The following is a 72,089-nucleotide window of genomic DNA, read 5'->3' as shown; positions in this document are numbered from 1 at the left end:
TGTCATATGACTTGGGTATGTTGTGAAGAAAGAGTGTATGTGTGTGTCGAATTTTGAAAAGTTTTGGTGAAGGACTTATCCAAAACCCGGTAGTTGGGATGGTACCCCCTTGCCGGTGATACTAACTAGTTATGGGGACATGGGGGGTACCCGTGAGAAATTTAGCGACCTTAGGCCCCAAATGGTAGTTGGGAGTCACCCTTTGCCAGGAACGACTAGTAAATTCTCCCTAAGGACGACGGAGGTACCAAAGTCCGGCTAGTTAGTATATTTTTTTATGTGTGTGGGTATGCGAGTGAGAGTGTGTTATGCATTGCGTAGGTGATTTCATGCATCACATCATTTCAAATGGTTGATGGTACCTTACTTATTAATTATTGATAATGTGTAGCCTCGACATGATCCCTATTCCTCTCCTCTATTCATTGACGTGTTTAATTATGTGTTTCTCTGCTTAATTTTAGGAGTTGCCTTTTAGGCAATCTCTACTGGGCCTTGCGCTCATTCCTTAACATTTTTCAGGACATGGAAAGAAAGTGGTGGGCGACAACCCACCACAGCCTTAGTTGGATTAGAAGACTATTTTTTACTACCTTTTGTAATTAGATCCCATTTTGCAAAGCTTTGTATAGCATGTATAATTTTTGTAGCTTGTGGTTTGTAATTATAACTTCATGATGGCAAATGTTGTAAACTTGATACAATGTTGATACAACACATGTAAATCATATTAGGATCATGTATTGGGTATGTAAAACTTGTATTTCAATTGAATGGAATGTAGAAGTCATTTTATAACTTGTTAAAGTAGGTTTAGATCTGTTTCAAAACTCTGGCACGGACTATTATACACTTTTACAATTCATAGCAAACCAGCTGCTATTTCATAGCTCGAAGGGCCATTTTGGCTGACCGAAATAGGCACTTCGGTCGGCCGATCATTCCAGTAACCTCAGTTACTATTTGGGTCACAATCGGCCGACCGAAATAGCTATTTAGGTCAACCAGTACAGGGGGGTCACTTCGGTCGACCAACGCTTTATTTCGGTCGACCGAACTGTAGCTTCATGTGTTTTCTTTGTTCCTTCTTTTGGTGCGAGTAACCCCGAGTCTTGGTAGTTGCTTAGAGCCTTTTGATGCATATTTAGGACACAGGGGTGAAGTGTTGACACAAGACATGATGTGGATTGACTTAGGTGACTTCGGGTTCGAGCAAGGACCCGGTTAACGGTTCGGACCCTCGGGTTCGGGTCGTTACACTTAACCTGAAAATAGCCCTTGAGGGTTACAAGACTATATCCATGAGTGGCTAAATCATCCTCTTTGGGCTTGAAAAAGCCTTAGGCTAGTCCTCTAAACCCTAGACCTTTGACATTTTTAGGGATTCTATGTTGTAATAAATGTTTGGGTTAATTACAATGACACCCCCTAAAGTTTGTTATAATGACAACAATATATAAGTTAGGCATTTTTTTAACAATGACACCCCCTATCAAAAAATTGAATCCAAACAACCCCTTACAAGATGTAAAAAGTCAAGATTACCCTTTAATATTTAATTGATTTAAATTGTAAAATATCAAAACTCTTGGATGACATTTTTGCCCTTAATACTCTCTCTTAATTTTCTCTCTTAGGAGCCTTCTATCTTAATTTGAGATATATATATATACAACTATATATATTATATGCGTATATGTAGGTTAGCTAACTTCATCTTGATCAAAGCAGCGGTCTCTATATACCCTTAATTATATATGTATAGAGAGAATCGTGATGTTCCGTGATACCCGAAACCCTAAAATTAAACTAATAGAAACTAATCAGAGCCACTCAGTGTCGCGGTGATGGTGGCTGAGGTGGTCCGACAACGACGGTGATGGTGGACAAGGTGGTACGACGATAGCAAGGAATTGAGGGTCTTGCCGCCCGCTCATGGCCGGCAGTGCCTCCATCATCTCTCTCTACCACCGTGGCCGCGTCTGGTTCATTCTTTCAAGATTTTGAAACTGCTCCAAAAAAAAGCACCTTGTGTTTGTGTGCGTGTTTTTTTTTTTTTTCCTTTGTTGGGTTTAGAAAGTTGTGGGTCTGTCTCTGCTTTCCCTAATATATGCACTAAAGATTTTTTTTTTATACAATATAAAGAAAACTAAAGAGAGACGAATATGTGAAAAACTAATTAAAGAAATATTAATTTCCATTTACATATTTGAAACCCAATTCATTTGGTTTTGGCAAATTGATGTATTGAAGCTCTTACATCAATTAATTGTGATTATTTGTATAATATATATATATATGTGTGTGTATATGGATGGTAGTGAAGATCCCAATTCTGCCTTATGCTAAATCATTGAACCCTACTTATGGAAGATCAGTTGCCTAAAGATTACTTTGAGAGTCCACATCTAATTGGTTGGTTGGGGTAATGGGGTGGTGGTGATCGTTGAAGAGGTTAAGTGGGAGGGAGTGGTGGAGAGATATAGTGAGAAAAAGTGAATAGAGATTTGTATATGTAGAGTGAAATTGGGTGGGTGGGATTTGTAGGGATGGAGGTTAGTTTGGTTAATAAAATGACTTTCAAAGGTTAAAAAAGTAATTTTATGATTTAAATATGTCAAATAACTAGTCAAAGGGTAAAATTGTCAATTCATCATATGTGGTGACCATTGAGGGTGTCTTTGTTAACTTTTTCAAACTTCAGGGGGTCATTGTTAAAAAAGGAGTCAACTTGTATATGTCTGTCAATAGGACAAACCTCAGGGGGTGTAAGTGTAATTAACCCTAAATGTTTTAACCTTATGAATATATATAGATCTTGATTTTGTCTATAATTTGTATAGATCAATTCTTCCAATTAATTCTCTAATTTATTTACATGTCTATGTGTAATTAAATTAAGGGTTATGTCTCTACACTAGTTTTTCTAGATTTAATGCACGTCTATGTGTAGTTAAATTGAGAATTTAGTGATGGCTATGCATGATTGTTCTTAATGGATACTCTTGTGAATTAATTTGATGGACTATAATCATGCTTGATGGATTGTTCTACACCTTTAGTTAATTAGTTTAATTTCCTTGTCTTAGTGTAATTGCATTTCAATTCCTAGACTATGTAGACAATCTATGCTAGTGTTTGATAATCCATGTTTTTTGTTGCAAGATGTATATTTCTCTAAATTAAAGTGTGCTACAATTGTAGGTTTATTGAATGGTTCATGCCTTAACTTGATGAGTTGTACTACATTCTAGCTTAAGTAGACAATTCATGCTTGTTCTTGTCACCCATGCTCATTGTTTCAATTGTTAGCACACTCACACTTTGGTTACAACATTAAATTCCCACAAATTGTTAAAGGGTAGATGTTTAGAGGAAAAGCTTAGTAGTCATTCCTATGCTCTAAAACCTCACTCCTATTCTCTACATGCTACTCTATTTAGATTGTTTTCTATTGCATTGCTTAATTTAGTTAATCATAACTTAATTAAACCAACCCAAATCACTCTTTTGATCACTTGACCAACTAATCCAAATTTTATTCCGAATATCCTTACAATCTCTTGGGACAATCCCTTCACACTCCATACTATATAGTATAAGTGTCTAGTGGTCTTATAAATTTTAAAATATTGTGCCACTTTTCACTAATCACTTTTTGAGCACTCGGTTGAGACCACACCACGGGCAAGGTCATGGAATCATATCATAGCCCATCAATGACTCAGATCCACCGGATTTAGGTTGTTACATAAACTGATGATGTTACTAATTTGATTTTTTGAAAAGATGTTGATGATATCATTGAAGTTTATCGTTTAGAAATTTGACGAGCCCCTTTTTATGTGTTTAGAAAACGGACTTTGTAATGCGAGAGGTCGCTTCACAAGGTCAAAATATGAATGTGGTTTCGGAAGCCTTTCTAGTCAAATTTACATTTATAAAAAGCACTGCTACAACTAATAAAGTATAGCGAGTAGAGATCGTCCACAGAGATTATACGTATTAGAATTTAATTTTGACTCTAACGTATCAATTGATTACAAAAGAGAGAGATTGGTTGATTAAACTAATATGCAAGGAAATTAAAATGTAATTAAAATAAACTAAGTTGAGTTAGGGATTTAAGAGATGAGAAGTAAGGTCTTGGGGTGCATTGGAATCGCCACCATGCTCGTTCACCAAACCATACACTTTCAACTAATTTGGGGGTGTGATAAGCGCTGAAAAGTGCGCATTTAAACCCCTTAAGCTTGAGTATTCTAGGACCTTATTCTATCTTATTTTCCCATTTTAGTCTAATTACATGTTATTTCCCTTTTCAGACACTTATCCTCAAAATAAGTTAATTCAGCTGAATTAGAGCATAAAAGAAGCAATCTCAAGCTTAGTGGAATAAAGGAGCAAAATGGAAGCAAAGTGGTGAAAAACAACATTCTTCTATCGATCGAACTAAGCCCTGATCAATCATACAGTGATCATTCCAACCATGCCATGATGGATCAAGCCTTTTGTCCTCATCTGCAGGAAAATTTCCCTTTCGATCAATCCAACATTCCTTCGATCGATCGAACATTTTTGATCTTATCCTCACCTACCACTTTTTTCATTTTCCTAAAAATATCCAAAAAATATCTCAGCATTGTCATTATTCAAAAAGGCACTGCCATAGTTCGATCAATCGAAGCACCCTCGTGATTAATCGAACTACCTTAAATGCGAGAAAAATAGAGTTCCAGCCAATTAAAAGGTGTGCTCGTGGTGCAATCATTTGGAAGTCCTAGTGCACAAGTTCTGACCATTGGGTGTGACATTTGAGCTACCTATATAAAGGTTTTGGCTATTTTTGATAGATAGACAACAATAGAGGTTGGAGGAGTCTAGAGATTGGAGAGAGATACACACTATTTGGGAGAGTTCTTCCACTCATCTAGGGTTTCTACCATGAAGAAGAAGAACATTTCTACTATGGAGATAGCCCTTGAGGATTGGATAACAACATCAATGAGTGGCTAAACCATTCTCTTGGGGCTAGAGATAGCCCTAAGCATGCCTCCTAAACTTTGATGTTTTGTAATTAAAGGGGATTTATGTTGTAATTATTGTTTTGACATTTTATATATATAAATCTTATTTCTACAATGATTTGTGTAGTTTAATACTTCCAATTGATCATTTAATTCTATACATATGTCTATGTATGCTAGAATGAATGTTCATGTGTTTATTTCTAGATTTTATGACATTGATTCATGTCTATGTGTGTCGATATTATGAATCTAGTGATGATCAAGGCATGGTGCTTAAATAGATTACTCTTATGGTTTATTTGATGGTTCATACTTATTTCTTGATGGATTGTGCCACCTCCTTAGTTTAATTAGTTTAATCTTCATGTCACTAGCTTAGTTGTAGTGTAGTTGCCTTACTTTCTTAGATAGGTGGACAATCCATACTTGTTGTTTGATGTTCCATACTTAGGAATGCATGTAGTATATTTCTCTAATTTGATAATGTGCATTAATTGTGGGCTTAAAGGAAGGAATGATGGCTTGATTTCATATGTTATGATATTCACTAGTTTGGCTAAACAATGTATGCTTAATTGGCCATCCATGCTTGTTGATTCAATTAATGGCACGCACTTTTATTATAACATATAATCCCCCTAATCCATCAAACATTGAATGTTTAGGAAGGTAATACTTAGTGGTGAACTCTAAGTCCTAAGACTCCTCTCTTATATTCTCTACATCTCATTTTACCTCAATTGCTTTACTTTGCATTTATTTAGCTTACATTGTAGTTTAATTAACCAATCAAAACATCTTTGATCACTCGACCTACTAATCCAACATTGATTTCCAAGCTAAATACACTCCATTTTCCCTTGGGACAATCCCTACTCACTCTAGCTACGTTAATAGTTAGAAGTGGTAGTGGCAATCTACAAATTTAAACTTGGCCACACTACACTTATGTTGCAATTTGGTTGCATCGCGACGTCCACACCAATTAGCCATTGATGGACTCATTAACTCCTCAAATTGCTCACTTGCTATTTCTTCCTCTTCACTCTCATCATCCTCATCTATATAAATTGAAGTCCTTGCCATTTTTTCATTTGCCTCTTCCTCTTCCTCCTCCTCTTGACAAGAAAGAGTACTTACAATTTGCTCAACTTGAGCTTCAAGCTTAGCTAAGATTTGAGAATGTGAAAGAATAAGTCGAGTTTGTGAATTAAGCACATCAAGTAGAACTAACACTTTTTCTTGAAATTCAGGTGAGTACCTAGAAGGTAGTAAAGTTAGTTCATCATAAAATGGTGGGAGAAGGCAATAGTCATAAGAAGGTTTAAAAGAGTGATCAAGTCCATGATAAAATGATGAATGTTGAACATTAGACTCAATCTCATAAGGATTAAAATATGATGGAGGGGCATAAGGTGAAGGGAAGAAATTCCCCCCAAAACTTGGATCAACAATAGCTCCATTCAGATTAAAAATCCAAATGCAAGAAAAAATTTTGGCCTCCACACGGGCCGATGCTTGGACTTAAATTAAAGTAATAAAATTAGCCTCAACAAGGGCTATCACAAGCATGCAAAGATGTGCACAATTAAAATACAAGAGTTCCAAGAATTTCTCACAAAAGTCCTTAAGCAATTTCAGATTTTAATGTTAGCTTTAAGCTCCAATGATTGCTTCAAGTTCCAAAGTTTGCCTTTCTTGTAGTCAAGTACCTAATTGACAAATAATATCATAAATGAGAAATGAATATACAATGGAAAATAAAATAAAAATAGAAGGAATCAAATGAACACTATTGTCTAGTCTAATTCCAACAAAACCGTTAATTCCCGGCAACGGCCCCAAAATTTGACGAGCCCCTTTCTATGTGTTTAGAAAACGGACTTTGTAATACGAGAGGTCGCTTCACAAGGTCAAAATATGAATGTAGTTTCAGAAGCCTTTCTGGTCAAATTTACATTTATAAAAACCACTACTACAACTAATGAAGTATAGTGAGTAGGGATCGTCCACAGAGATTATACGTGTTGGAATTTAATTTCGACTCTAATGTATCAATTGATTGCAAAAGAGAGAGATTGGTTGATTAAACTAAGATGCAAGGAAATTAAAATGCAATTAAAATAAACTAAGTTGAGTTAGGGATTTAAGAGATGAGAAGTGAGGTCTTGGGGTGCATTGCAATCGCCACCAAGCTCGTTCACCAAACCGCACACTATCAACTAATTTGGGGAAAACCTTTTTGTGAACAAAATGTGACTACCAATTGCAATATTAAGCATGGACCATCAAATTCAATAATGAATTGCCTACCTAACCAAAAATTAAACTAAGTGTAGAACAACCCATCAATCCTAAGCATGATCTATCAAACTAGTCATAATTGTAGCACACATCAATCTAGAGAATCATGAAATTCGCAATAATAAGCCATGGAATATCAAATCAAGTAAAAATTGTCTACCTAGCTATAAGCATGAATTAAATTGTAGAACAACCCATCAAGCATAAGCATAATCCATCAAATTAATTGACAAACCCATCTAATAAAAACCATGTCTAGCCATCACTAGATTCTCAATCAACCACACATAGACATGCAATTAATATAGAAAAACTAGTGTAGAGATCAATTCCCAAATAATCACACATAAGACAATATGTAATCACATAAAGAATCAATAGAAAGAATTAATCCATAGAAATCAAAGGAGAACCCAAGATTCATTAAATTCACAAGGCTAAAACACTAATCACAAGATATTATTCCCCAAAAAGTAAGAAAGAGACAGAGGTTTAGATTACAAACTTAGGTCTCATCTAAGCCCTAAGGAGAATTAATGGAGGAGGTGGGTGTGATCTTGGAACTGTGACAAACCTGGATTTTTCAACCCAGTGTGTCCTGTGATGACCCAAAACGGATCCAAAATGCGGAAGCAAAAGATAGAACAATGGTCTCTAGAGATACAACACTCCTCTAAGACACCAATGTGACCCTCAACGAGATCACGAAACCCAAAGGAAGAAAATGCGGAAGCAACGTTTCAAAAACGGAAAAGAATGAACCTAGGGGCAAAATGGTCATTCCACCCTGAAACGGGTGCCACCGTGCACACCATTGGAAAGAAAACAAAAAATTAATAAAGAAAGACTCAAGAATCACTTGATTCGGGGTCCGGACGGCAAAGATATCAAGTTCTGAAGTCGAAGGAAGGGAAACCATATCCCGGTTCGAACCAAAAACAGACACTACCCTACTAAAACTTGAATAAATTGAGCCACAAGAAGAATCTGAAGCTCTAATTAGTACCATTGGAAAGCTTATTTCGACGCGATCAATTTAGACTTAAGAACGGACCAATTTGGAGTTAAAACAAAGAAGTTATGATGATTTGAAGTCAGAGGTGCAGTGCTGAACCAAGACACACACACCCGTGAACAGTACTTCGAGCGCTCGAACAAGGACTTCGAGTGCTCAAAAATTGCCCTAAGAAATCTGCCCAAATTTTGAGCGCTCGAACTCCCAATTTAGAGCGCTCTAACTCCTGTAGGCTGCGCCTGAAATGCTGACTTGAAATGCAATTTTGAGAACTTTCTGGACTTTTTTGAGAAAAACACAAAGAAGAAACTACCCTCAAAATCATGTTTTCTAGCCAACCATACCAAAAGAAAACTTTGTTTTTCATGTGAAAACCCCAAAATGCCCTTATGCTCAGTTTAGGCTCAAAACGGTAAAAAATATAAGTTTGCACCAAACATACTTTGACCCCAAATACACTTCTAGGCTGAAATGAATATGCACGCAAACGTAATAAGTGATTTTGAGCATGCGGGAATGGTCCGTGGCTCACGGAAATGGTCGAGTCAAAATCCGACCCCCTGACGGCCAAAAAGACGAAAATGAAAATGAAATGGAAATTTTGAAAACCAAAATTAGCAAATGATTAGAAATTACCCTTTGGCCCTTGGCCACACTTCATACATGATTAATGAAATCCTATGAAAGAGTAAGAATGAATTTCCCATACCTGATGCAAACATAGTGAGACAATAACTTAACATTTTAAAACATTTTCATAATATTTCATGAAGTTAAAACTACTTAGGATACAATTACATGTCATTGGCCTCCGGCCTCATCTCATACATGTCAAATATATTGTAAGGAGTGCACCCATGTACAAACTACATGTTTAAATTCAAATATACATATTTTGACATACAAGGCAAATGGCTTTCCAAGCCAACCTTTACAAGAAATGAAAATCTTCAAGTCCACCAATCATCCAAGCATGACCAGAATCGCAACCTTGATTCTTGTACCTGAAATATGCCCCAGTATCGTAGGGGTGAGTAACATAAAGCTACTCGTAGGAAATGAGCATGCATCGACCTACATTTTACAAGTTTGCATGATTTAACTATTGTGGTTCATTCCACCTAACGTCTATGTCAAAGGTGAGACTCAAGGAGCATCCTAGTTACCTAGGATCATTTCTAGCATCAATCACCTCATTCATGCAATTTTAGCAACATAGGGTCATGCTTACACTAAGCAACAACATAGGAGCATGCTTACACAAAGCAACAACATATAGATTTTCAAGGTAATCAACTTGAAGTCTAAAATGCAACATCAACTAAATATAACAATTTAGCATAATTAGAATATCTAATACCACACATCAAGACATAGGTTCTCTAGGTTATCAACTAGAAATCTAAAAGTGTGAAATCAACTAAATATATTAATTTAGTATGGATGTACTTAACAACATCAAAATGATTCATTAAAATCATATACATGGATGTACTTAACAACATCAAAATCGCCAATAACTAAAACCACAAGTTACAATATAAACATGATTGTTAACTTGGAATTGAATGCGAAAACAAATAATGGAAGACTTGGACATCTACGCTCGAAATTCTGCCGAGACCTCAATGGTTATTCCGGGCACTAACCCGCAGGGAAGACCACCCTAAGTGCGCACTATCTCAATGACTTAGAGGATTCACGTCCCCGTACTAGAGCCAAACCCTAGCCATCTTAACTCAACAATGTTCCAAGATTCCAAAATTAAACCAAATAAGTTCACAACTTATACATAACTTATATAATGAATGAAAACACCTTCCATGCACAAGTAGGTTGAAACCACACAATCCATGCCTTAGAGTTTCAATTCTAAAATGACATACATAATGTCAATTACAAAGTGTACAATTCACTACACATGGCATCAATATATTCTATAAAGAAAACATGTTCTCATGAATATAAATATAACAACAAAGTTATCCAATGCTCAAAACACAATCAAGTGAATACATAACAAGTTCAAGTCCATGATTTGAATATAGAAACAACTTCTAAACTACCAATAGATCCATGGAGCCATTAGATAGAATTTAATTAAACAAGGTGATTAAATTCTCTAGATTTCAAATAACCTCAAATTAATATATTTTAAGCAACATATCATGGTCTTTACATATATCAAATCAAAAGTGCAAGATAAGCAAGATATCATCAAATAGAATTTAATTAATTTAAATCAATTAAATCTCTAGATTTCAAAAGTTGTCCAAATGATCTCAAATTAATTTATATCAAGCACTAAGTCATGGTCATACCATATATCAAGTCTAAGATAGATTACAAGCAAAACACAATTTACTAGAATTTAAACCAAATTAAATCCATTTAATCTCTAGATTTGAAAACTCATCTAAATCAACCCAAATTAATATATATCAAAGATCAACTCATGGCCATGCCATTTACCAAGTCTAAAATGAGTTATAAGCAAACTACCATTAATCATAATTTCTCAAATTAATACACTACATGCATACAAGTTGTATAAGCATCAAAAACATGCAAGACAACAAACATAAAACCCTATAACATTCCCTACCTCACTAGAGAAGTGTCTCTCTAGAATCTAAGGCAAAATCAACACAAAATGGCAAACCCTTCTAGGGTTATGAAGAGGAAGATGAGGGGAACAAAATGTATTCCCAAGTTCAAGCTTGGAAATCAATGGAAGGCTCTCAAAAATCAAGGTCAAAGCTTAAAGCTTTAGGCTCCATCCATGGAGGCTAGGGTTTTCTGTACAAAAGAGGGAGAGAATGAAAAATGATGAAGATGAAATGTGAGTGGAGGGGATAGAGATCCTCCACTCACTATGTACTCTTACACTACCTCTCACACACACACTAATGCAAGATCAAATTGTGAGCCTACACTTGTCACAAATCCAAGGCTCCATCCTAGGCTAAATCTCAAGCCTACACTTGTCAACCATCCAAGCCAACAAGTGCACCAATCCTAGGCCAACAAGTGGTTAAATCTCCACCCTCCACATGTCCTCATCCAAGGCCTCAAAGTGTTTCCACACACATCACAACAAGTGGACCAATGAGAGTGTGACACTTGTCACACTTTTTAAAAATTGCAAAAAAATCCTTTTTGAAAATATCTTCCAAATTAAATTGCAAAATGCTCCCTAAGACGAAAAATAATTACTTTACAGTAATTACACAAAACCCCCTAAAGTTTAGAAAATTACAAAAAAGTCATGCATCTATACCCTTTACAAGAAAAGTAAGCACTTAGCATGCTTTTCTACAAAAGTAGGAATACACATAGTATGGAATTTAAATATCGTGGATGCATGCAAAACCGGAATCGAATTCGAACACAAAAAGTGAGGTTATGCCAACAAAGTGACAACCGAGAAAAAGACGAAAGTGAATAGTGTCACAAAAGTGAAAATGTGAAAATGACTCGGTCCTCAAAGGAAGTCGTCAATCCACCGAAAAGAGTCTCAGAAACCATTCCCGAGTACTCAAGATAACACTAAGTGACGAGAAACTGAACTCAGAAAGGAAAAGATCAACGGAAAAAAAATATCCATGAAAATCCGAGAAAAGGAACGGAATGAAAATGACCGGGTCATTACAGGATTAAGGGCAATCCCTGAACATAGCTCCATCTTCTTCCTCTTCTTCTTTGTTAAATTCTAGAAAAAGAGAGTGTGTAAATTTTGAGATATGTTCTTGGTGCCTCCACTCTTCTCTTTTTTTCTAACCCTAATCTCTAACTTTTTTAGAGAGAGAAATTAGCTATTACAATGAAATAAAAATGAAGACAAAAGATATTTTACAAAATGATTCAATTTCCTATAAATACAACGTTCTTGGAGTAGGGAACAAGTCAAAAAATAAGCCTTTAAAATATCTAATCCTGCGGCTATGTGGTAGGTAGAATTCGGGCGCGCGGGAATAAAACAGCTCACTGCCAATGTATTTTCTATCAATTGAAAAATTCTCGATCCATCTAAAAATTCAGCATTTTTGACCTTTTTCGGATTTTTCTAGAATCTTCTCAGAACTTTTGCTTGACTCCAAAAGGCTGTAATGGACCATTTTTAGCCCGTTCGAACCTTATTGACCTAAAATTGATAAAAACACAAATAAGTACTAAAACGGAAAAATAAAGATAGATGAATGGACTAAAATACCCTAGCTTAGGTACTAAAATGCGTCACATTTGAGCACTCATCAAAATTCCTTACATGAAAATATTGTTTTGTTACAAGAATGTTATGACTAAAAATTATATCAAGACTTAATATATTTTGGTTGGTTGTTGGAAATATTAGTACTTGTTCCTAATTTTTTGGGGAATGAAGTAGAACTTGTTTGCTGGGTTAAAAAGTTGAAATTAAAGTTTGTCTTGAAATTTTTTTTTTTTTTTATTTCCTGAATGGAGTGGTTTTATAAACAAAGAATAAACAATACAAGTGCATAAGGAGGCATACCTCTTTTTACAAATCAAGAGCTAGAATAATCCCATTTCCAGTATATACTAGGGAAAAAAACTAAATGCATTGACATTAAAACACTTAAAACAAAAGAACTAAATCTTCAATACTAAAATTGAGGTAAGACAAAACTTCCCACATAAATAGTCTTGGCAACATATGAAGCTTGATCTTTGACTCCATCATGAAGAACAACATTTCTAACATTCCAAATCTTCCAAACTATAATTGCAAAATTCTACTCAAAATTTTTTTCTTAATATATAGATTTACCAGAAATTTGCAAATCAAACCAGTCCACCATTTGCATCAGAGAATTACACACTGGAAAGTCTATTCTCCCAAACTGATTGAGCATAAGAGCAGGTGCATAATAAATGATTATTTATATTAGCATCTTTCCAACAGTTGTGACAAATAACTGTTAAGTTAATCCCACGCTTTTGCAAATTAACCAATGATAAATTTCTGTTGTACAGAATGATACATACCACAATAGAAACTCTAGGTCTACAATATCTCTACAATAAACTACTCCATTTCAGAACTTGACTTTTGTATCTGCAAACAATCCAAGCTGCTTTTAAAGAGAATTGACAGTGCTTCCAATCAATAAGGTCTTTCCCAGCATTAATTGTGATGGCCCAAGTTTTTCAAACCCAGTGTGTCAGCGAGTGACCCGAAATTGACCCGATAACGGATCCCAACGCGGAAGGGAAAAAAGAAATGAGGTCTCTAGAGACATACGTCATCTCTAAGACAACAATGTAACCTCCCGAGGAAGTTACGAGACTAAATGGAAACAAATGCGGAAGCTAGGATTTAAAACAGACAAAATGAACCACTAGCGGTAAAATTCTCATTTCAAACAGAAATGGACGCTACTGTATATACCATTGGATAGACAATGAAAAATTAATAAATTTAAACTCAAAAATCATTTGATTTGGAGTCCGGACGAAGAAGATATGATCAAATAAAGAAAGAGGACAAGAATGCAACATAAGACCATCTAATCAGTTGGATGACAAAATAGCAAGGAAGGAAAACTACAGTAAGCCATATAATTGATTAAATGCCCCATCTAATCGATCAGATGGATCTCGCAGCCAGGAAATGATGGAAAAATTGAGGGCCAAGATTATTTTTTTTGGAAAAAGTTTGTGAAGTCACCCCCCCCCCCCCTAAAATTGGGCGTTCTGATCAACCATGGTCCAAACCAAGGTCACCATTCAATAAAAAATGACCTAAATGCCCCCAAGTGCATACATTATAAAAATAGACAAATACTATAATAAAAAGGCATCAATAGCATAGATTAAAATGTTTAGCCCTTGGCCTCATTACACATGTAAATAAAGTACATCAAAATGAAGTAATACAAGGGCTCATTACACCACAAAAAGGAAGCATGCATGCTTCTAAAAAAACTAGATATTACAACATTAAAAGAGATCAAAACATACTAACACTTGTATGCTTTTAAAATAAAAAATGTCCACAATGCCAAGCCACATAAGAGTCTATGAATGGTGTCCCTCCATGAATAGGTCTTCTTTACCTGAAAATAACCCAATCAACAAGGGTGAGTAACCAAAGTTACTCGTAGGAAGAAGAGCATGCGTATACCCTAAAGTTTCAAATGTCTTGCAAGTTCAATATAGACGAATACAAGGGATCATTCCTCCTAACATCTAAGTTGCAAGGTGAACTAAAGGATCATCTCAAGCTACGATAAATAATTGAAATGAAATACACAATGCACAAGTACACAATGCACAAGTATACTAAACAATATTGAAACCTCAAGCACCAATTCACAAGCTACAAGTAATCAATGATTAACAACTTGGAATTGAATGGGAAATCATATAATGTGGAAAACTTAGAGGTGGCGTCCGGTTGTGAACTCACAACACAAGACAATACAAGTTGTTTCAAGCATTAACCCTCAAGGAACTACCTAAGTGCGCACTATATTGTAGAGAGAACTCATACCTCCCGTACTAGGGCCAAACCCTAGCCATTTTAATGTTTTCTTTGCCCTAAGTATTTTCAAAATCAACAAGTTATCACAACAACAACAAGTGCTACAATGCAACTAAACACCTTCCATACACAACCAACATTTGGTAATCACACACAGCCATGCTCTAAGTCTCCAAGATACAATGTCATGTGAATGTCAAGTTTATAATGCAATATCAACTTTACTATAACAAGGTTATTAAACAAGGGATTTAATGTCCACAATGGCATACAAAATGTAAAATCTTCAATGTGCAATTTGCTACAAGCCTGTTTACTAACAGGAAGTAATTTCTGTTTGCTACTGTCAACTCTGAAAAAGTAGAAATAAAAGTAAAATTATGTTCAATAAAATTGATTCTGATTTCTAAAAAAGAGAAAGTGAAATCAATTTTAATGAAGAAAGTGAAAAGTGACTTTTTGATGCTTTCTATATTTTCTGCACTGTAGCGGGAAATTGATTCCTACACTGTTACCACACAAACCATTGTTCATCCCAAATAAGTTGTGCGTGAGTTGCTGTCTCGTTTATAACATCTTCTCCCTTCTCTCTATGCTCACCCTCAATCTACCATGGACGACAGAACCGAAGGCTTATGGTTGTTCTTCAAGGCTTCTCATTTCGAACCCACCATATCTCCATCTGCCCAAACTCTTCTACCCATCAAATTTAAGGGATTTATAGATCATCGCTCTTCCAATTTGTACACCGCCAAAGACGGCGGCGTTGATTCGAACAAGCACACCATCGCCGACGAGCAATGACTCATTTTCCTCTCTTAAACCCCAATATTGTACAGGATCCGACGCTGTTTCGGTGTGCCGCCGGCATATCCCAAGCCTCACAACCACCGGAATCCATTCGGAGCTTGTCGTTCCTTGCTGTCTGCATGCATTTCAGACAGTGCTCGACATCTTCTTCACTGCCTAATAAACCCACGCTTGTTGCTGGAGCCTTTGCGTCTCAATTACTAATCACCATAATTAAACCCAAATCAAGGCAAGCCATTTCTGTAACACCCACAGTGGAATCTTCAATTTCTTTGATCACCTTCTTTGGTAATGTACTACCATTTGTGACCACCCAAATTGTGGATGCTTGGGAAGTATTTGAAACCACCCAACTTAAGGATAAGCGGGAAGAATTTGAAATCACCCCAATTGAATGCAAATTGAATTTGATTTGGTGGAATTCAATTTGGAAAGCTAATGTCACATATGGAGAGTATAAAGAGAGTCTCTGTGTTTACCATCGGATGCGAAATTGGGGTTGGGGCTAATGGGTTTACTTTTCCTTTCATTGTAAAGGCTTGCGCAATGATGGGAGAATCTAAAATCTGCAGGAATGTTAATACTCATGTTTTGCATTAGGGATTTGAACAACATCTTCATGTGATGAATGAACTGATGGGTATGAAGGAAGGTTGTGGGTGAAATGGGTTCGCCGCGGTGGGGTTGGATATGGTGGTGGTCGGATGTGTGGTGCTCGCCGTCGCCGAACACAATTTCGTTGAAAGTCGTCGCCGTTTCAATCCATCTCGTCGTGCTTCGTCTTCTTCGCGAGAATTGCAAAGGCACGGCTAAGATTTCAGCTTTTTTTAGATTCAGAAATATAATAGGAAAGCAAAATTAAAATCAAAATTATTAAATTTACTTTCTATTTTTTACTTTCAAAATAGTAAAAATAAAATTTTCTTATTAAACATCATTTTACTTTCTATTTTATCTCAAAAAAGTAAAATTATTATTTTACTTTTGAAGAAAATAAAAGTAAGAAAGTGAAAGCGTTAGTAAACGGGCCCTACACAAAACAATGATATCATATATCATACTAAAATCAATTCACCATCATAGTAAGTCAAAAATACTAAATCCACAAAACTTAGTAATAAGCTTACAATGTAAATGTTCCATGAGAGTTCATTAACACCACAACATAAATCTCTATAATTTAGTAATCTACTAAATTAATCAATCAACTTTGCAATAGGATATATGATACACATGTTTTGAATCATTAAACCCTAAATCAAGTATATAGAATTTACATCTAAATGCAATCCTACAATTCAACAAGCATGTATACAATATATAAAAAACCTCAAATACAATCAAAACCCTAAGAAGATAAACATATTATAACCCCTACCTAGCTAGAGAATAGAATCTTTAGAATCCAAGCAAAGTGGTGCAAATCCAATTCCAAGAACAAGGCCTTGTAGGTGATGACCCAAGGAAGCAACCTTTCTATGGTGAGGTGAAAAGGTGAGGGGAAGGTGATGCAAGGCAAGGTCAAAGCTTAGGGTTTCAAGCTTAATAATGGTGGCAAGAGAGGAAACATGAGGAAAAAGGTGAAGTTAGTGATTTTCTACTAACTAAGGCATTTGTTGGCCAACAACCCACACACCAACACAACCTCTCACACACACAAACACTCATTCACTCCCTCTACTTGTAAAAATCTTAGGCCTCCTCACAATGTTAAATCCTAAGCCTACACTTATCAACAATCCAAGCTAACAAGTGCACCAACCAAAAGGCAGCATGTAGATGAATCTACACCCTTTACTTGTCCTCATCTAAAGCACCCTCAGAAGGTTAAATCTATACCCAACATTTGTCACCATCCTAGGCTTCCAAGTATGCCCAATGGTAAGTCAACAAATGGTCCAATGGAAGTGTGACACTTGTCACACTTTCCAAAAATTACAAAATGGTCTTTCATTAGAATATCTCACAAAATAAATTGCAAAAAGGTCCCTATAGAAAAATATCTCAAAAACTTAATTACGCAAAACATCCCAAAATGTGAAAATGTTTCCGAAGAAACTATCCATCCATACCCCTACGAAAAAAAAATAAACAAGCAAGCATGCTTTCTACAAAAGTAAAGATACGCATTTCATTAAAACAACATGAGATGGATGCACGTGAAGTCGGAAATCAAATCCGAACTCAAAACCATACCTCAGGTCTCAAAAACCCTAAGGTGATGCGGAAAAAAGAATAAATTAAATAATTAATTAAATAAAATGATAAAACAAATAATAAATAATTTTAAAAAAATGATGGAAAAAAATCAAAAAAGGAAAAAGAAGACACGTTCTTCACATTAATATTAAACCTTTGAATAACTTCCCTTACTTCCTCAGGCAAAAAAACAGGTAATTCCCATCTATCATTCATAATAATATCAGCAAGCCTAAGATTTCTGTCCACCTGTCAAAGTATAGCAGCCCTAAATCTCTGAATCAGTGATTGAGACTTGTTGATCTTGAATCCAAGACTTTTGATGATCATAATTCATTAATGATGTTCTTTGCATACTAATGTCTACCTTAAGCAAAATTACAGATCTAAGCCTTCATTAAGTCCAAGACATTACAGATAAAAGCTCAAATGAAGAAGCATCTTGAAGATACGTGAAAAAGACAAAAGGAATCAAGATTCTAAGTGAAGTCATCAAGATCGCATCAAAAGAGGTTAGCTCGAATGGTGAACTTTTTAGGAAACTTTGTTAAAGCATGAATGAACATCTTGAAGTTCTTACTCTCAAAATCATGCATAAAAACACATTCATCAAGTTTAAGGAACATTAGACCAAGTTTAAACATCATCAAACATGTTCCTAAGATTCAAGTTCCATTTCGGTCGACTAAAATGGAAGGACACATTGAAACAGTGGACCGATGTAAACAGAGAGTTTTGGAACTGTGCATCAAATCATTTCGGCCTATTAAAATAGAAAGTACCAGATAACCACTGAGTTATTTTGGTCTGCCGAAACACAAGGATGGTTCATTTCGGTCGACCGAACCTGTGCAGATTCAAAATTTAAACTGCTATTTTGCCTCGAAGTGTGTGTCCAACAGCTAGAATTCATATTAAATAGATCTGAAAGACTATACAATGACTTTTAAACTTCATCAAAAGGTATTGCATTCATTGAGAAACATATTCTTGCAATCTTGGAACCTTTTTATCATCATTCACATACTTCATATCCTTAAAGAGTATTGAGCTTCAATTTATTCATACATACTCTAGAGTGAGCTAAATCTTGTACTTTAGATCTAAGAAAGATCATCTTGTACTTCATCAATCTTGTTCAAATCTTGTAAGGGCTTGTGTGGCCCAAGGAAGACTAAGAGAAGGTGTTTCTCTTAGCACTTAGAAGCAAGGAAGAGCTTCTTGTAAAAGGTTTGCTCTCCACCCGCAAGGAGAAGCCATAGTGAATTGGGAAGTCTCAAGAGGGGTCTTAAGCCGAGGAGTAGGAGTTTCCCAACCTCGCTAAAATTACTGAGTATATGTTTGCAATCTCTAACTCTATCCCTTACATTCATTGCTTCATATTTTGTTTGATAAATATTGTCCTTTGAAGTTTATAATTTAAATAGCTTTCATTAATAATTATTAAGGATATTAAGCTAAGTCCTAGTCAGTTAATTAAAACGAAAAATTGACCTTAGTTTGCTTAAACTCTATTCACCCCCCCTCTAGAGTCTATACTTGGGCAACAATTGGTATCAGAGCTAGAACTCTATTGAAAAAGCTTAAGTGTATTAGAGAACGATCATGGCAAACTTAAATGGTCATCTTCATCAAGAAGGTCAATCTAATACTAGACCTCCTTGGTTCGATGGAACAAACTATGGATATTGGAAAAATAGAATAATAAACTTTCTTCAATCCCTAGACTATTAAATTTGGCTAGTTATAGTTAATGGACCTTTTGTTCCAATGAAAGTTGTTGACACAAGAAGAATCCCTAAAACTGAAGCTGAATGGGACACTGAGGATTATAAACTTATTTCCTTGAATGCTAAAGCTAAAGTCAATCTAAATTATGCTATAAGTCCTAGTGAATATAATAGAGTCTCTACTTGTACCACAGCTAAAGAAATCTTGGATAAACTCCAGGTTACTTATGAAGGAACTTCACAGGTCAAGGAATCCAAAATTGACATTCTTATGCATCAATATGAATTGTTTCGTATGAATGAAAATGAGTCCATTAGTGCAGTGTTTGTGAGATTTACTGACATTATAAATGGCTTGAAATATCTTGGCAGAACTATGACTAACTCTGATCTTGCAAGGAAAATTCTAAGAAGTTTACCCGAAAAATGGGATGCAAAAGCAATGGCAATTAAGGAAGCTCACAATCTCAACACACTTGAGTTAGATGAACTCCTAGGCTGTCTTCTCATATGGGAGATCACCCTAAAAGATAGAGAAGGAGATCATCATCGAAAAAAGGAAATTGCTCTCAAAGCATCTCAAATAGAAAAGGAAGTTGCCCACAACGAAAGTGAAAATGATGATCTGGCTCTCATCACTCAATCCTTCAAAAGATTCCTTCATAGGAAGAAATTCAACATAGGAAGGTTCAAAAAGGGTGAATCATCTAATGAACAAAGCAAACGAGACACCCTTACTTGTTATCATTGTGGAAAATCGGGACATTTCAAAGCCGATTGTCATGCCTATAAAGAGGAAAAGAAAAAGAAAAGAGCAATGCAAGCCACTTAGAAAGATGATGACTCAAATGGCTCTAAAAGCGATGAAGAGAAAGCCATCCTTTGTCTCATGGCAAATAGGGATGAGGTAAATTCTAATTTTGACTCTTCTTTCGAATGTGAAATGTCTTATGATGATTTGGTTGATACATATAATGGATTACTTGATGGTTTTAAGGAATTGCATGATGAACTAGGTAAAATGGTCAAAAAATGTGCTTCTCAAATAAGGGAAAAACTTATCGTTGAAAACAAACTTCAAACTCTTCTAAATGAAAATGAATGCTTGAAAAAGGAATGCATGTTACTTAAAGAAACTGGATCACCTGAACTTATCTCTGAAAATGAATCCTTGAAGTTAATCATTGAAGATCAAATTAATGGTCTAGCAAAGTTTACTCAAGGTACCAATAATCTAGAACTAATTCTAGGTGCTCAAAGAAGTGTCTTTAATAAAAATGGATTAGGATATGACCCTTTTAACAAGAAAGCATGTCTATTGAAAAAGAGAGAGCCCTTGGCCAACTACTTTGTCAAAAGCAAGAACAGAAATTCTAGATGCAATTATTGTAAAAGAATGGGTCACCTTATTCAAGACTGTTCAAAGAGAAAGCCTAAGATCATAAAGAAGTGGGTTCTTAAAGGAACATATGTGCTCTTAGCTAACTCCCATGGACCCAACAAGATTTGGGTACCAAGTGAAAATATTTGAAATCTCTTTTGTAAGATGGTTTCAAGGTCTCCACATCTTCCAAGGATAAATGGTTTCTAGATAGCGAATGTTCAAGACATATAACGGGTGATCGCACAAAATTCTCCTCTCTAGAAGCATACAACGGAGGAAGCGTAACATTTGGAGACAATTCTAAAGGCAAGGTAATTGGCATTGGGATCATAGGTATTTCTTCCTCTTTATCAATTGAACAAGTTTTACTTGTTGAAGGTTTAAAGCATAATCTATTTAGTGTTAGTTAACTTTGTGAGAATGGATTTGATGTGACTTTTAAATCAGATAAATGCATTGTTAATAGAAATGAATCTCAAATATTTTGTGCTCCTAGAAGTGGTAATGTATATACCTTGCTATTAGGTGAACTTCAAGAACAAGATGTTAAATGTTTCATGTCATCAAATGAACATAGTTGGTTGTGGCATTGAAGGTTAGGTCATGCTAGCATGGATTTAATCTCAAGATTGTCTAAAAATGAACTTGTCAAAGGTCTCCCCAAGATAAATTTTTCAAAAGATAAGCTTGCCAAATTGGTAAGCAAATCAAGTCTTCTTTCAAAAGGAAAAAGGATATAACCACTTCTAAACCACTTGAATTGATTCACATGGATCTTTTTAGACCGGAGAAAATTGCTAGTCTTGGTGGTAAACTTTATGCCTTTGTGATTGTAGATGACTACTCTAGATTCACTTGGGTATTCTTTTTTGCACGCAAAAATGAGGCTCATTCAATTCTTTCAAAATTTTGCAAAAGAGTCGAAAATGAAAAGGAATGTAAAATTAAAACCGTTAGAAGTGATAGGGGAAGAGAGTTTGACAATCAAGACGTTGAAAGATTTTGCGACAAAAATGGCTACAATCACAATCTTTCAGCACCTAGGACTCCCTAACAAAACGGTGTTGTTGAAAGGAAAAATAGATCTCTTCAAGAAATGGCTAGAACCATGCTAAATGAGCACAAATCACCTAGATCTCTATGGTCCGAAGCCGTAAACACTTCATGCTATGTTATAAATAGAGTTGTTATTAGAAAGATTCTCAACAAAACACCTTATGAGTTATGGAACAAAAGAAAACCTAATATTGGTTCTTTCAAAGTCTTTGGGTGTAAATGCTTTGTCCTCAATGACAAGGATAATCTAGGAAAATTTGATGCTAAATCCGATAAAGGCATTTTCTTGAATATTCCTCTAGAAGTAAAGCATATAGAGTTTATAACAAGAGGACCTTAGTTGTGGTTGAATCCATACATGTTGTGTTTGATGAATCACCAACCTCTCCCATAAAAAGTGTGATGGACAATGATAAAGAAGTTGAACTTGAAAAGGTTACCAATGAACTTAATACAAATAGGTCCCCTATAGAGCTTGAGAAGAGTATCAATGAACTCAACATAAATGAGTCTCCTATTGATATCTATCAAAGTTCCAATTCAAGTGATGATAGCTCTCAAAATAAAACTACTCCAAATGAATGGAAGTTAGTTCATAATCATTCCATTGACCAAGTTATTGGTGATCCATCCAAAGGTGTTAGCACAAGATCACAATTGAGAAATGTATGCAATTTTGTGGCATTTGTTTCTCAATTCGAACCGAAAAATATACATGAGGCTGAAAATGATGAATCTTGGCTCTTGGCAATGCAAGAAGAACTCATTCAATTCAAAAGGAACAAGGTTTGGCATCTTGTCCCTAAACCTCAAAATAAAACAATTATTGGCACAAAATGGGTTTTTAGAAACAAAAATGATGAGTCGGGAACTATTGTTAGGAACAAGGCTAGACTTGTTGCAAAAGGCTATAACCAAGAAGAAGGTATAGATTATGAAGAGACTTTTGCTCCAGTTGCTAGACTTGAGGCTATAAGAATGTTACTTGCATTTGCATCTCACAAAAATTTCAAATTATTTCAAATGGATATAAAGAGCGCTTTCTTGAATGGTTTTATAGATGAAAAAGTATTTATAGAACAACCACCGGGCTTTGAAAGTTATGACAATCCAAATCATGTTTATAAATTGACCAAAGCTTTATATGGTTTAAAACAAGCTCCTAGAGCTTGGTATGAAAGACTTAGTGGGTTTCTACTTTCAAATGGTTTTAGTAGAGGAAAAATTGATAATACACTTTTTACCAAAATCATTGATAGCCATTTGTTGATCATTCAAATTTACGTTGATGAAATTATTTTTGGTTTAACAAATGACTCTCTAAGTAAGGAGTTTGCTACCTCCATGCAAAATGAGTTTCAAATGAGCATGATGGGCGAACTCAACTTCTTCTTAGGATTGCAAATCAAACAAACTCTTGATGGAATTTTTATTTCCCAATCAAAGTATACTAAAGATTTGCTAAAGAAATTTAGCTCGGAAGACGCCAAACATGCTAAAACTCCCATAAGTCCTTCCTTAAAGCATGATAAGGATGAGAAAGGAAAAGTTGTTGATATTAAGAAATATAGAGGGATGATTGGAAATCTTCTATATTTAACGGCTAGTACGCCGGACATTATGTTTAGTGTATGTCTATGTGCTAGGTTTCAATCTTGTCCCAAAGAATCTCACTTAAATGCTGTCAAGCGTATTTTTAAATACTTAAATGGCACTATCAACTTAGGATTATGGTATCCTAGGCACGCATCATTTGAACTTCTAGCATTTATGGATGCGGATTTTGCCGGTTGTAAAGTTGATAGAAAAAGTACAAGCGGCGCCTGTCACTTTATTGGTCAATCCATTGTATCTTGGTCTTGCAAGAAACAAAATTCAGTAGCACTGTCCATTGGTGAAGCTGAATATGTTGCTACTGGAAGTTGCTATGCACAAATCTTATATATCAAACAACAACTTAAAGACTTTGGCTTATTCTTCGACAAAATCCCTATTAAATGTGACAATACCAGCGCCATTTTCATATCAAAGAACCCTATTCAGCATTCCAAAACAAAGCATATTGAAATTAGATATCATTTCTTACGTGATCACGTATCAAAAGGCGATATTGAATTAATATTCATTTCCATCGAGAATCAATTGACCGACATTCTCACGAAGCCACTACAAGAATATAGATTTTGCACACTTCAACGAGAAATCGGAATGGCAATGGAAAATCAGTTTAATTGACAAAAATCCTCACAAAGCTGCCTCTGCATTTATTTCGGCAGACCGAACTTCCATTTCGGTCGTCCGAAACAAAGAAGTCAAAATTCCACCAGGAGCCATTTCGGCCGACCGATAGATCCACTTCAGTCGACCGAAACTTTGCGGCCCATTAACTTTAAAGCCCATTTTACCTTAATATATACCGCGAACCCTATTCTTTTCCCCAAATTCAAAAACAATTCCTCTCACCCTCTCAAAAGGTGATTGCGAAGCTGGTACCATCCCAATCATTCTCTTCTTCCTCCTCCTGCTTAAGTTAAGTCTCATCGCACTCCTTACACTCCATTCATCCTATGTTCTTCCTTTTAACTATCATTTGGTATCATTATTCTCTCATTCCTCATCTCTAGAACATCCATAACATCTTCCCATGGCCTCTAGAAGGAATCCACCTAGGCTAAGCCGTGGCTCAGAAAAGAGAACCAAGCGTTCTCATGACCACGATGCCGGAGGGTCTGAGCCTTCTGATCCCGTACAACCTGAACCCTATCCTTCCCCTTCACTGCGTCTTTTCCGAGAACCTGAGTTCAAGGAAACTTATGAAACCAAATTTCTTCATAAAATGGTTGCAAAAAGTAAATTCTTTGATGGAAGTGAAAGTGGGGAGTTGTTCAAACACACCTTCTTCCTATTCCAAGCTATTGGTTTAGGAGACTTCGTTTCACTCAAGGTTCCTTATTACCCCAAGCTCATTAGATTATTTTACACCCACCTTGAGTGAGTTCTAGGACAAAACACTTTTAACTCTTTCGTCGTAGGCACTAATATTTACCTTACCTTATCCAACATCCGTTGTATTCTCAACATCCCTCAAGGCGATATTACCTACTACACGAACTATGATTGGTACAATGGAGAAGGATTTAATCCTCTCCAAGTGGTTCAACAAATGAGCCATTTTCCCACTGAAAACACGGATAAAATAATTGCGAGTCAATTAATCGTGCAAGCTCGTCTCATTTATCATGTCATCATCCACACCATTCTTCCAAAATATAGCGGACGCTCCGATGTGTCCTTTATGGAAGCTTTTCTGATTTGGTGCGTCCTAAACGGGAAGAAATTTGATCTCGCCTTCCTCATTTTTCATCATATGCTGGACTGTGCAAGGAAACAAAAAACTCACCTGTTCTACGTTATGACTCTCACAATGATATTTCGAGCCTACAAAGTACGAATAGAGAGAGAGGATAAACAGGAAGTTACAAACCTCTACAGAATTGACAAAGACCTGCTTGGCCGAATGGGTCTAAAGAAATCCATAGACAACACTTGGGATGACCCCAAATTTGGTGACCCTGCAGATACAGGATAAGAAATTGTTACGGCAGACCAACAACAAGAAGGTGTTACAGTAGGGGGTGATGATTGGGAAGAAGAAGAAGAAGAAGAAGAGAGAGAGAACAACAAGAACCGATAAACATTCCTTCATCCGAAGAAAGATCCCTCCGTGAGCTTCTACTCGAGAGTATTGCTCTGTCAAAAGAGCAAATAGCCCTTGAGAAAGAAAATAAGGAACACATCCTCGCCTTGCGTGAACGGGTCGAAGAAGTCGCAAATGAAGTCGACATTGTCAAACACGATCTTGCTGACCTCCGAATTATAGAGCTGCCTCACTTTTGATGCCCCCCCCCCCCCCCCCCCACACACACACACACACCTTTTTAATGAATGACAATGGGGGAGAATTGATGTGTGATCATTGGTAGTTAGGTTGATATGACTGTGATGGAGTAGACGTGATTTTGCTAATGCTGTATTTTGATAATGTGAATTGACCATGCTAAGTTTTGATAAATTGACCATGATGTATTTTGACTTTATCGTAAAAATTAAATACATGTTTTTGGTATTAATGAAGTACATGTGTTTAATACCTTGTCTTGATCTTTCTTAAAATGTCAATTTACATACTTTTAATATTATCTTGCCAAAAATGATAAAATAGATGCACAAGGAAAGGGGGAGATTTGTAATCTCTTAAGTACAACCTCATTTTAAATCTATGCACATTGATAAGGGGAGAATTGTTCATATTCCACACTTTTATTTATCGAACACATCAATGAATTGTTATCATCAAAAAGGGGGAGATTGTTGATCTTGAATCCAAGACTTTTGATGATCATAATTCATTAATGATGTTCTTTGCGTACTAATGTCCACCTTAAGCAAAATTACAGATCTAAGCCTTCATTAAGTCCAAGACATTATAGATAAAAGCTCAAATGAAGAAGCATCTTGAAGATACGTGAAAAAGACAAAAGGAATCAAGATTCTAAGTGAAGTCATCAAGATTGCATCAAAAGGGGTTAGCTAAGATGGTGAGCTTTTTAGGAAACTTTGTTAAAGCATGAATGAACATCTTGAAGCTCTTACTCTCAAAATCATGCATAAAAACACATTCATCAAGTTTAAGGAACATTGGACCAAGTTTAAACATCATCAAACATGTTCCTAAGATTCAAGTTCCATTTCGGTCGACCGAAATGGAAGGACACATTGAAACAGTGGACCGATGTAAACAGAGAGTTTTGGAACTGTGCATCAAATCATTTCGGCCTATTGAAATAGAAAGTACCAGATAACCACTGAGTTATTTCGGTCTGCCGAAACACAAGGATGGTTCATTTCGGTCAACCGAACCTATGCAGATTCAAAATTTAAACTGCTATTTTGCCTCGAAGTGTGTGTCCAACAGCTAGAATTCATATTAAATAGATCTGAAAGACTATACAATGACTTTTAAACTTCATCAAAAGGTATTGCATTCATTGAGAAACATATTCTTGCATACTTCATATCCTTAAAGAGTATTGAGCTTCAATTTATTCATACATACTCTAGAGTGAGCTAAATCTTGTACTTTAGATCTAAGAGAGATCATCTTGTACTTCATCAATCTTGTTCAAATCTTGTAAGGGCTTGTGTGGCCCAAGGAAGACTAAGAGAAGGTGTTTCTCTTAGCACTTAGAAGCAAGGAAGAGCTTCTTGTAAAAGGTTTGCTCTCCACCCGCAAGGAGAAGCCATAGTGAATTGGGAAGTCTCAAAAGGGGTCTTGAGCCGAGGAGTAGGATTTTCCGAACCTCTCTAAAATCGCTGAGTATATGTTTGCAATCTCTATCTCTATCTCTTATATTCATTGCTTCATATTTTGTTTGATAAATATTGTCCTTTGAAGTTTATAATTCAGATAGCTTTCATCAATAATTATCAAGGATATTAAGCTAAGTCCTAGTCAGTTAATTAAAATGAAAAATTGACCTTAGTTTGCTTAGACTCTATTCACCCCCCCCCCCCCCTCCCTCTAGAGTCTATACTTGGGCAACAAGACTCACACCAAGGATCAGTTCATAAACTAAATACCTTTCCATCTCCAATCTTAAACTCAGTATTTTCTAATACCATCTGTCTCAACCATATAATTTGTTTCCATATAACTGAATCACAACACTTTGGAACAACATTTCAGAAAGAACCTCTTTGTAAATACACAGCATGAAGCCATTTAATCCACAATTTGTCCTTCTTCTGAACAAAATCCTAGCAGAGAGTAATTTTTGCAGCAACATTAGTATCTTGAATTCTTCTAATGTTAAAACCTCCCTCTAAAATAGGTAAAGCAACCTGACTCCATTTAATCTGAGAAATCTTCTTAACATCCTGCTTACCACTCCACAAAAATTGCTTTAATCTTCTTTCCAGACCAGTCTTAAACTCCCAAGGAATCTTAAATCCAAATACCCAATGATACAAATAAGAATAAAGCACTAATCTAATTAATTCAATTCTTCCTGCCACTGACAAATTTATAGTGTTCCAATGAGCCAATCTGAGATTTATCTTATCCAACAAGGGTCTAAACTCACCTATTCTCAAATTATTGTTAGATAAAGGCAGCCCTAGATATTTAAAAGGAAAACTCTCAGTATGGAATTGCAGTATGCTTGACAATTTTCTTCTTCCTTTCACTGCTTTAGAAAAGACAATTGAACTCTTTTCTTTATTAACCTGCAGCCCTGTAACCTCTTGAAAATGTTTGAACACATCCAAAATTGACTTTGCAATACAAATATCAGCATTGACCATAATTAACAAGTCGTCAGCATAATAGGAAATAATTGTTCCTTCAGTTGTTGAACCGTATAACAACGAAGAACAATTGAATGATCAATAACTCCATAATGAGATTGTCACCAATGAATAGATTGTAGAAGAATCATAAGAAATAACATTAAGACGATCTTTAAGAGAAAGGAGATCTGCTATTCCGAATGATTATGTGATATATCTGCAAGAATCTTATTTTGATAGTGAGATATATACGGATCCGGTTACATATTCACAAGAGAAATCTTCATATCTGTCATAGCCACAACCTTATATAACTTTATCTTACCCTCCTCTATAGCTTGTTCTATCAAATTACTAAAGTATTCAGTAACAAAAGAGAAAAGAAGGGGAGATAAAGGACAACCTTGCCTAATACCTCTGAAGGCAGAGAAAATAGAAAATTTTGGAGAAGAAATACACTTGGTAATCTAGTTAATCCATTTGACACTAAAACCAGAAACTTGCAACATCCTCTAAATAAACCCCCAGTCCACAGAGTCATAAGCTTTTTTTAAATCCACCTTCAAGGCCGTAGAAAGATCCACCTGCTTCTTTCCAAACCCTTTAATCAGATCAGATACCAACAAAATATTATCATGAAGCCTTCTGTTATTGATGAAAGCTGATTGTTTAGGCCTAATTAAATTGGGAAGAACAGTGCTCAATCTGTTTGCTAAAACCTTAGAAATAATTTTATACACTAGATTACGTAGGGCTATAGATCTGTAATTTGCTATCTTATGCCCATGGTTAGTCTTGGGAATGAGAGTAAGATACCTTGAGGCATATTCCCAATATTAAAGAAATGACACATTGCATTGATAAGATCTTGCCCAATAATACCCCAGTAATGCTGAAAAAACCTTGCTGGGAAACCATCAGGTTCAAGTGCTTTATTCAGCTTAAAATGCATCACAACCTTTTTGATTTCTTCAACAGTTATAACACCCTCTAGCCTATCACAATCTTCTTGAGTCAAAACCTTCCTTGGAGGCCTAACCTCAACATTCACCTCTCCTTGTTTCTTGTATAATTCAGAATAAAACTGAACCAACCAATCTCTAATAGTCTTGGGGTCTGATGAGACTTCTCCTATAGAATTTTGTAACTAAGTGATGGAATTGGAGCATCTTCTTTACCTTACCACATTATGAAAAAATTTAGTATATTTATCCCCTTCTTGTAACCATTTAATCCTGGATTTCTGTGCCCACACAATCTCTTCTAGATCAAGAACATGTTGCAGCTTGTCAGTAGCTTCTCTCTCTTTTGAAATACACAGGCTTCTGAAGCAGCTCCATTTGCACTAAATAAACTTCATCTCTAGCAACTTTGATTTGCTATCAAGTAGTACCTTTTTCTTTGTTCCAAGCTTTGACAGCTTCCTTCACAGCCCTGAGCTTCTTTTGTAAAACATGTATAGGACTTCCAAAACCATTAGTCTCCCAAGCTTTACTCACCACATTCTCAACCTCAGCCTGCAAACACTAGATCTTGAGAAATTTGAAAGGCTTTGGACCAACTGAACAATCAAAAAATCATTGGACTGCCATGCCATAGTGATCAGATAAAGAGGCAGGAGTGAGAACCACCTTAGAATCATTAAAGTGTTGTAACCACAAAGAATTAACTAACACCCTCTCCAGCTTAGCATTAATCCTTTTTTAGATAATCTATTTATTACACTAAGACCAATCCCCATTATTAATAAGAAGATCTTCCATGCTAATATTAAAAATCACACTATTAAACACGTCCAGCTTACTTTGGGGAACCCTCGATCCTCCTTTCTTCTCATGACTATATCTAATCATATTCCAATCTCCCAAAGCTATCCAAGGCCCTAAAACTTTAGTAGCTTGTGTCTTGAAATTTTTTATTATCTTAAATAAGTTGATTGCCTTTTTAAACTCTATTCTTTTGCATGAAGAGGTGTGGTTTGGACTACCCAAAGAACTAATAGGAAAATATACTATTATGAAATGCAACTTTAGGGATGTGAATCCAACACTTCATTTCAAAGTGAATCTAATTTTTTTGTAGGAGATGTGAATTATTACATATGTGAATCTAATTTTATGCAGGAAGAGATGTGCTTTTTTGCCCTAGCTTCATTTCAATGTACTGTGCTTGTTCTCTTTTTTCCTCTTTCTTAGAAATGCTACTTTAGTGATGTGAATTTAACACTCTTTTTTGTTCTTCCTCTTTAGTTGCCTTTTATACGACATGAAATGCAGAGGTATGGCTTTTAATCCACTAGACTTCAAAAGGCAAAATGTAGACTATTGAACCTCTTAGAAAATATGTAATGGTTAAGCAATTCTGATTAATCCTTATACAATGCATTCAGGACCATGGTATCGATTTTAATGATTGGTCATCTCAGTGTCCATGTTGAAGCAAGTGCCCAAATAGTTGGTCCATTTCCATTTCCATTTCCATTTCCATTTCCTTCTGCTAAATTAATGCTTAATATGAAAATTCATCCACTTCATCACTATTGGATTGTTTTTTTTAGGAGTTTCATGTATACAAGGAAAAGAAAAATTAGTTCATATAGCTTGAATTTTAGAATCATATAATTTAAATTTGCAAAATGTGTTTTCTGATCTTAAAGTTTTTTAATGTTAGATTTATAATTGTTATTAGGGAGATGATATTGGCACTACAAAAACATCCTAAGGCGTTCCACTTTCTTAATGCCAGATTTATAATTGTTATTAGGGAGATGATATTGGCACTACAAAAACATCCTAAGGCGTTCCACTTTCTTATTCTACTAAAATGAGATTACAAAAAAGTCCCTAAACTAGATAAATTATTTATAATACCATTTTTGCCCTTCCATGTTAGGGTGAGATTCCTTCGTTTCTCTCCTATCACCACTCTTTCACTACATCATCGATGCAAGCTCTCCCAATCATCAATTAGGTCTAGACAACACCACATCTCCTTATCTATATGTGTGTTGTGTGTCTGTATATAACTCTCTGTTGTGGAGTCTTCCATGCGCTTGAGAATCCTTTGGAAAAAAGCATGGTACCTTAACAATACGTTTATAATGACCTCGAATGCGGATATGTTTTTTAGGTTTGATGTGGTAGGAATAATGGTATACTTTCAATGTATTTGATAACAAAACTCAAGCTGTTGCAATTTGAGTTGACTTGCGGAATCGCTTTGCTCCACCAATTTTATTTGAGTCTCCATTTGGTTTGCCTGAACTTAATTTTTTTTATTTGATTTTCGATCCCAATTTTACTTCTCTTCTTTTGCATCGATTCTCGAAATTTGTTGCAACTAGCTTTGAGATTTCAGATTGAAGTTAGATGACATCAATGAACAAATTTAAAGATGTTTAGGATTCAACATGTTGTCTCTCTCAAAACTTTCTTTGTGACTTTTCTCTTGAGAGACTTTATTTCTTTACACCTAAGAAAGTGAGATTATGTAAACGGGAAATGAGAGATTGAAAAATATAAGAACCAAATATTGTTTGGTTTAGGAGTTTTTTTTGGTAATTTTACTTTAAAAGAAAAAGAGTGGTGGAACTCCAATATCAACAAACTTATTATTAGCTGACTTTTTATTAGTATTCTGTTGACCGTTGGTGAAGGATTGGACTAACAAATTACAGGATAGTGCTTGAGAAGATTGGTTTCTTTTTTCAGATAATTTTTCTTATCAATGTGAAAGAAATTTTTAATTATACACTGTTAATAAATTTCAATGAAAATTTCTTATTCCCTAATTATGGATGCTTCAAAATATCATATGCTTGCTTCAAACAAGCTTTATAACAAACTCGAGCTTGACAACAAGCTCAATCTGCAAGCCGAGCTCGAGCTCGCTCATATATAGTAGAGCCAAGCACAAACAATAATATGGAACCTCAACTTAAGCTCACGCCAAGCTCAAACAACCTTGTAAAATGGTCGAGCCAAGCTCGACATGGCTCATTTACAGACCTAAATTGAATAAGGCTTCCTATTAAAAAAGTATATAACAAACCATATTTTCACAACAATAGATTCCACATGACCAGCCTTGGGCATAGATTCTCCCCACTGTCCTCTATGTTCTACTAGTGCATCCAACAAATTAAAAACATTTTTCAGCTTTTATTGCTGATAACGTGGTGGCAAGTACTATCAGTTTTTTACACCTCAAAAAAAAAAAAAAAGAAAAAAAAAGAAAAAGACACAAACCTCGCACAATCACATACGACTTGAACTTTCGACTTTCGACCTTCCACTTTGGGAGGCAGAGAAGTTACCGAAGTACTATATCACTAGCGAAAAACTAACAAAAACAAAAAATATCGGACATAAACAAAAGGGTGGAGAAGATCCTGTGTCCTGTAATCCCCATGTGACAATCATCAATAACAACCTTTGTGGCTTAACGACCAGCACCACAACACCAAAGAAAATGACAATGTAACCATGACCACTATTAACAAGTCCACACCACTGCCAACGCCTTCACCACTAGGTTGATGCTAGGTCTAACATCTTATGTCTAGCACTATCAACACAGGTTTTATTCTGTTGTCAAGGAACTGTGACATGCTCCTGAGGGGACATCAAAGACCACTAGTAGAAGTTTATCCCAGTTTTGCTAAGGGAGAAACCCCATTTTTCACCTTGAATTAGTCAAAATCTGCAGAATTTCTTACTTTCCGTGGAGGATAGATCCAAGTAACTGGGATCAATGGCTGACTGATATTGCACACCATCATCTAGCTATTGCAAAAACTAAAAAAGGCTATGGTTCGAGCCTCGTGGCTTCCACGAAAAAGAGTAGCACCTAAAACTCAGAAACATCAATTTAATGCTCAATCAGGCTCCAGAACTGATGTGCAACTAAACTGATGAAAAATACCTGAAACTGATTTTCTAATGAAAAAAAGGCATCATTGGACGCTCTCACAATGAGATTATGAGAGTTTCCTCTCGCAATTCGAAGGAGAGAAACATCCCATACTGTAAAAGTGCCTTCACAATAGACTCACTTTAGTTTCCTGCACATCCCACAACCACTCAACACCATCAGCATTTTCAACAAATTGAAAATAAAGATTTAACTACCTTGCAATGCCCATGGTTGTCATTGACAACATAAATCTCGTTTGAGATTTGCTGCTACAACTTGGCTATTTATAAATCTCTTCTCCCCATGCAAACAGTAGGCTCACCCAGAAAACAAATTGCGAAAACCACTAGTCCATGCATGTATGCTTAACATTTTTTATACATGAAGAAGAGATAAACTGGAAAACTACACAAAATTGTCAGTACCTTGGCAGGGATCCTTAGAGAATAGGACCATTCGTCATTGACATGTGCTTTTGGGAGGCTGGAATACTAAGAGAACGTTTCCTCATTTTGGCACTGCCCGAGAATGACGTTCTCTTTTCATTCTTATGCGAAGAAGAGTAAAAGCATGGTGGCTCAGATAGTGATACACTCTTAGTTCTCAAGGGCCGATCAACATTCTGTCTGTACTTGTCTACCCGGGTATGAGCAACCTTGGGGGTTGGGTGGTCCCTAGAAATAGGAACTACCTTATAATTGAACTCATCATCATTGTCTGACCAGTAACCATTCTCTCGCACATCCTGCATTGCCAAATCATCGTATTCCTCATCTGATTTTGTAGACTCTTCATCCACTGAACCCTCCATCTGTAAAATGAATAGATATGAGATGAAAAGTGTATAATTTCAAAGCATAGTAACAGACTTTGTCTCAACATCAAGAGTGATTGTAACCAGCTATATCATCTCGAGGAAGATTACACCAAACAGCAGCGAATCATGAGTGTCCATCTGAAGTTTGACCAATATTAAACTATCATATCCACGTACCAACATCAAATATGCAAAATATATTTGGTTTGTCCGATGTCTACAGGATGGAATAAAATATACACGCCATGTGACGAAATAGTTCACCACAATAGTTTTAAAAAAGGGCTAGCCCAGTGCACAAGGCTACCACCATTGTGGGGACCGCGGGGGGGGGGGGGGGGGGGGGGGGGGGTGTTGTTGTAAACGTGTAGAAGATGAAGACATGGGAGTTCTCAACCTGATAACAATTTTCCAAATGACTATACAACACAACTATACCTCTTCATTGATCTGTTTCTGATCATCATCACTAAGATCCTCATCGCTGTCCAGTTCAGGTAGATCGTCCACCTCTTCATCGCTACCATGCACAGATTGTTCTTCCTTGAGCTGAATGTACAAGGGGAAATTATCAAAGAAAATAAATAAAATAAGTAGCAAACCTACCAAAATATTCAAAATCAAATCATTTGGTCGCCAATGAAGAGTTGTGCTTCTTATTTCAACACTAATTGAATGATGAACTAAAAATGTTGTATTCACTAGTTTATTTTAAATCAGTCACAAATTCTGCCTGACAAAGAAATATTATAGTGAAGGGGATCTTGGATAAATTATCATCATAGTTGTGCTTTTGGAAAAATAATCATCAATCATCATATACCTCCTTGGCAGGTCCCTCAGACATCCTCGGTGTGCTGCAGCACGAAGAGTAATATCTACTACCATTATCGGTTCCATCACCCCTTGATTCATCAACACTGCTGGCATGACTCGTGCCGCCAGTGTCACTGGGCCAAGCACTGATCCCGAAGTGACCAAACTGAAGATTGACAGGTTCAGCCTTACCGATCTGCAGAGGCCCATACAGTGGTGTTCCTCTCCCATTCGCAGTTGAATCAACCACAACTCGATTGCCACTACAGCCTATTGAGTCAACAGGCCAAGCCTTTGCCACAGAGCCATCGGTATTTAGAAGAGCCATAAGATGTCTAGAAGAACCTTGCCTCTGGATCAGTTGAAACATTCTTTTGGAGCTCAATGAATTTGCAGCACACTGGTTCCTGTACTCCTCATCAATCACAGCAACTTTGTTTGTATTGGGATCATAAAGCTGCTCCCCAGCCTCACGTCTTCGTAGGCAGCTGAAAACCGTTGCATGGATGGCTGCCACACTCTTGTCAACATTGGTATTATTAATTTTTGGGACTAGATGCTTGTCGGCTCGGTTGCAGAGATATTCTTGGATTGTCCTGATGTTACGGATATATTTTACATATTTGTTTCTAGCAGGATCCAATGTCATATACTTTGCACGGACTGCAAAACGCTCCAGGTGTTTGTCCTCGTTTGTGATGTATATCATGAATGGTATAATTGACGGGTGTTTCTTCATAAGCCCCATCTGCATATCAGATAAGTATTGTGATCAAAATTGACCACTAACAATAAGGAGAACTTTCTTGTCAGGAGGATTCTCATCGTAGCAAGCGTTTACTTACCACAAAATTAAGGCTCAAGTGGACACCCTCAACAACTACTGATTCTTTCCGATCTTCCCATGCAGTGATCAGCCGGTCAAGACTGTCAATTACCATCTCACTCTGTGCCTTAAATCCCTCAACGGCCATCTGTTTTGGACTGATCAGTTCAACAGCACTAGAAGCGACATTTAGTAGCCGAGAATCAGATTTTCCAGCGGTGAAACCATCATTTATATCATCCTTTGGTATTGAGTGTGAAGAACCGGCTAATTTTTTTGCTTTCCTCTTGGCCTTTGCTTCTCCAACAGCCACCGGATCTAAATATTCCCCAGCATGATATGTAGAAGCCCAAAGTAAAGGGTTTTGCTTTTCTTCTACAAAACTCCTCATCATATGCCGAATTGAGTCAGTAGATACAACAGTTGTGATCCCCAACCTGCTTCCCTGCAAATGGGATTCAGGGTTTATTGAGTGTATAAACTAACAGAAATCAAGTTAATATATTTTGATCATACATATATAGATTCATTATTTATATTCTTTTAGAACAACAGAGGCAAACATTATATAGCATATACATTTCCATGCAACCCTCAGTTCATAAATTGTATTTATGAAATGTGAATAAGCCAGAGCCACTCAGCCACAGGCATGACAGGCTGGAACAAGACAGAAATGGTTGTATGCAGGAACATTGATGGAATTTCTCCAAGTTCATCTTCAGCTTTTGCTACCAGAAATAGCCTGAAATCCAAGTCTACTATGTCTTATTTTAAGATTTTATTTGGCCATAACTATTCATAAAAAACCAGTTGAAATTTGGAAAAAAATAGAAAATAAAAATAAAAAAATAAAAAAAAAATAAACTACAAAATTATGTTGTTATGAGTTGTGTGAGCATGTGTTAAGATAGTAATTGTAAGACGCAATCTGCATCATATGCAAACTCACAAATGTTTTCAGAACACACAGAAAAATAATAAGTACAAGGAACACCATTACTGCTCCAGATCCAAATAGTAAAAATGAGAATAAATGTTTTTGGCAGAAAAATGGATATACCAGAAGGGCAGACAAAGTAGATTTGCCACAGCCACTAGTGCCACACAATAGCACAGTCACAGATTCCTTCCTTTCTCGGATTCTGAAACAAGCAGAAGTTTCTCATGAAAAAAAAAAAAAAAGATATAGTGCAAAATTGCAAGAAAAATGAAGGTGACACTTCAACCAAATAAAATTTAAGAGAAATTCATATCTGCAAACAAGTACATCACAACATGATTTGAAACATGATGCCTTAGTTGCCACAAGTACAATGCACTGGCGCATTAATTGAATCAATTGAAGTAGTGCTGTCCCAACAATAACGACTTTGTTCACAATAATGATGCCATCAGTTCAGTCATCTACTCTTAATAGAATGGATCCAATTTTTATGCTTTTCTAAAGTAATAGTAAGGAGCTTTTGCACCTACATACTATCGGATGCCGAATAATCTAATCACATTCAACCAATTCCAAGATCCAATACATAATTACATATTATATAACGAACACAAAAAGGGACTGTCGGCATTTCAAAGGTCCAATTATTTTGACACACTGGCCATTTATCAGTACCCATTGAATTATAGCCATCAATCGCCAAAGACTTGACCTTAGAGAGTTCAGCACATATGACAAAAATATTTTAGGAACATAGAGAAAAATATAAAACATTAAATAGAATACTGAGAAGAACTTCCAAGTCAGACAAAGGCTTTTTAAACCAACCCCCCCCCCCCCCCCCCCCCCCCCCCAACAAAAAAAAAAAAAAAACCCAAAATTAAAATTGTAGGACTGTTTCTAAAGACTATGATTCTTTTCGAGTTACCGTTCCTTATTCAAAAGTCAGTTAATTAATTAATTATGTGTCTCAATTGCAATCAAATAAACATTTAAAGAAACAAATAAAATAAAGCAAAGGCAAAATATTTTTTACGTGAAAAACCCTAAACAAGGACAAAGCACGAGACCTTAATCTATGCAAAATCCAAAGAGTACAGCCTAGGTTAAAAGACTCTACCCCAAGAATCCCTAATTACATCATAAGAGCACATTACAGCTAGAAGGAATAGAAGAGTAAAGGCTTTAATGAGATAGATTACTAATTCACATGTTAACATTACAATAAAGGAAATTAAATAAAATCATTGCAGATTCTAAGCCTGGACATATGCGTAAATAAAGTCAAACTCCATGATTTAAGGCTATCACATCTTGGCTAATATGGTGAGTCACATCCCATGATTCGAAGCTATCATATTAATATGGTAAGTCACATCCCATGATTCGCGGCTATCATATCTTTGCTAATATGGTAAGTCACATCCCATGATTTGTGGCTATCATATCTCGGCCAACACTCCCCCTCAAGTTAGTGCGTTGATATCTGAGACGCCCAACTTAGACAATGCATCTTCAAACATTTTGCTCACGCCCTTCGTAAGCTACTAAGAGCTAGTGACAAATGGATTGCAAAATTGACCAAAAATGATCTTCTCTCGAATGAAGTGACAGTCAACGTCTATATGCTTAGTCCTATTATGTTGAACGGGATTTGCTGCAATGCTAATGGCAGACTTGTTATCACATTAAAGTGAGAATTGGAAGCAACACTGGAGGGCACAAGACACCAACAGTAGTATAGTAGCCCAAAGTGAATGCTCTCTCTTATTGAAGATCCCTTTAGCTAGATCCTTCTTCCTTAGGCCTCCGTCTTCAAGATTATGGTGTTACCTTTAGGAATCACCCATATGCCTCTATGAATGACCTTGGTGGCTAAGCTTGTGGGAGCTCCTTAGAGATGAGAACACTAAACCCTAATTTATAGATAGAGAAAGTATTTGTCTTCACACACAAATGGTGCCTAAAGGCTTTCTAAACAATCCATGGCCTCCAAGTATACATATATAGTCACATGGAGTGGAAATAACAATTCTCAATCTCTACAAATAAAAGTGATAACTCCAATCTCATGGGCCTCCAATATCAAGTTGGGCTATAGGTGAGAATCCCTTGGGCTTACTATTTTCTGGGCTCCAATGAATTAATAATTGACCCGGTCCAACTTCCATGGAACCAATTCAATTGATTCATGAATTAATTTTTACTTCATTAAAATAAATTAATTGACATCCAATCAAATAGTAAATAACTACTAAGTCAATGTTGCACTTGACCCCTCTATGCATAATTAGCTATCGGATAATTAAAGCCATCAATCCAACTGCATAATTAGTATATTTATTTTGGATCCTTGATTATTTTCCGGCTTGATCACAATAAACATTTGTTTGACAAAAATAATTATTTAGTAAACAAATACAAAGAAAACTATTTTGTCCAAAAAACGTTATGGGCTTCGAATTTACTTTGTGATCAACCATAATCAATACAAAATATATACAAATAGGACCAATGCAAATATTGAGAATATAACCCTCTTAACTATTAATTACACAATTGCCGATTAAAGGATCCCGAAGGTTCCGTTAAACAATCAAAGTAATTATTAATCAATAAAAGAGTCTATACTTCTCTCATGCTTGAGAGTCAAATGTCATGACGATGATAGGGAGCAATTGCATACGACAGCTCTCGCAAAATATCTTACCTTATTGTGGATCCGATTCAAGTCTTAGTTAATTAAGCGTCCATCCTTAATTACTGACTATGAACTATTTATAATTGTTATTTATACTCTTGTATTGATCGTCATCACATACTATAAATATATCTTGCAATAAAGTGGACACATTCAATTCCATAATGAATCAAAACACAATACATTTGCATTCACCAATTGTTTAAATCATAAAGTGGAGGTGTCTTTGTTCCCTACATATGCTGGGAATACTGTGAAGATTTGAAGAATTTTATGGGGTGAATTACAGTTATATCCCTCTATGGCCCTTGGTTGGCTATGGGTGATTGGAACATAGTTAGATTTAACTCTGAAAAGTTGGGTGGTAGGGGCATCCCACAAGCTGTTTTAGATGAGTGCAATGGGTGTCTTGCTACGTGTGGTCTTATGGATCTTCACACCACTAATTTAGCTCCTACTTGCTGTAACAGACAAGGTATAGATAAGAGGATTATGGAAGGCTTGATAGACCAGTGATTAATGCTAACTGGCTGTATACCTTAACTGCTGCTACAGCTTCTATTTATAATGCTAAGTTGTCAGATCATGGAGCCATTATGGTTGATATTTTTCAAGGTATTGCATCTGGTCCTACACCTTTTAAGATGCTCAAAGTATGGTGTTTTCAGGAGGGTATTGATGTTGTAGTTGCTGATGCTTGGAAGGGACCTCAGACTGGCAATCCTATTCGGTCTCTACACCAGAAACTGAAGAAGGTTAAGACATTGCTCAAAGACTGGAATAAAAACAACTATTGTAACGTTCATGAGGAGGTAAAGTCTGCTAGAGAGGAGTTTGATAAAGCTAAAACTGTTTTGCAGCAAAAACCGTTTGATCTAGATACCATTAATAAGGAGAATTATTGTAGAAGCAGATTGGATACAGCTTTAACTAATGAAGAGCTACTGGTTGCTCAGAAAGCTAGGGTTCATTGGTTGAGGGACAATGATAGATGTACTTCATTCTTCTATATCAAATTTAATCAGCATAGAAACTTCAATTCTATTACTTCTATACGGACAGAGGATGGTTGTGTTACATAAGATCAGGAAGTCATTAGAGGCCTATTTGTGGGACATTTTTCTAAATTTTTTGCTGGGCAAAATTCTCAATCTGTACCTTCTCTCAAGCAGCCTAGAAACACTCTCTGATGGAAACCCAGGTGCTTGAAGGTCCTATTACAGATGAAGAAATGAAGGGAGTTGTTATGGGTTTTCAGCCTGACAAAGCCCCAGGTCCAGATGGGTTTCCCGTTTCCTGCAAGGTTGTTTCAAAGATTCTGGAGTATTATTGGTACTGACCTGTGCTTAACTGTCAAATATTTATTTGCTCACCCTGAACTGTCTACAGGTATTAATTCATCTTTTATTACCTTAGTTCCTAAACGGCAGAGGGCTATGAAGGTATCAGATTTAAGGCCCATTTCCCTGTGTAATACTACCTTCTTCTTTTTTTCCCTGTGTAATACTGCCTACAAGCTCCTCACAAAGATAATGGCCAATAGACTTGCTTCTGTTCTTCATTAATTGGTTGGCGGGGAGCAAACAGCTTTCATTAAAGAGAGAAAAATACATGACAATATCTTAATGGCTAGGGAACTGATTAGAGGGTTCAATGGGACTTCCAATCCATCTTTAGCTTTTAAAATTTATTTGAATAAGGCATATGACTCAGTATCTTGGAATTTCCTACTCAGATTGTTGGAGAAGTTTGGCTTTGGGAGCACTTGGATAGCTTGGGTGAAAGAATTTTTAACTTCCTCTTGGTTCTCTATACTCATTAATGATTCTCCAGAGGGTTTTTTCCAACCCGGGAGAGGTCTTAGACAGGGCTGCCCTTTGTCTCCTGTTCTTTACCTTGGTCACACAATATTTGTCCTCTCTTTTAGAATCTGAGTGCTGGCAGGTACTTTGAAACCCTCCAAGGCAGCTTTAAGGGTTAATTCAAATTTATGTCACTTATTATATGCTGATGACCTGCTGATATTCAGTCTGCAATGTCCATTAAGAAGGTGTTGGATGAGTTTGCTCTCTGCTCTGGTCTCCAGTCCAATCACCAATGCACAAAAATCCACTGTCTACATTTCTAAGGCTGTGAGGAGAAAACAGTGCTTGATAGGGGCTTTATAATTCAGAGAGGGCAGCTTCCCTGTCAAGTATCTTGGCATCCCTCTGAGCACATATAATCTGCCTAAGCCTGATTGTTCTACTTTACTGGATAAAATACTAGAAATTCTCTTCATGGTGCAATTTGAGGCTCCCTCTGGCTGGGAGAACAGAGTAGGTTAAAACTGTGATTTACCCCATGATTCTGTATTGGTGCTCCACTGCTAAACTCCCTGTTGCATTGAATAATCAGATTCAAAAAATGATCAAAAAGTTCCTGTGGGGTAGTACTGAAAATGTTAAAAAAATGCACTTCATGAAATGGGATGTCATTGCAAGACCACAAGATGAGGGTGGATTTAGCTTAAGAAAGGCTGATGACCTTCAATCGGCAGTAGCTTGTGCTTTGGTGTGGGACTTTCTGAATGACAAAGAAAGTTTATAGGTAAGATGGTTTAAGGATAAATGCACTAAGGGATCCTCTTACTGGGATGCAGTTATCTCTCCGGCCAGTTCACCTGCTTGGAAGTTCATGCTCTCAGTTAGGGACATTGTGTTAAAGGCAATTACTTTTCATATTGCAGATGGCCAGCAATTCAGTCTTTACCATGATCCCTGGTGGGAAGGAATGACTATAGTGCAAAAGTTGGGGCATGGAGTAGTTAGAGCACTACCATTTCGAAGATCAGACAAGTTGGCTGCTGGATGTGCTAGAACCTGCTGAGGCACAGCCTTCGAAATTATTTTTGGCTTCTGTTCCTGTGCATAATGATGCTGATAGATTGGTTTGGAAAGGGGGTAAATTTTCTTTTAAGAGAGCTTGTGTTACAAGTGGTATTTGTCCCACATCGGATCCAGATGGGAAGTGTAATGGGTATAATTGGGATGGGTGTTAGCCCCACCTAAAGCTTTTGGGCCGGATCGCGAAACACCTAGCCCGTTACAATTGGTATCAGAGCCAGACCAGTCCTTGATCCGGTGTCACACCAAGCGCGCCCGGCCCGGGGCATTCAAGTCTTCACCCCGGGTAGGCAGGGTGGCCCAACCGCAACGAGGATATTGCGAGTTTGGGTGAGGGAGAATGTTACAAGTGGAACTTGTCCTACATCGGATCTGGATTGAAATTGTAATGGGCATAAATGGGTTAGGTGTTAGCCCCACCTAACAGCTTAAGCTTTTGGGTCGAATCGTGAATCACCCGGCCCGTTATAGCTCGGGAGGTGTGCAGAGTTGCTCATCCTAAGGTAAGCTGGTATGGTTTATGCTGGAACAAGGCCAGGCCTAGAACCAGTTTACAACCTGTCTCATGCTCCATGACAAACTCCCTTCTTTGCAGAGTTGCTCATCCTAAGGTAAGCTGGTATGGATTGCTCATTGTTGTGGTAGGAGGCTGCATTGTCAAGATTATGATAATTTTGTATTATTGTGTGAACAATAGCGATCTTCACACTATTTTCAATCATTTTCACAACTACAATCTAGGCCAATTGGAAGGAGAGGAAGTCTAGGTTGCACCAAAGTTGTCATAAGACTGCAGCAAAGGTTGCCAAAGCAGTTCTGTTTGAAGTCATGGATGTTACCGCCATTAGATCTATCAATGATTTGTGTAGGTAGCATAAGACTTGCTGTCTTTTTATTTTTCACTTGCTTACAAGTATATTGGAAGTGGTCTTACTCAGTATGTTGCTGTGACTTGATGTACGGAGGGTATGCCCCCTCTATCCATTGTATTGATTGGCTCATCTTTTCAATGGAACTCAACCACATTTAAGAAAGAAAAAAAAGGGAAGAGAAGAGAACACTGACCTCACAGAGTAATAAAGTTATGCCACTGGGAGTACGCCGGAATAAGGTCAAGGGATCGCCGAAAAGCCTCAAACGCTAGAGTGGATCTAGACGAAGGTCAAACGAATATTGTGAAAGAAAAAATGGAATGCTTAAATTGACACGACTGACACAATGAGGCAAGTCGAAGTGACGGCCCATACGAAAACTGAAGTCACGTGCCTCTAGAAAGTATAATTACAGACAGACTCAAGAAAGGAAAGTGAACCATTCGCATCCCCAATGAATCGAATTTCCTTCTCACCCCAAGTGAAAAGAAATAGGGGGCAAGGTGTGGAGGGAAAAATCTTCTCCAATAAGCGACCGACACTTGTACGATAGGCACCACCAATCAAAGCACACCATGTGTCGAGATCGCTGGCCCACACCAAATGCTGATCAGGATCGATGAAGCAAGTCAAACGGCCCGAGGCAAGAATGGACTGGTTTCGATTTAACAAATAAATTGGCCTAAATACGAAATTTGTAATAGCCAACTAGGAAGCCCAATTAACCTCAACTCGCACTCCAAGAAAAAGATCCCATTAGGGTTAAGAAGGATATAAAAAAGGGAGGAGGATCTCTCGATCTCTCTCTCCCTCTTTCTTTTTACTGAGATATCTATTTTTGAAAGGATTTCCATTTTTCGACTATGGAGTGAAGGTTCTTGAAGCTCTGTTTGGCTAGAGTGGTCAGCGGAATTTCTTGTACCTACAAAAAGTATAGCTAAAAGGGTCCAACTTGAATTTTTTTATAAGTTTCAAGAGTACACAAGTTAAATTTAATTTCAAATAATTTAGAATTTATTATTTTAGTATTAGATTAGTATTAGTTAATGATCCCAGCTTAGTAAGTCCGTTCTTCTGTGATGAACTATTGGCACCAATTCTACATTTTGTCTCTATGGACCGAAGAGAAAGGGGGCTCGGCAGGAAGAGGACTGTTCGACGATGAAGCTTATCCCCCATCGTCTCACTAGCCGACCCTGACCCCTGTTATTTTATTTTGAGGTCATATCTAGTATTCAGAGTTTGTCTTACCACTCTCGCGGGCGCACCAAAACAGTGCTTTACCAGTAGATGTCCAGTCAACTGTTGCGCCTCAACGCATTTCAGGGTTTCGGGGCCAATATACAAGTGTTTTGAATTTTTTACTTTTTTTTGTATGGGGGGTGAGAGGGGGGCTGGAATTGAAACTTTTTATGAATTTTAGGAGCACTATTTACAAATTAACTATTTTTGGGGAGTATAAATAAATTTTTGGAATATTTTTAGCAATTTAGTATAGAAGACTATTGGTAATCAATTGACTAATAAGCTAATACTTACTCATTAATATATGGCACCAAAAAAGTAAAATGTTGTTTGAAGTACCCCCCCAAAAAAAAAAAAAAGGTAGCATGTTGTTTAAACATGTTTCCTTGCAACTTTAATCTATTTTCATGTTTAAGTGCATTTGTGATAACAAAATCAGTGAAAGATCAAAAAAATTATACTTTTATTGTCAAGCAACTTAAAATTCAACGTAGAAGCTGCTACTCATATTAAATAATCTTTAATTATTCAATAAAATTCACTAAAAATCATTAAAACCCATAATATGGAATTATAGAGCTAGACATGTATGTTGGTGACCACGGTAGCAATTACCGTTAAACCCAGGGGCATCTCTTACACCAAAAGTGTTACCATTACAACAATTATCACAGTTACTTGAAACCTAATTGCTCCCACTGAGCTACCAAAAATTGTTAAAGAGTGCATTAAAAATACACAAATTGCTTAAATAACTAGTCCACATAGACCACACAATGCAACCAATCTTGAGAGGCAATGACAATTTTGCACAAACTATAAATACCGGAGTAAATTTCACAAACTCTCCGCTTGCCCCACACATGTTTAATTTGCATTCTCCAAATATCATTTCAAATAATGCTCCAATAGGCATAAAAATGTTTAATGCAATAATATGAGGCCAAAATAATGACAAAGTAATAAATGACAAGAAAAACAAAGCCAACCTTTAAATTAACCTACCGAAAAACATACACTAAATTATAGCAAGAAATAGTTTGCAAAAGAAAATTCCTCAAAGGGTAAAGTTGCTCATTCTATATGACAACACTTCACCAAAACCTATATATTGATTTTATTTTGTAAGAGTATAACAGGTTACACCATACCTGCAAGCTAAGACCAAATCTGCCCTCTGGTTAGGACCCACATACTTGTAGTCAGCAAGAGCATTATAAACAATGTCCAAAAAAGTGTTTCTTCTAACTACTACAGTTGTGAGTCTTTTGTATAATTCAAATGGTCTATTCTTACTTCCACCATCTTTATCTTGAACTAAATGGTCACTGCCATCTTCTTTGTCCAAGCAGTCAACAGGATGGAAATAGTTTTCCTTCTGGGAATGTCCTTTTGAAGAATCCAGTCCTAATATCTCCATCTGCTCTGAAGCCGGAGTATCCGCAGAACATTCACTTTTCATCAATTCAAAAACCCTTTGACAAATCTGATCAGAATTGAAAAAGGATATCAGCCAAGTTCCAATATCTTTACTTACAGAAACAGTCAATTTTAAGGTAACATCAAACCTGAAATACAAGGAAAACCATGAAAATAGAGATTTTGTAATCCAAATTGGTACTTCTATATATTCACTTGCCATGCAACGTAATTCTATCTCTGTTGAACACGAGAAAGTATAAAATCTGGTCTAAATTTCATAATTTAGTAGAATAATGAATGACACAACATGGTTAGAACTTTTTCAGGCCTAATGGCGCCAACAACAACACACAGTGCCAAAATGTATACATGAAAGACTAATAAAAGAAGCTCCAAATAATGAAATACAAGGGGCAATTTCATCTGTTTACCCAATATTTTCAATATTAAGAAGCATATTATAGACTACCAAATCTTTTTAGCTCAAGGGGTATCTCCTCCTCTCACATGAGAGTCCCCATAGGAGCAAATAGTGGGTGTGCATGAGTAATCACATACCCAAGAAGAAGAAGAAGAAGAAGAAGAATTATTTACGCAAAGCCCTTTCAGCTGAAAAAAACCAACAATTAAATGAATTGTAATTCCATTTTGAAAGAAATATGCAGGAAAACCCACATATTGCACCACATGAACCCAGGCATGCCACTAAACCCTATGTATAACAGCATGTCAAGATCATGCAAGATGCAACTCAATTAGCATTTTGATTTCGCAATGCCCTATGAAGAAGGGTAAACCCAAAGTTTCGAAGGAAACACAGGTGCGGGGAATTAATCAGAAGGGAAAAGATGTCATCATCTCTGATGCTGTTGAATCTTCCAGATTCGCAACTGATGTTGTGGCTCTTCAAGACCCTTTTCAGGACCCCATATCGTTAGTGTTGAGGGAGGGACCAATGTAGCGGTTAATAAGGCTGACTGTCATCAAGAGAAGGGAAACACCTGTAATGCAGATTCGGTGGTTGTGGAGATCTCAAACCCACTTATCACAAATATTTCTACTGGTACGATAGGGACATCTGTGAATTGTGGCCAGGAGCAGGTTAAGACTACCAATTCCTTTGCAATGCTTGCTGAGACAACAGAAGAGGAGATGGCTGTGAAGAGGGGTGGGGAGAGAGAGATCCCTCCACTGCTGTTTTATTATTGGGTGCAGGAATGTAGGGGCCTGAATAGGCCCCATATGCAAAGGGAGGTTAAGCATTGGCTCCTCTCTAATACTCTTAGCGTAGTCTTCCTCCTTGAAACAAGGGTTAAAGAGACTAAGTTTGCTGCTATATGTAGGAAATTGAATAATAGGTGGAATTGGGCTAATAACTATGCCTCTCACCAAATTTTTTTTTTTTTTTTATAAGTAATAATCGATTAAAAGACATTCAAAAGGGGAACGCGTCCCTTATACAAAAAAGGGAACTGGGATCTAAGGACCCAAAGAGTCCAAAAGATTAACTAAATCATCGAAAGAGTAGCAAGAACTCCTCTTCACGTAACTAAAGATGGATCGAATAATATGAAGTTTCAACGTCGCCACGAACAACTCCTTCCCTTCGAACATTCTGCTATTCCTCTCCTTCCAGATGCACCACCAAACGCAATATGGAACTATCCTCCAATAGTCGCGTACGCTGCTTCTCACGTGGCATCCTCTCCACGCATTAATCAGACCCTTAGAAGATCGGGGCATTATCCAAAGCACACCAAATAAGCCAAATATAAGGTTCCAACAGTCATACGCCACGGGGCAATGCAGGAGAATATGATCCACAGACTCATCATCACGTTTGCAGAGGCAACACCAATTAACAATATCGCTCTCTCTCTTCCTCAAATTGTCAATCGTCAAAATCTTGCCCCATACAGCAGTCCATACGAAGAATGCCACTCTAGGTGGAGCCTTAGAGCGCCATATGGTCTTCCATGGAAAATCAAGGCCAACTGAGTTAGAGAGGCATAGAAACATGGTCCGTACATCAAATCTACCATGGGTAGAGGGGACCCACAAAAGATCATCACTACCTTTGCCAACTGCCTCCTGCTTATACAACATATCCAAAAGAACACATACCTCGTCCATCTCCCAATCTTGAAAAGAACACCTAAAACGCACGTCCCATGTAATCCTACTACTATAAGCCGATAACAATGAGCTACATAAGCATGTCTATCGGCGGCAATACTGTACAAACTGGGAAAGGTGCAAGATAACGGCTGGTCACCACACCATAAATCCTCCCAAAATTGAACATATCTACCATCACGAACTTTGAATCTAATATGGGAAGAGAAGACATCCCAACCCTTCCAAATGAATTTTCACACACCAACTCCTCCCGCAATAGAGACTGGACGAGTAGACCATCCGCCACTCTCCTCCCCAAAACGACATGAAACAATCCTTCTCCAAGGGCGATGCCTTTCCCTTCCGAATCTCCATAACCATTTACCCAAAAGAGCTTGATTAAAGGGAACCAACTTCTAGATACCTAGACCACCCGACTGCATAGGCTTGCAAACTTGCTCCCACCTGATGAGATGATAATTAAACTCCTCGCCCCTTCCGCCCCAAAGGAAATCCCTTTGGATCTTTTCAATCCTTTCGGCAACAGATCATGGAATTTGGAACACAGATAAGAAATAAGTAGGAAGGCTAGAGAGAGTGCTCTTTATGAGAGTAACTTTCCCCCCCTTCGACAGATATTGCTTCTTCCACCCTGCCAATCTCTTCACATATCTATCAATCACAGGATCCCAGCTCCCCACCCTTCTAGAGGAGACCCCCAAAGGCAAACCCAAATAAGGGATAGGGAAAGAACTCACCCTGCACCCAAGAACTGCGGTTAAGGAGGAAATATTGTGAACATCCCCAACCGGGACAAGCACGCTCTTGGCTACATTGACCTTCAGTCCAGAAACTGCCTGAAAACAGACTAGAATGCACCTCAAATATCTAAGTTGAGACACGTCAGCGTCACAAAAGACCAAGGTATCATCCGCGAACAGTAAATGAGAGATCTCCATCTGATGAGCAAGATCTCTGCCCACCCTAAAGCCATGGATAAGACCGAGATCCTCTACCCTCCTCATAAGTCTGCTCAAGCCCTCCATGACGATGAGAAAAAGAAAAGATGATAAGAGATCTCCTTGTCTCAATCCCCGAGAACACCCGAAGAAACCAGCAGGAGACCTATTCACGAGAACTTAGAACTTTACGGACGAAAGACATGTCTCTATCCACTTCCGCCATCTACTTCCAAACCCCATTTTATAAGTAAGTACAACAAGAAATTCCAATTAACATGATCATAAGCTTTTTCAATGTCAAGTTTGCATAAAACTCCAGGGACACCACTTCTCAACCTGGAATCCACACATTCGCATACAATAAGAACTGAATCTAAGATCTGCCTTCCTCCAACAAAAGCATTCTGAAAATCCACAATAATCCCATCCATAACATCCCTCATCCTAAAAGCAAGAACCTTGGCAATAAGCTTGTAAATGCAACCCACTAAGCTAATTGGTCTAAAGTCTTTAATATCAGAAGCGCCACCCTTCTTAGGGATGAGGGCAATGAAAGAGGTATTAAACGATTTCTCGAAAACGCCATGAGAATGAAACTCTTGAAAGGTACCCATCACCTCATTTTTCACCACCTCCCAACTTTCCATCAGAAACCGCATAGTAAACCCATCTGGCCCTGGAGCTTTGTCACCATTGCAACTCGATAAAGCCTTTAGCACTTCCTCTTCGGAAAAAGGGACCTCAAGACCATTTCTATCCAACTCAGAAATAGCATCAAAATGAAGGCCGTTAAGCCTAGGTCTCCACCCTAACGGCTCGGTGTATAGCTTCTAGTAAAAAGAGATAATCCCACTGCGCACCTCTTCCTCCCTTTATAACTCCAAACCATCCACCCGGATTCGCCCCATGTGATTACTCCTTCTGTGGGCATTAGCAAGCCTATGGAAAATTTTCGTATTACAATCTCCCTCTTTGAGCCATAAGGCCCAAGATTTTTGGCGCCATGAGATCTCCTCCATGCTAGCAATCTCAGCGAGAACCGCCAAGCAGGAAGATCTCCTAGAGCGTAGAGACTCCACATCATGACCCGCCTCTTCAAGACGAGCTCAGAAAAATCAGCAAGGACTCTATTCGTCCTTCATTCAAGATTCCCAAACACCTCCTTATTCCACCTCTTAAGCTCAATTTTGAGAGCCCTTAGCTTCCTGGCTAACACAAAACTGGGAGAACCTGTAACCGTTGCCTCCTCCCACCAAGACTGGACTTTCCTTTGGAAGTCCTCCACTCTCAGCCACATATTCTCGAATAGAAACGGGGAACACCGAGATCTCAAACCCCCACAGTCCAGAACCAGAGGAACGTGAACAGAGGTAACCCTTGCTAAAACCACCTGAACAGCATCCGGAAGGTTGTGGTTTGGATGGGACCCTTCTAAGTTGGATGTGCAGGTTATGGATACTACTGACCAGTGTATGTTATTACATGTTCATATTATTAGTGCTCAAACTTCTCTATTTATTACGCCTAAATATGCTACTAATGTGTTAGCTAATAAAAGGAAGCTATGGTCTTCAATTGATAATTATGCTTCCGTAATTCAATGTCCTTGGTTGACTCTTGGGGACTGGAATACAGTGAGAGCACATGGGGAAAAGATTGGTGGTAGGAGGATTCCTCAAGGTCTTCTGTATGAATTTAACAGAATGGTGAATGATGCTAATTTGTTGGAATTTCCTGTTCTGAATGAGGTATGGACTTAGACCAACAAACAAGATATCTCAACTAGAAGTTTTGCTAAGCTTGATAGAGCTTTGGTTAATTCTAAGTGGTTATCCATGTTTCAAAATTCCAAAGTTTTATTGACTGCAACTAGTTTATCTGACCATTACTCTCTTATAGTCATTGCAACTCCCAACGTAGCCTCTAGTCCAAAACCTTTCAAATTCCTTCAGGAGGGGGTGAAGGCTATTGTTGAAGATGCTTGGAATGTCTCAGTTTAAGGAAATGCCTATACAGGTTCACTCAAAAGTTAAGGTAAGTCAAAATGGCTATGATTGGAACTCTTCCACCTTTTGCTCAGTGATTGATCAAGATCCAGGGAATGCTGAAGCCCTTGAAGCAGAAAAGATTGCTCATCAAAGGTTGGAAGGTGCTTTAAATAATGAAACGTTGTTAATATCTAAAAATTCTAGAATTCACTGGCTTGGAAATCAGGACAGATGTTCCAATTTCTTCTACCAGAAGGTGGCTTAACATAGATCATAAGGACCTGCTTGGTTTATAACTCTGAGAACAGTTTTTTGTTTTCAAAAAACTAAAAACTGTACGAAAAACTCTGCTTGGTTCAGTTTTCTGAAAACTGTTTTCTGAAAACTCAGTTATAAAAAGGCCTATTTTCAAAGAACTGTCTTTTATAAGACAATAATGGTGTTTTCGTTCAGAACCAAGAGGATTGCGGAATTTTGCAGTTGAGTTTTATAGTAATCTTTATGCAAAACACACTAATCTGGGACAAGACTTCCCCAGCCAAGAAGGAGGTTGTCAAGGGATGATGCATCTAGTTTGGAGGTTTTATGGAGGAACTGAGAGTTGCTATTATGAGTATGGGAGCTGATTGAGCTCCAGGGCCTAATGGTTTTCCTATTAGGTTCTAAAAAACCTATTGGGAAACTATTAAGGGTAATATACTGACTGTGATCCAACAGTTTTTTGCTGGTGGTTCTCTGCCAAGAATTATCAATAGTTCATTCATTGCCTTAATTTTTAAAAAAAAACAGTGTTGTAAAGATGCAAGATTACAGACCTATTGCTCTCTGCAATGTGGTATACAAAATTATCATTAAGGTGTTAGCCAATAGGTTGGGTTCAGCCATCAACAAACTGGTGGCGAATGACTTAATGAGCAATCAGCATTCCTTAGAGGGAGACGAATTCAAGATAATATTATTCCTGCTCATGAATTAGTGAGTCTCAAATAAAAATTCCAACCATTTAATGGCTCTCGAGGTGGACTTGAAAAAAGCTTATGACTCTGTCAAGTGGAAGTTTTTGAATCAAAAACTTGATGCTATGGGAATTGGTGAGCAATTAATTAATTGAGTGATGACATATCTGAACACTGCCTGATTCTCAGTGCTTATCAATGGATCTCCATGTGGGTTCTTTCAACCAAAGAGGACAAGGGTGTCCCCTATCTCCCCTGCTTTTCACATTAGTGACTAAGATATTCTCTTCTATGATGGAAAAAAGGGTATAAAGTGGTCAAGTCCAGATCTCTAAAACAGTTGCAAAAGCTGGCCTCAGTGTCCATTTGTCTTTTTTTGTGGTGCTGCAAGCTCAGTATAGAATAGGCTTCAGTGGAACTTTCTATGGGGTGGCTTACAAGGAGAATTTAAGTATCACCTTGTCCGTTGGGAACAGGTTTGTAGACCGATTCAGGCCGAAGGCCTAGGGATAAGGAAGTTGGTGCCATTTAACAGGGCCCTCCTTGGTAAGTGGTTGTGGAGATTTGGAATGGAACACCATAGGCTGTGGAGGAGGGTTATTTTGTGCCGGTTTGGGGAAGAGATGAGGGGTGGTGCTCGTATTTGGTGAGGACTCCTGCTGGTGTCGGCGTTTGGAAATCCATTAGGAAAGGATGGAATGAGTTCTCCACACACATCAGATTCAGAGTTCAAGATGGTAGGGACGTGCAGTTTTGGGAGGATCTTTGGTGTGGTGATTGTACCTTTGCTTGTTCATTTCCCAGATTGTTTAGGATTGTTGTTGATAGGCATGCCTCGGTTTCTGACTGCTATCGACTTGATAGTGGGAGGTTGACTTGGAATGTGCGGTTTGTGAGAGCTTTTCAGGATTGGGAGTTGGACGACATTTGCGGGTTGTTAGATCGTTTGTATAAGCATGAGACCCGTGGCAGAGATAGAGATTCACTTGTTTGGGTGCCTGCAAATCGAGGAAAGTTTGAAGTGAGATCATTTTTCCGATGCCTCTCAGATACTACAGGGATTACGTTTCCGTGGTATGGAGATCTAAGGTGCCACTCAAAGTGGCGTTCTTTACTTGGACAGTGGTATGGGGCAAGATCTTGACGCTCGACAATTTGAGAAGGCGAAGACAAATCACAGTTAACTGGTGCTGTATGTGCAAGTGCAATGGAGAATCGGTGAATCATCCTATTTTGCATTGTCCAGTGGCTATGGACTGTTGGTGTCTTTTGTTAGGAATGTTTGGGGTTTCGTGAGTAATGCCTAGATTTGCGAGAGGATTAATGTTGGCTTGGAGAGGGTGCTATGTGGGAGGTCATACTCGTGGGTTTTGGAGGATGGCACCCTTGTGTTTATGGTGGTGTTTGTGGAGGGAGCGGAATAATATATCCTTTGAAGGAAAGGAATCCTCGATTGTTGTTCTTAAGTCAGCCTTTATTACATCTTTATGTTTTTGGGGTTCGGGTAGGCTTTGTTCCTCCCCGGAGGAGATGATTGATTTTATTTCTTCCTTGGGACCATAGGATCCCTTTGTTGTTTCTGGGATGCGTTCCCCTTTTGAACGCTTTTTGAATGAATTTGCTTAATTATCAAAGAAAAAAAACAAAGAGAAATCTCTCCTGTTTTTTTTCAAATCAGTAAGGAGGAGGAGAATTTCAGATGTGTTTGGATGTAGTCCTGGTTCATTCCCCATCAAGTATCCTGGTTTAACTTTGCTCCCTCGTGGTTTGAAGAAGTCAGATTACTCAAATTTGGTGGATAAGGTTACTAGGTAGCTATCAGCATGGAATGGATCTAACTTGTCTCTGGCAGGCAGGTTGGAGGTAATTAGAACAGTCCTATCTTATTGGTGTTCAGTTTTCACACTACCTGTTTCTATCACTAAACCTTTGGAGAAGAAAATGAGAAATTTCCTATGGGGCACTACCAAGGCTCATAGGAAAATACACTGTTTGAGTTGGAATAAAGTTGGCAAACCAAAGACTGAAGGAGGGTTTGGGGTGAGGAAGTTATTTGATATAAACAGTGCTAATATTTGTTGCCTTGTTCAGTTGTTTGGAAGTTTCTGAAGTCCAAGGACTCATTGTGGGTTGATTGGATACACAAGCTTAACTACTTACTGGAGCTGTTCTGCATTACCTTCTCATTCACTACTTTGGAGAAATATGCTTGCAGTGAAAGACTATGTTGCAGCAGGTGGCTTTCAGAATTGGTGATGGTATGAGTATACAATTGTTTATTGATCCTTAGCGTCAGGGCCAGTCCTTGTTGACAAGGTTTCATCAAAGATTCTACAGAGAGCGAAGTCTGCCAAAAAAAAAACGCAGTGCTTGCTTCTATTATTGATAATGGGCTGTGGAGTGTTGGAGTGTCACAATCCTTACAGGTTCAGCAATTCAGTAATTTCCTATATGCTATTGTTATCCATGGTGGGAAAGACATAATATCCTGGAAGCATGGACAATTCTGCTTCAAGGCTGCATGAAATGCTTGTAGGACTCTCAGCCCAGGGATTGGTTGGTACAGAGTATGTTGGGCAGGCTGCAGACCTAGAGTGGCCATAACTGCTTGCTTAGCCATTCAAGACAAGCTTCTATCTCTTTACAACCTGAGGAGAAGAGGCATATGTTTGACTACTATATGTTTTGACTGTTAGAATGCAGAAGTTGATGTGGATCACTTATTCCTCCACTGTCCCTTTGCTTGGGCAGTATGGAATTGGATTTTTTCTATGAAGCAGGGGAATATGCCTCAAGTCCACTCTTTACTACAGTTGGTTTGTTGGTTTGCTGATGAAAATAGGGTGTCTAAGACCTACACCAGAGTCTTCTCAACCACAGTTTGGTTTCTATGGACTGAAAGAAACAGAAGGATGCATCAAGAAGCCGTTAGATCAGTGGAAGAGGTTGCTAGACTCATTTGGTGGGAGATAGACCTTTCCTTGATGTGGCGACACTTCCACGCCTCAATTTCAACGGCGAGATCAAAAGTTTCTCAATTGGCAAGGAAAGGGTGTTTAGGGTTGATAATCTAAGCACAAAGACTCGTGAATCTGTTCTGAAATCATGCCTAGTCGGACGTTTTGATCGAGACGTGGGAAGCAATGATAGGATTGAGACATGGGTGACGAAGACTTGGAAGATAACGAGTGGGGTGGTGGAGTCATCCCTGCCCGACGGCTTGCTTCTATTCAGACTACCATCGGAGGAAGAGGCACAAAGGTCTTGGTTTCAGGGAAGAAGAAATGGGGAGATGCTATCCTATCAATTGATGTCTGGTATTTCACGGTGGGTTGCTCAGCGGTGAGATCAAGAGACGGGATATAAAGGGTGGTGATGTACGGCTTACCTCTCCACCTATGGTGCCAGAAGCTATTCAAATCCATATGAGATCTTTGCAGTGGTTTCAGAGGTGTGGAGGCGGACGAGATTGCGGGAGGCGAGAGAGTTGTTCTCTACTCTTCTGCCGGAGGTGTGATACCGGTGTTTGTTTTTGTCGAAGATCAAAGGGTGGCCTTTAAGGTCGCCTTGACGAAGGAATCCTCACTACTCATACTTCCGAAGTAATCTTACGGCACTGAAGGTCCCCCTCTATTACCCAACGATACGAGATTTGGAAGCAGTCACCGTCCACGACAGTTGCAGAACATCTCGGCCCTCATGGACAACGACGTGTGCCCTTCAACGCGCCGTACGCGAGTGGGGGAAGGAAGACTGCGAGTTGCACGTGTAACGCCCCCCTCCATTCCTTTTCTGGCTCACCTAATTTTGAACAGAATGTTGGAGGTCAACCACGTGGACGGACACGAGGTATAACAGGCATCTTTCATGCAGATAATGTTGGGCTTGACCTGCGTTTGGGGCATGATAAGCCCACGGTTGGGATTACGCTGCGTAATGGGCCACAAAAGTTTATTGATTTAAAGAGGAAGGTTACATGGGCCCCAATAACCTGATTTCTATTTCTTTTCCAAATAACAAGCCCAACCCAAATATCATTACAGAGCCCAGCCCTCCACAACATCTTCTTTACGGTTCTTTTGTAAATAGCTTGTGGACTTCGCCGGAGAAGAGGAGAGGGATGAAAATCAGTGCAGGCGAGGCTGGTTTAAGCATGGACGAGAAGATTTTTCGACATAATCAGTGTTGCGCTAATTCATCAGCAGCATCTTTTCCTTCCATCCCAGCACTGCCGAAGGAAAAACTCTCTAGATTTTCATGTCGGGGCTCTCACACGCTTCGTCACGGTAACAGATGGTCTAGAAAAGATAAGCAGAAGTGGATTCACACCCCTTCTATCAACGACCCAGGTATGTCCTCTGCTCTTCACCTTCGGAGCTCTCCTATTACTCCTTATTCTTCTTATACTCCTCCTTGTGGGGTGTTGAGGAGTGATGTTGAGACAGCAACGAAGAAGAGTTGTGTATTACCAGTTGTGCCTTCGGTGCCTGAATTTAAGCCTGGCTTGATTACGGAAGGGAAGGCTGCCTATGGGCCTGTTATCCCTGAGTATGTTGACCCAATTGCTTGTGCAGTTAAGGACTCGTCTAAGGGGGTTACAGTCTGTGTGGGGCGCGATCTTCATTTTCAACTGTCCAATGATTCGGCTTTGGCTCTACTCAAAGAGCTTCGTCTATGTGTAGCTTTGAAAGGCCTTAATTGTTTGCCACGTGTAGGGGTAGAGGTGAATGAGTCTATCAGATTCTTGAGTCATGGAATGGGTGACTATGCTTCAGATAAGGATTCGATGACAAAGATGCCTGTAAATGGAAGAGATAGTGCAGAGGAGGTGAGTGATGACCTGGTTTCCATCTAACAGGTCTGTTCTAGCAAGCTTGTTCCATGGCTGGAGACTGACCATACTAATTTGGTAATAGAGGAACTATTGGCTGTTGTGCGACCTGGTTGCTCTAAAACGGCTGCTGATATGGGCAAGGATTGGGTAGTCGCAAATATAGGAGTTACTAGTGAGTTGTTGGGTGTCTCGTCAGAGGGTAATAGCGATCAGGCACTATCTCCATTCTTCATGCAATTGTGGAAGGAAGAGAGGTTGCAGTGACTAATGAGGTTGTGAATACAAGACCTTTATCGTCTTGGAAAGGGGAACAGGAGGTCAAGAATATTATCTCTTATGTCAATTATGAAGGGAAGGGAAGAGAAGGGCGGTGAGGGAGAGGGGAAGGACTAGAAGTAAGAGTGTAAGGAGGGGAGGAGGGGAGGAGGGGAGATAATTTTATCTGGTTCTTAATGAAGCTACGAATCATTACTTGGAATGTTTGTGGTCTCAACGATCCGGACAAAAGGAGGGTGGTAAAGGTAGCTTTAAGGAAGTGGGGAACCCAAGTTGTTTTTCTACAAGAAACCAAGTTGGCATCAATAGGCGATTTCAAGATTGAAAGAAATCTGTATATTGCCTTCCTTTGAATGGTTTACAATGCTTTAGTTAAATAAGACATACAAGGGGCTAAAAAAAGGAAACTACAAGCTGTGACAGCAAACTACAGGCTGTAATTACAGGCTGTATACTAACAGAAGCTACAGGCTGTGCACTAATAGAAGCTATAGGTTATACACTAAAATATCCCCTAAAATCTGGTCATTGACTATCTATATTTACACGCCTATCATATCCCCTAAAATATGGTCTTATTAAAACCAAATATCTCTTTTTCAACACTCCCCCTCAAGCTGGCTTGTAGATGTCTTCCATAGCTAGCTTGCTTCTTAAAACTTCAAACTGTTTCTTGTGTAGTCCTTTGGTAAGGATGTCTGCAGCTTGTTCAGTAGTAGAGACATAAGGAATGCAAATCATACCACAGTCAAGCTTTTCCTTGATAAAGTGTTTGTCAACTTCCACATGTTTGGTTCTGTCGTGGAGGACTGGATTATGAGCAATTGAAATGGCAGCTTTGTTGTCACAGTAGACTCTCATTGGAGGAGAAACAATAACCTTCAAATCTTCAAGGAGTCTTTTTAACCATATAGCTTCGCAAATCCCATGGGCGAGTGCTCTGAACTCGGCTTCTGCACTACTCCTCGCTACTACATTTTGTTTCTTGCTTCGCCACGTGACTAAGTTTCCTCCAACGAAGGTGCAATATCCTGAGGTAGATCGTCTATCAACTATACTGCCTGCCCAATCAGCATCTGTGTACACCTCCACTTGTAAATGACCTTGTTTCTTGAACATAAGTCCTTTACCTGGTGAGCCCTTTAAGTACCTCAGAATCCTGTACACTGCTTCAAAGTGTTCCTGTCCAAGAGAGTGCATGAACTGACTCACCATACTGACTGCAAATGCTATATCTGGGCGTGTGTGAGATAATTAAATTAGTCTTCCCACCAATCTCTGATATCTTTCACGATCAACTATATTCTCGGGTTCGGCAGCTTCTAACTTCAGGTTGACTTCAATTGGAGTGTTAGCAGCTTTACACCCGAGTAGTCCTATCTCATTAAGCAAATCAAGTACATATTTTCGTTGATTCACGAAAATTCCTTCTCTTGACTTGGCAAATTCCATTCCAAGGAAGTATTTTAATGCTCCCAGATCTTTGACTTCAAAATCTTTAGCAAGTTTCTTCTTCAGTCTGGTCAACTCTTTAATGTCATCACCTGTCAAAATTATATCATCCACATACACAATTAAAATGGCAATTTTCCCTTCCTCACCGTGTTTGTAGAACATGGTATGGTCTGCCTGACTCTGATGATACCCATGACTCTTCACAGCCTTTCCAAAACGTTCAAACCACGCTCTTGGAGACTGTTTCAAACCATACAGGGATTTTTTGAGTTTACAGACTTTGCTCTGACTATGTTTTCCTTCGAACCCAAGTGGCAAGCTCATAAACACTTCTTCTTCCAAGTCTCCATTTAAAAAGGCATTTTTTATGTCCAATTGATGTAATGGCCAATTAGAATTGACTGCCAACGACAATAAGACTCGGATAGAATTTATTTTTGCTACAGGAGCAAACGTCTCTTGGTAATCAATGCCGTACGTTTGCGTAAAACCTTTCGCCACAAGTCTTGCCTTGTACCTTTCCACACTACCATCAGCTTTACACTTAATAGTGAAAACCCATTTACACCCAACAGTTTTCTTTCCTTTGGGTAAGTCAACTATCTCCCACGTTCCACTCCTTTTAAGAGCATTCATCTCCTCTAACACTGCTGATTTCCAATTCGGATCATCTAGTGCTTCCTGAATGTTTCTTGGAACAAACAAGTGAGAAATATTTGAAGTAAAGGCCCTATGTTTATGGGAAAGTTTATCATAAGACAAGTATTTGGCAATGGGATGCTGGGTACAGGTTCGGATTCCTTTTCTAACAGCTATAGGGATATCAAGGTCTACAGGAACTTGGCTAGGTGTCTCTGTACGATTAGAAATAGTAGGGACAACTGTAGACAAGTTAGGATTTAGAGTACCTTGAGTGTTCAGGGAGTCATTGCTCGGGACCTCTGATTGGCCTTGCTCAGGTACAATAGTAGGCTCTCTACTCTTTTGATGAGTCTTTTTTCTGTTATAAACCAGAAGCTCAAGATTCGGTTTTTTTAGAACCGTTGGTAGGATTTCTCCCCCTGTTGGAGATACAGTAAGGCTCGGCAAATTAGGACTAGGAGGCCCCGGGTTTCCTGATTCTAGAACATCATTTTCTTGTTTAAAAAGACCAGTGTTTGGAGTAATAGAGTGTGAGACAATAGTTTTAGGTAAGGGAATATTAGTAGAAATCTCCCAAAAAATTTCTTCACTCTCTTTCTCCCCCTGAAGAAAAGTTTTCTGAAAATAAGGATGATTTTCTAGAAAAAAAACATCCATACTGATAAACATTTTTTTTGTTGTCGGATTGAAGCATTTGTACCCCTTTTTATTCGGGGCATACCCAACAAATACACATTTTTCAGCCCGAGGATCCAATTTAGATCGAAGTCTACTAGGTAAATGGACAAAGACAGTGCACCCAAATACTTTCAAAGGCAGGTTTGAATAAATCCGAGTTTCAGGAAAAGATTTTTTAAGGCTTTCAAGGGGTGTAAAATAGTTAAGAACACGAGTAGGCATCCTGTTAATCAAATATGTTGCTATTAAAACGGATTCACCCCACAAATACTTAGGAACATTCATTGAAAACATGATGGCACGAGAAACTTCAAGTAAATGTTTATTCTTTCTTTCAGCAATTCCGTTTTGTTGGGGTGTGTCAACACAAGTGGATTGGTGAAAAATTCCTTTTTCTGTTAAAAAACTTCCTAAAACTTCATTAAAGTATTCGGTGCCGTTATCAGTATGAAGAATGCCAATTTTTGTTTGAAATTGATTTTCAATCATCATATAAAAATCCTTGAATAATTTTTCAACTTCAGATTTTTCATTCATTAAATACACCCAACACAAACGTGTATGATCATCAATAAAAGTCACAAACCATTTTTTTCCAGAAAGAGTTGTGATCCTAGAAGGGCCGTAAAAATCGCTATGGATTAAATAAAATGGTTTTGATGTTTGGTAAGGTTTAGGAGAATACGTAGTACGATGACTCTTTGATAAAAAACAATTCTCACAATAAAAAGATGAACAATCCAATCCTTTAAACAAAGAAGGAAATAATTTTTTAAGATAAGGGAAACTAGGATGCCCTAGTCTAAAATGCCATAGCATTAACAGGGATAGAACGAAAACTACTCAAACCTTGAGCCTTTTTATTACTTGAAATATCATCTTCAAAATAGTAGAGACCATCTATCATCTTAGCACTGCCAATCGTCTTCCCCAAGCTCTGGTCCTGAAATTCACAATAGGATTCAAAAAAGATAACACGACAATTAGAGTCTTTGGACAATTTACTAACTGATAAAAGGTTACAAGCAAGCTTAGGGACATGAAGGACAGACTTAAGATCAATAATTTTTGAAAGTTTCACTAAACCTTTGCCTGCAATAGGAGAATAAGAACCATCAGCTATTCTGATTTTTTTTTCAGAGCCAGAACAGGGTGAATAAGTTTGAAATAAATGAGAACAACTTGTCATATGGTCAGAAGCCCCTGAATCAATGATCCATGGGGTAACACTGGAATTTGAACGACAAGATAAGGCCTTCGGGTTGTTACCTGTTTGAGCAAGAGAAACATTAGGAGTACCAGATGAGGAATTGAATTTCAGCAATTTTAGAAGATGATCCATCTGTTCTTTGCTGAAGGGAAGTGCCTCGGCTTCATGAGCTGATGGGGCTCGGTTGAATCTGCCTTCCTGGTTGAATCTGCCTTCTTGCTTACTCTTCCAATTCGCTGGTTTACCATGAATTTTCCAGCAGGTTTCACGGGTATGGTGAGGCTTGTTACAGTGGTCACACCAAAGACGGGGCTTTTCATTATGTTTCCTGCCAATATTCGCTTCAGATGCGACCAAGGCAGAGGTCTCAACAGCACCATTTGATAACTTTTTTCCAAGCATGACCAGCCTGCGACTTTCCTCTCTTCGAACCTCGGAGAAGACTTCACCGATTAAAGGCAAGGGTTGTCGTCCAATTATTCTGCCTCTCACTTCATCAAACTCGACATTGAGTCCAATGAGAAACTTGAAGATGCGGTTGTCTTCCACCTTCTTTTTGTAATGGTTGCAATCTTCAGGCGATTTCCACTCATAATCGCTGAACAAATCAAGGTCCTGCCACAAACGTTTCAGAGAGTTGAAATATTTTGTAACACTGTTATCTCCTTAACGAATCTCTCCGAGTTTCAGCGTTAGTTCATAGACTTGAGACTGATTTCCCAGGTCTGAATACATTTGGTTGACATTGTCCCAAAGTTCTTTTGCTGTGTGGTAACACATATAATTAGAACTGATGTCCTCCTCCATAGAATTCACCAACCAGGTCATCACCATCGAATTCTCTGCATCCCAGGTCGAGTAGGATGGATCTTCAGGTTTTGGTTCCTTCTTTTCTCCTGTTAGGTAGCTGATTTTGCCTCTGCCTCGGATATACATCCGCACGGACTGGGACCAGCGAAGGAAGTTTTCACCATTTAGCCGAATCGTGGTAATCTGGACCGAGTGTGTCTGAGAGTTTTGGACTTGGGACTCAAAGGTCTTGGTCTTGGACTCAGGTATGTCATCAGACATGGTGATTAGAGTTGTTTGGAAGAGAAAAACAAAAGGAACAGCTAGGGGTTTTTTTTTTCAGAAGAATCGGTAAGATGCTCTGATACCAAATAGGCGATTTCAAGATTGAAAGAAATCTGTATATTGCCTTCCTTTGAATGGTTTACAATGCTTTAGTTAAATAGGACATATAAGGGGCTAAAAAAAGGAAACTACAAGCTGACTACAAGCTGTGACAGCAAACTACAGGCTGTAATTACAGGCTGTATACTAACAGAAGCTACAGGCTGTGCACTAATAGAAGCTACAGGTTATACACTAAAATATCCCCTAAAATCTGGTCATTGACTATCTATATTTACACGCCTATCATATCCCCTAAAATATGGTCTTATTAAAACCAAATATCTCTTTTTCAACAGCATCCATTTCTAATGAGGTTGTTCGGAGTCTTTGGGGCGGAAGGTTTGTGGAATGGGAGGCTTTGAATACTTAAGGTACTTTTGACGGAATTTTAGTTATATGGGATTGTAGATGGCTGTCTAGGATGGACGTGTGGATGGGGAGGTTCTCTGTGTCCTATGTGTTTAAGATGGAAGAGGACAATTTCAGATGGGTTTTCTATGCGGTCTACGGACCGGTCGTTGATAGTGATCGACCTCTTTTTTGGGAGGAGCTTTGCCATGTTCAAGGATTGTGGTCTCTTCCTTAGTGCCTTGGTGGGGATTTCAATTCTATTAGATCCTTGCTAGAGAGGTCTACAAGGGGGGAGGTGGTCTTCAGATATGGTTCAGTTTTCTGACTTTATTGATGAGCATTTTCTCATTGATTTACCAATGGAAGGTGCAGCCTATACGTGGTCCAATGGTGGTCTTCAAATATGGTTCAGTTTTCTAACTTTATTGATGAGCATTTTCTCATTGATTTACCAATGGAAGGTGCAGCCTATACGTGGTCCAATGGCAGGGACCCTATCACTTTATCAAGGCTGGATCAGTTTTTGATCTTTGTGGAGTGGGAAGAGAAATTCCCGGATGCTGTTCAGGCGGTTTTAGCAAAGGTTACCTCTGATCATGTTCCTTTGGTTTTGGATTATGGGGGTTTGAGTTCTCAATGTTCCCCATTTTGATTTGAGAATATGTGGCTGAGAGTGGAGGACTTCCAAGGGAAAGTTCGGTCTTGGTGGGAGGAAGCAATGGTTACAGGGTCACCCAGTTTTATGTTAGCCAGGAAGTTAAGGGCTCTCAAACTCGAGCTTACGAAGTGGAATAAGGATGTATTCGGTAATCTTGAAAGGAGGAAGAATAGAGTCCTTACTGATTTTTCTGAGATTGATCGTCTTGAAGAGGCGGGTAGGGATGTGGAGTCTCTACATTCTAGCAGAGCCTCCTGTTAGGCAGTTCTTGCTGAGATTGCTAATATGGAGGAGATCTCATGGCAAGAAAAATCTCGGGCTCTTTGGCTAAAATAGGGAAATCGTAACACAAATTTTTCATAGACTTGCTAATGACCACAGAAGGAGTAATCACATAGGGTGAATTTGGGTGTATGGTATGGAGTTGTGGAGGGAGGAAGAGGTGCGTAATGGGATCGTTTCTTTTTATCAGAAGCTTTACACCGAGCCGTTAGCTTGGAGACCCAGGCTTGATAGTCTCCATTTTGAGGCTATTTCTGAGTTGGATAGAGATGGGCTTAAGGTTCCTTTTTCTGAAGAGGAAGTTCTAAAGGCTTTATCAAGTTGTAATGGGGACAAAGCTCCGGGGCCTGATGTGTTTACTATGCGATTTCTGATGAAAAGTTGGGCGGCGGTGAGAAACGAGGTAATGGGTACATTTCAGGAGTTTCATTCTACTGGCGTCTTTAAGAAGTCATTAAATGCCTCATTCATTGCCCTTATCCCTAAAAAGGGTGGTGTTTCTGACATTAAAGATTTTAGACCTATTAGCCTAGTGGGTTGCATTTACAAGCTCATGGCTAGGGTTCTTGCTCTTCAGATGAGGGATGTCATGGATGGAATTATTTCGGATTCCCAAAATGCTTTTGTCGGAGGACAGCAAATACTTGATTCAATTCTTATTACAAGCGAATGTGTGGATTTCAGATTGCGAAGTGGTGTCCCCGGAGTCTTATGCAAACTTGACAATGAAAAAGCTTATCATCATGTGAACTGGAATTTCCTACTATACTTACTCCAGAGAATAGGGTTTGGAAGCAAATCGAGGAAATGGATAGAAACATGCCTTTCGTCTATAAGTTCTCTGTTCTTGTGAATAGGTCTCCTGCTGGTTTATTTGGGTGTTCTCGGGGTTTAAGACAAGGAGATCCCTTGTCGTCTTTCCTTTTTCTCATTGTAATGAAGGGTTTGAGCAGACTTATGAGGAGGGCAGAGGATCTCGGTCTTATAAAGGGCTTTAGGGTGGGTAGAGATCTAGTCCATCAGTTGGAGATCTCTCATTTACTATTTGCAGATGATACCCTAGTTTTTTATGATGCCAATGTGTCTTAACTTAGATACTTGAGGTGCATTCTGGCTTGTTTTCAGGCGGTTTCTGGACTGAAGGTCAATGTGGCTAAGAGCGTGATTATCCCAGTACGGGATGTTCAGGATATCTCCTCCTTAGCCGCAGTCCTTGGGCGTAAGGTGAGTTCTTTTCCCATTCATTGCTTGGGTTTGCCCCTAGGGGTTTCCTCTAAGAGAGTGGGGAGTTGGAATCCTGTGATTGACAGGTATGTGAAGAGATTGGCAGGATGGAAGAAGCAATATCTGTCCAAGGGGGGGTAAGTTACTCTTACAAAGAGCACTTTATCGAGCCTTCCTACATATTTTTTTATCTATGTTTCAAATTCTATACTCTGTTGCCGAAAGGATCGAAAAAATCCAAAGGGATTTCCTTTAGGGCGGAAGGGGCGAAGAGTTTAAGTATCACCTTGTCAGATAAGAGCAAGTTTGCAAGCCCATGAAGCTGGGTGGTCTAGGTATCAGGAGGTTGGTTCCCTTTAATCAAGCTCTCTTGGGTAAATGGTTATGGAGATTTGGGAGGGAAAGGCATCCCCCTTGGCGAAGGCTAGTTTCATGTTGTTTTGGGGAAGAGAGTGGCGATTGGTCTACCCGTCCGATTTCTATTGTGGGAGGAGTTGGTGTGTGGAAATCCATTCGGAAAGGATGGGATGTCTTCTCTTCCCATATCAGATTCAAAGTTCGTGATGGCAGATGTGTTCGATTTTGGGAGGATCTATGGTGCAATGCCCAGACATTAACTTGTACATTTCCCAGATTATACAGTATTGTAGTTAATAGACATGCTTGCGTAGCTGACTGTTATCGGCTTGATAGTAGTGGGATTACGTGGGACGTGCACTTTCGTCGTTCTTTTCAGGATTGGGAGATGGACGAGGTATGTGTTCTTTTGGATCTATTTTATCAGCAGGAGGCAGTTAGCAGAGGTAGTGATGATCTTACGTGGATCCCCTTTTCCCACGGTCATTTCGAAGTATGATCCTTGTTCCTATGCCTATCTAACTTTGATAGCCTTGATTTTCCATGGAAGACCATATAGCGTTCTATGGCTCTAACTAGAGTGGCATTCTTTGTATGGATTGTTGTATGGGGTAAGACCCTGACAATTGACAATTTGAGGAAGAGAGGTAACTATATCGTTAATTGGTGTTGCCTGTGCAAATTATTTGGTGAGTCAGTTGATCATATCCTTTTGCACTGCCCTGTGACGTACGACTGTTGGAATCTTATACTCGGTTTGTTTGGCATGCTTTGGGTAATGCCCCGATCTTCTAAGGATCTGATTCATGCATGGAGAGGATGTCGTGTGAGAAGTGGTGTACGTGATTACTGGAGAGTGGAGGATAGTTCCACATTGCGTGTGATGGTGCATTTGGAAGGAAAGGAATAACAGAATATTCGAAGGGAAGGAGTTGTCCACGGCGACGCTGAAGCTTCATATTATGCACTCTCTTTTTAGTTATGTGAAGAGGAGTTCTTACTCCTCCTCCAATGATTTAATCATTTTTTTGGATTCTTTGGGGCCTTAGATCCCGGTTCCACTTTTGTATAAGGGACGCGTTCCCCTTTTGAACGCCATTTTTATTCAATTATTACTTATCAAAAAAAGATTAAGTGATGTCAGGCAGTAACTTATTTTCAATTTTTTTTTTTTCCTAAATAACTAATTTTCATTTTCTTTAGTTTTGTTAAAGGATTTATATATTTAAGTTACACCCAGTCTTAAGCTTTTGGAATAGATGGTTGTTAACATGGTATGAGAGCCAAAGGTCTCGAGTTCAAACCTGAACTTAAGCTTTTGGAGTAGATGGTTGTACAAGTTTGTTTTGTCTCCTTATTGCTTAAGTGAGACTTTCTTTTTCCACTTCCTGCTTTTGAAGTTGGTTTTGCAAAGGGATGCCTTTGCCATCTGTCTATGTACTATTATTCTTCATATCAATAAAAATTTCCTCATTTACCCAAGGAAAAAATAAAAAAATAAAACTAGCATTCTGATTTCAAAGCCATAAATCCAGAAAATGGAGTGCAAATGAATTTCGCATCCATTAAACAAGGTAGTGAAAAAAGAAAAAGGATAGGTGGATTCTAGAAGACATGGCTAACTATGGCTAACTATATCCCACGATAAACACGAGACATGCATATGTTTGGTTAGACTAATAGCATCTCAAATTCAGATAACAGCTAAATTCGGAATAGAAAGTATCACAGGCAGTACGGATCCACCACAGCATAACAATTTTCCAAAAGAAAATATTGACACCGACAGAAACCAACACGAATGGAAAACTCTAGTTTCTTTATTCAAAATTTCCAAGCCTCCAATTAAAACTTATTAACAAGAAAATATAGACGCAGACAGAGATTGAACAAATACAGAATTTAGATTGCATAAATATATTACCTTAAACGCATGTCGCGCTTTGCATCCCATGAGTTGCAGAGCACTCTGCAGAACAGATCGTGTGTAACGAAATGTCTCTTTCCCATTTTCACTCTTCCCTCCATCGTCCACAACAACTACATACAACAGTTTACCCACCTCCGCCATTTCTAAACAACAAAAATAACCTCAATTGACGAAAATCATCAAGAATTGAAAAGCGAATTCAATAGAATTCAGAGAGAACTCGAAGAAAAATAACATAACATCATAATGTAGCTTTGAGACTCGAACGAATCTTAACAACCAGATACGATTCGTACTAAGACGCACCTGGAGATCGAGTCGAGATCGATCGGATTTGAGACGGTTGAGGAAGACGTTTAGTGGTCATAAGGCGTGACGTTTCGCCATTTCAATAGCTCCTTCCAACACGATCTCGCCATTTCTGTCACCTCCTTCCACGCATCACAGCCTCCGAAGCTCCACGAGTCGTTTTCATGTAAAATTATACACGCGTTTGTCTCTCTCCTGTTTCTCGCTCTACGCGTACTGACGGATTTGGCCTCCATAAGAACGCGTATTTCAAACTGCCCTCGGCCCGTTTGTTTTATGGAAAAAGATAATAATAGCACTGTAATAAAAATAATAATAATGGTAAATTAGACGACGAAATAAAGACTTTCATTTCTTTCAAAATTCTTTCTCTATCTTTAAAAGACATATTTATTATAATAAAATACAATATATATATATATATATAGATATATATATATGTACAAAAAGGTAAATAAGTCTAACTAATGAAGTTAATGTAATTTGATAAACAATAAAAATTTGTTTTGGAATGAAAATTAGGTTTTATTTGGTTTAATTTTCTAATATTAAATAACTAAAATTTAATGTACAAAAACTTGTTTAATTGTTGTTTTTATGAAAACTATTTTCCAAAAAATCATTAAAGTTTACCATATTTAAAATAATTATCTTTTATGATTCTCTTAAACCAATTATTTTTTAGAAGTTTTTTCATAAAATTAAGCTAAATGGATTCTTGTGATGTTTCTATTTTAAAAGAGTGATAAAGAAATGCAAAGATTTAGAGGGAAAATGAGGGGCTCACTCATCTTTGGCAAGGTGAAAATGATATTCACTTCGGATATGGTCTAACGGTTTACTCCCAAAATGTACAAGTTAGTGTCTGGTCATTGCACCATAGATTTGAGGTTCGAGTCTCGTTGGGTGTTCTTTGTGGCTAGTCTCTGCTGTCCCTGCATTGACTTACTCGGCCCCGGTGGGGGCCCTTCCGGGTCCTTGGGGATTAGTCAGGTTGTTGAAGGGGCTAAGGGTTTGTACCATTTCGGATACCCCGGGTTAAAAAAAAAAAAAAAAAAAAAGAAAATGGACAAAAACAAAAGAAAAAAATTAAAAATTTACGCTCAGTTTGCTTGGATGTAAAATGTTTTTTAAAAATATTTTTTTATTTTCTGGTGTTTAATTGTTGTAAAATATTTACAAAAAAAAAAAATATTAAAATTTAACAAAAATAATTTACCTATCAATTTTCAGCAAATTATTTTACACTCCTCACCAAATGGACTCGACTTCAGCCTCAACCTAGACTTTTACCAAATACCAAAAAGTTAAAATAGAAGAATATTTTTCAAGGAAAATATTTTACGTCTAGCTTTAATATTTACTTATTTTCTTAATATTTATTTTAAAAATTGAATTTCACTATTTATTTTATTACTCGTAAAGAGATCGATTATATTAGTATTTTTTTCTCTCGTTATTTTTTCCCCACACAATATAACATTAGTGATTAGTATTACCTTTTCATTTTTTTCTTCTAATTAATCAACTATTCACACTTAAAAGTTAAACACTATCATTCTCTTTTTCACTCTCATAATTAATAATTAATATTATGGTTCTCTTCATATTATTTCCATACAAAGTGGTAGCAGTTGTAATTTGGTTGGAAAGGAAAGGGCAATATGTTGCCATGTAATGTGAAGCGTGAACAACCTCCTCGTCCCTTTCTAATTAAGAAGGAAAAAAGAGACATCGAAATAGACATGATGGTTGCGCTGCGTTGGCCTCCTTTGTTCCATCAAATAAAGTAAAAGCGAGGCTCCGTTTGGTGGTGGGGATAAAAATTGACACAAAGGAAAATAAATCATCTCTCTTATCCTAAAAAAGCTATTAGCAAATGTGCTTTCACTTGGTATCTCTCTTTCCTCCGCTCCCAGGAAATGAATAAAAAGGAAGAAAAACTCGGACTCCTTTGTTTGACGGAAGGAATTAATAAATAGAGGAAAAAAAAAAAAAAGATCGAGGGCTAATTTGGTGTGACAGAATATTTAGTAAGTTAAATTAAAGTTGGAAAGAGAATCAAGAGGCATTCTCGGGAATAACCATTCCCACAATTTCATTCTCTCCCTTTAACAATAGAATGAGCATTCCATTCCCACATGAATAGAATTAAAAAAATTATGACCAAAAAAAAAAAAAAAACCGTTCATCATCCCTTCCATCACGTCTTTGTTCTCTTCCTATCCACCCCTTCATATTGAATCTGTTATACTCTTTTCCATAATATATATATATATATATATATATATATATATATATATATATATATATATCTCGATGCATATGTTACTTCATCACGGATCTATTATACTCCTTTCCATGCATATGTTGCTTCATCACGGATCTGCTATACTCCTTTCCATAATCCAGTAACTTTAATATATATTCTTCGATGCACATCACGTATTGTATAAAAAATACTTTGTAATAGAAATAGATCAAGAACATCTTTTTTCCCTGCACGGTAATCATTATGTGTTTTGAGGTAGTATTCAATTAATGGAAGGGGTGAATTAATTCCAATAAATAAATAAAGGAAGGATTTTTTTAGGAAGGAAATCTATTATACTCCTCTCCATAATCGAGCCTTCTTCCCCGCCGCCATCATCATCTTCTCTAACACACAACCCAACCTCCAACACCTCCGCTCACTTGCCCAGTTTCTTTCTTCTCTCTATTTTCTCTCTCTATCTCTTGCCCCAATTTCATTCTTACAGATCTCTTTCTTACCCTGGATTGGAAAAAATTTCTTTATTGGAAAAAATTTCTTTAGATGTTAATTTTTTAGTTAAATTTTTTATTAATGATAAAGGTTATTTGGAGAAAACAATATAAATTTATTCCATTTTAGTTTTTACATTAGTCAAACCAAACGTGAATGAAAATCATCATTTCATTTTTACGCAGTCCATGTTTGTAACCAAACAAGAGAATGGAAATCATCATTCCCATTCCATTTCATTCCCATTCCATTCCTAGTTTCATTCCCATTCCATTCCATTTCATTCACGCACACCAAACTAGCCCTGAGATTCCTTTTGTGGAAGAAAAGAGGCATTTTCAGAGAAAGAGGAGTGACATTTCTTCCTTTTTTTTGATAAAGTGGAAGGCAAAGACATTTAAACTATGAAGCACGGACACCGACACGGGACACAGGTATGACACGATACGATAGGACACGAACACCGCAAGGATACGACAATAAAATAATAATATATTTTTTTATTATATATAAAATTTTAATTTCACTTATAATTTTATTTATATTAATAGACAACTCATTTATATTAATTCCAACTAAACTTTTATTAAAATAAAAACAATAAATAAGTAGTATATCTTTGTATCCAATACTAGAATAGTTAAATTTATAACCAAACACATTGATAAAGAGATAAGTTTTCAATGTTATCTTCTTGGTCTTCCCACGTTGACGGATTATCTTCTCTCTCCTCTAAGCGGCGTCTTTATTTCCTCTGTCTCTTAACTTTCTGTCTCCCTTGTCTTTCATTGGTGGCTCTTGATAAGCGCTGAAAAGTGCGCATTTAAATCTCTTAAGCTTGAACGTTCTAGGACCTTATTCTATCTTATTTTCTCGTTTTAGTCTAATTTCATATTATTTCCCTTTTCAAGCACTTATCCCCAAAATAAGTCAATTCAGTTGAATTAGAGCATAAAAGATGCAATTTCAAGCTTAGTGAAAGAAAGGAGCAAAGCAGAAGCAAAGTGGTTAAAAACAGCATTCTTCGATTGATCGAACCAAGCTCCAATTGATCACACAGTGATCGTTCCAACCATGCCAAGATGGATCGAGCCTTTTGTCCTTATCCTTAAGAAATTTCCCTCTTCGATCGATCCAACATTCCTTCGATCGATCGAACATTTTTTATCTTATCCTCACCTACCACTTTTTTCCTTTTCCCAAAATATCCCGAAAATATCTCAGCTTTGTCTTTATTCTAAAAAGGCGCCGCCATAGTTCGATCAATCGAACCACCCTTGTGATCGATCGAACCTCCTCAAGTGCGAGAAAAGCAGAGTTCCAGCCAATTAAAAGGTGTGCTCGTGGTGCAATCATTGGGAGGTCCTAGTGCACGAGGTCTAACCATTGGGTGTGACATTTGAGCTACCTATATAAGGATTTTGGCCATTTTTACAAATATATACTTTAGAGGGGAACCATATACAAGAGAGAAGTTAGAGGAGTCTAAAGATTAGAGAGAGAAATACACACCATTTTGGAGAGTTCTTCCACTCATCTAGGGTTTCTACTAAGAAGAAGAAGATCATTTTTACCATGGAGATAGCCCTTGAGGGTTGGATGACTACATCAATGAGTGGCTAAACCATTCTCTTGGGGCTAGAGATAGACCTGAGCATGCCTCCTAGACTTTGATATTTTGTAATTAAAGGGGATTTGTGTTGTAATTATTGTCTTGACATCTTATATATATGAATCTTTGTTCTACAATGATTTGTGTAGTCTAATACTTCCAATGAATCATTTACTTTTATCCAAATGTCTGTGTATGCTAGGATGAATGTTCATGTGTTTATTTTTATATTTTGTGACATTGATGCATGTCTATGTGTGTTGATATTATGAATCTAGTAATGATCAAGACATGGTGCTTAAATAGATTACTCTTGTAGTTCATTTGATGGTTCATACTTATTTCTTGATGGATTGTGCCACACCCTTAGTTTAGTTATTTTAATTTCATGTCACTAATTTAGTTGTAGTGTAGTTACCTCATTTTCTTAGATAGGTGGACAATCCATGCTTGTTATTTGATATACGATACTTATGAATGCA

General features: G+C 37.8%; 1 protein-coding gene across 4 annotated transcripts; it reads right to left on the bottom strand.

The window, feature by feature from the left end:
• Positions 1 to 14,407: 14,407 nt before the first annotated feature.
• On the bottom strand, positions 14,408 to 67,392 carry LOC132306178 (P-loop NTPase domain-containing protein LPA1 homolog 2-like). 4 transcript variants are annotated; one of them, XR_009481850.1, is made up of 10 exons: positions 67,229 to 67,392; positions 66,917 to 67,065; positions 45,555 to 45,889; positions 36,818 to 36,899; positions 35,774 to 36,199; positions 34,936 to 35,676; positions 34,551 to 34,661; positions 33,721 to 34,106; positions 33,305 to 33,443; positions 32,522 to 33,229 (listed from the first exon to the last, which is right to left on the bottom strand). XR_009481850.1 is itself a non-coding variant. In XM_059803463.1 (9 exons), exons 1-8 carry the CDS (start codon positions 67,287 to 67,289, stop codon positions 33,735 to 33,737), a joined length of 2,277 nt encoding a protein of 758 aa, XP_059659446.1. In that variant the 5' UTR covers positions 67,290 to 67,392; the 3' UTR covers positions 14,408 to 14,426; positions 33,721 to 33,734. The 4 variants fall into 4 exon arrangements, 3 of the variants coding, with proteins under 3 accessions (XP_059659446.1, XP_059659445.1, XP_059659444.1); XM_059803463.1 differs by lacking the exons at positions 32,522 to 33,229; positions 33,305 to 33,443 and adding an exon at positions 14,408 to 14,426; XM_059803462.1 differs by having other exon boundaries at positions 32,522 to 33,443.
• Between the last annotated feature and the right edge of the window lie 4,697 nt (positions 67,393 to 72,089).

The sequence above is a fragment of the Cornus florida genome, unplaced genomic scaffold (genome assembly GCF_030987335.1).
Source record: "Cornus florida cultivar Cherokee Brave unplaced genomic scaffold, ASM3098733v1 CherokeeBrave_3.0.0_Hap2_Chr05, whole genome shotgun sequence".
In the NCBI taxonomy this organism is placed as follows: domain Eukaryota; kingdom Viridiplantae; phylum Streptophyta; class Magnoliopsida; order Cornales; family Cornaceae; genus Cornus; species Cornus florida.
This window is presented reverse-complemented; position numbering and strand designations above follow the sequence as displayed.

What these genes read in the sequence shown, in the direction of transcription:
- LOC132306178 (XM_059803463.1), bottom strand. Translation starts at nt 67,289, where the DNA reads ATGACCACTAAACGTCTTCCTCAACCGTCTCAAATCCGATCGATCTCG. An exon ending in GATTTGGTCTTAGCTTGCAG is followed by an intron (nt 36,900 to 45,554) that starts GTATGGTGTAAC and finishes TGCTTGTTTCAG; the next exon opens with AATCCGAGAAAGGAAGGAAT. An exon ending in ACTTGAGCCTTAATTTTGTG is followed by an intron (nt 35,677 to 35,773) that starts GTAAGTAAACGC and finishes TCTGATATGCAG; the next exon opens with ATGGGGCTTATGAAGAAACA.